The sequence below is a fragment of the Patella vulgata genome, chromosome 2 (assembly GCF_932274485.2).
Source record: "Patella vulgata chromosome 2, xgPatVulg1.2, whole genome shotgun sequence".
In the NCBI taxonomy this organism is placed as follows: domain Eukaryota; kingdom Metazoa; phylum Mollusca; class Gastropoda; family Patellidae; genus Patella; species Patella vulgata.
The window spans coordinates 24858069-24919016 of NC_065880.2; the positions used below are offsets into that span (position 1 = coordinate 24858069).

At 34.9% G+C, this 60948-nt stretch overlaps 1 protein-coding gene across 2 annotated transcripts; it reads left to right on the top strand.

The window, feature by feature from the left end:
- Nucleotides 1–29105: 29105 nt before the first annotated feature.
- LOC126811826 (zinc phosphodiesterase ELAC protein 2) lies at nucleotides 29106–54210 on the top strand. Of its 2 annotated transcripts, none has more exons than XM_050537754.2 (21): nucleotides 29106–29543; nucleotides 33876–33926; nucleotides 34518–34588; nucleotides 34982–35046; nucleotides 36565–36619; nucleotides 37087–37197; nucleotides 37359–37414; nucleotides 37900–37958; nucleotides 40710–40770; nucleotides 41668–41719; nucleotides 43507–43675; nucleotides 44408–44635; nucleotides 45533–45657; nucleotides 46308–46398; nucleotides 46867–47005; nucleotides 47533–47681; nucleotides 47985–48069; nucleotides 50474–50591; nucleotides 51567–51645; nucleotides 52883–53027; nucleotides 53286–54210. In XM_050537754.2, exons 1-21 carry the CDS (start codon nucleotides 29197–29199, stop codon nucleotides 53484–53486), a joined length of 2457 nt encoding a protein of 818 aa, XP_050393711.1. In that variant the 5' UTR covers nucleotides 29106–29196; the 3' UTR covers nucleotides 53487–54210. The 2 variants fall into 2 exon arrangements, with proteins under 2 accessions (XP_050393711.1, XP_050393712.1); XM_050537755.2 differs by having other exon boundaries at nucleotides 34982–35043.
- The last annotated feature ends 6738 nt before the right edge of the window (nucleotides 54211–60948 follow it).

Below are 60948 nucleotides of genomic sequence, written 5' to 3' on the forward strand. Positions count from 1 at the left end.
ATATTTAAACCTCCTGTTATAATGTAATTGGCATGCGATATGTCACATAAGTCTCTTAAAATAATAATAATGAGAGGGAGAGAGGGGGGAACGGTTGCTCAATGAGTGAACCTAATGGTCTAAGTCTTTAGTTATGCCCCACAAAGTTAGTGTATTCTGATAGAGATAAGAGATAAGATTTTATTGCATCGAAATATCCATTTAGGACAGCATACAATATAAACATGTACATAAAATTATAACAATATGACAATTATAACACAAGACACACAGTATTGCATCGGAACCTCCCTTGAGGACAACTGCATACAATATACGAAATATTAAGTACAGGTGTTTCGGAAACTCCCTTGAGGACAACATACAATATACAAAATATGAAATATAGGTGAAAAAAATTGGACGGATACAAAAATATGGACGGACATAAATTCAGAGCACTCATTATAAATAAACAGTATGAAAACTGCATTAAGTATTAAATCACATAACTCGACAGTATAAGACCCACATACAGGGTACATAATATATCAAAATACAAAACAAAGCGTGCGCACATAAAAGAAAATAAAATATCATGCATATTTAACAGTTCAGATGTCTCTCCTAAGAAAAGAGAAGTAGACAAAGGCTGCGACACTTGTGGCTATAATACTCGGTGGGTAGAATAGATTTGCAAATGAAAAGGTTAGACCAGTATTGTCAAGAGTTTGATATATATATTGTTTTCTTAAATCTTCATATTTTTGGCATTCCATAAGTAAATGTTGTTCAGATTCAATTTTGCTTGCATTGCATTTTTTACAGAAGCGATCCTGGAGTGGTATCTTAAGATATCTACCCCTTTCAATGGCAAGCTGGTGAGTACTTAATCGTAGGGTAGACATCGCAATTTTGAACTTCTTATTATTAACAACCTCCAGATATTTTGGAGTGTTATTGAATTTCTTTTTGAATAATCCGAAGGTTCTGAGTTTATGGTTCGGCCCGCAAGATTCAGCAAGGAGATTGTTAAACTTACTTTCTATTGAACTTTTAATATTCTGTCTCGAAATTGTTGTTGGAGAAATGTCATATTTTTTGAAGATATTTTGGATAGCCGCATACCAGGAGAGTTTTGGGTTTGATTGCGAAATTTTTATGTCTTCCTGGTATGCAGAATTCAGTAATGAGTTACTTAAGTTATTGCTATTTTCGTTTAGTCTTTTATAGTACATAGCCATTCTTTGGAATATATCGATATTAACAGGAAAAATTCCTAATTCGGCCAAGCAGCCTATATTTGATGCTTTTAATGGCTGTGTAAGGATAGATTTACATATTTTAATGGTCATTTTATTCGTATTTATTTTATCCCAATTTTCTATCTCAAAGTTCTTACTGAACACTAAATTATCCCCGAAAACCTCTGAACCATATAAAGCTATTTGTTTCACGACTGATTCATAAAGTTTTATCAGAACATGTGTTGGAAGGCGATTAGATGTACAGACTTTATGTCTTAAGCTAAACCAGGCTCTACTAGCCTTCTTTTCCAAATTCACAACAGCTGATTTAAAAGATCCGTTATCATTTATGAAAATGCTTAGGTAAAGAAAAGATTTTACAATATCTAAATTGACGTGGCCAAAGTCAAATTTTTTTGTTGTTTTTTTCTTATTGTTTTTAAAGATCATAACTTTGCTTTTATCTTTATTGAGGTCAAGTTTCCAGTCATCACAGAAACGTTTTAAATTATCAAGGTTGTTCTGTAATCCTATTTCGGTAGCTAATATCAGCACAAGATCGTCAGCAAAGAGCAGATGGGATAGACCAGTAGTATTTAATATAGGATAATTATCACTGTCTGTAGAATTGTCTAAGTATTGGTTTAAATCATTGATATAAATATTAAAAAATGTAGGACTTAAAACACATCCTTGCTTAACTCCCATGGTAGAATCAATATTATTTGAAATGGAGTTGTTGTGTTTCACCACATAGGATGTATTTTTATACATAGATTTAATCAATTCAATTATTTTCCCATTAATGTCATGTTTCAGTAATTTAAGAAGGAGACCTTTGCACCAAACTGAATCAAATGCTTTTGAGAAATCGACAAAGCATAAATATAGAGGTTTCTTGAGTTTCTTGTAATTGTTGATTAAAGTCTTCAGAATGAAAACATTATCCACCGTCCTACGACCCGCTCGGAATCCGCTTTGTGCTTGGTCAAAAAGGTTATTATATTCAATATATTTAGATATACGGTTATTTATAATAGATAAAAAGCATTTGCTCAAGCAGCTTGCTAGCACAATTCCGCGATAGTTACAAGCGTCCTCTATGCTCCACTTCTTATGTATTGGGACTATGAACGATTCGCGTCACTGTTCGGGAAAGCTCCCAGATTCAAGAATTAGATTGAAGAATTTTATATACACATCAATCATGTACTCACATGATGCAAGAAGCATCTCATTTAGTATTAAATCAGGCCCACTAGACTTATTCCTCTTTAGTCCCGTAAAAGCTTTTCGAACTTCAATTGCAGTTATCTTTGAGTTTATTTCCTTATTAGTTTTGTTTGATTCTAGAAGTAAATTGATAGCATCATCTGTTTCTTCACATTGTTTGTTTGACATGGTTTTATCTTCGAATAGAGTTTTAAAGTGTCTTTCCCAACTATCAATGGATATGCCCTCATTCTTATCATCCCCGGGGTTTTCTTTAATTAACGAGTTTATTAGTTTCCAGTATTCTTTCGGGTTTTGACTCTGAATTTCATTAAGTATGTCCATTCGACGTTAATGACACGAAAATAGAATTTAATGGTCCATTTTCATCAATATTTTATCTTAACGTGAAAATGTGGGCTCCTGATTTCCAACGTTTAAGACAAAATGAACATTTAAAATCAGTTCCTGGCGATTTGGGTTCTCTATAGTTTCGAACGCCATTTGTTACGAGAAGAAAACAGTTTAAAGTTCCAAAGGATGGAGCTATAAACCAACGAACAACAATTTTAAACAAAGAAAATTAACATCAGTAATGGATAAAAAAAGACAAAAAAAGATTGTATATACATATTAAAGTATATGGAAATGTGTGAATTTTAAAAATAAAACCAACCGTTTTCAAGCCCTACAGCTATTTTCTCTTCCTCTCCTTTTAGGTACTGAATTCTTCAGTGGAGTGAACTCCCAAACCAACAGACAAACGACTACGAGACCTGACGAATGGAAGAGAAAACGGACCAGGCCTCTATGAAAAATTGCACGTCCCCGCCATTAGACCGGACCCTTTAATCGACTATTATTTTGTTTAAACCTTTGGTTATTTATATCCCTGGCTATTTTTAACACATGATTTATACCATTTTAATCGCAAAGTATTAATTTACAACCATCAACGAGTCATGAACTTATTCTAAGGAAATAGCATCAAGTTATGTGATAATTAATTATTTCGTTTTAGGTTTGTCTTTTTTGTCTTCGAAATAGGTACTAGTGAAAATTGTCTGATAATTGTGTTTGTATAAGTTGATTATATATCACATATCTGGAAATTAATGGAGTATTCCGTTGGCATATGTTGCTCTGTTACTCATTTTATAAGTGTGCAGAGACCGTGAAGGAATTCTTTGGGGCTGTAAGCTTTCCTCATAAATAATTCATTTCGCTATTCTGATTAATAAACGCGATGGTTTTCGCTAATTAATGATTGTACGTTGGTGACTGTTGAAAAAAAAACCTAGTCATTAGGGTTAGCGCCAACTGAATATGATCTGATCCTTGTGATCCAAGCAGCGTTTTATGTACAATATTCATCAAAAGGGGTGCATTGTTTCAGTGGGTATACATTATTCACTCTATACGTATCACACGAGAATAAATCTTAACAATATAAAAAAATATATATACTCTTCAAAAAAAGTAGGGGATATTGAAATGCAAATACCTATGCAGGTTGTGATATGATAAATAGTTATGGACATTTGATATGCTTTGAGAGTATGTTCACAGATGAAGAACTTATCGCCCCAACATACACGTGGGAGGGGTTCATTGTTAAATTTGACACTTCAAGTAAGAGTTGATGAAAACTATCGCGTGCTGATTTATCTATCCATGTTTACTTTCCTATCGGTTCATGCATAAGATTTTCTGTTTAGCGGATCTTTGCTTTAGTATTTTACGTTTAATTTGACCGAGAGACGTGTTTGTCGACGTCAACGTCAACCAACAACACTGCAAGAATTGGCCGTGACACTGCAAGAGGAGTGGGTCAGATTGCCCCAAATCGTGATTGGACGGTTGATTAGGAGCATGCCACGATTGGTGGAGCAATTACTCATTATTAGGACAAAAATCAAAAACGTCCATTTTCACTTTTGACGGTGTATCTCTTTGCGAGTGAAATGGGGCCGTCAGATAAGCCGCCCATCTGAACTGTTTATGTTCATGTGTAGGCAATTGGCCTGTTATTAACTGGGTACCTCTAATAAAAACAGCAATGCATTTCCGCAGTTTTGTATTGTTTCTGAATATCCCCTACTTTTTTTTTGAAGAGTATATAGAGGGGAATGGGATGACTCGATAAAACTAGGCCATTCTGTTTCAATAATTCGATTGTGCGTAGGAGTCTTTAGCAGTGGGAGGAAACCCATGAGCATGAGGGAAATCGAAACCATGCCAACTGACTCAATGACAGATCTTAATCTAAAGAGCACTCGTAAAACCATTCGCCCCCTCCCCTCTCTTATAACAATATAGAAATCAAACAGGGGTATAATCTTATTCACAAAATTAACTTGGGGTCATGTTTCATAGAATACTTTATCTGTAATTTGACAAATCGTTAAAATATCTGGCCTGGGTAACTGATTCTCCGTGAGCTATTTAAAATAATCTGTCTATCATATAAGATTTACAGACTAACACTCAGAATAGTTTACGGAAAGTTCAAGATTTTTGTTTACTTACGAGGTCGCTACTAAAGATTATTTCCATAGTTTTATATCAGTTATTTTCTTTTTTTTGTTTTTATCCATTACTGAAACACGAAATGGGCATATAAAATCGAAGAGAAATGCTATTTCTTTAGTGGATTCTTCCTTTAATTACCGCCCTGTACTGTCTGTATCAGGGGCAAAAGTTGAACATTTTATATATTCACTTAGATAAGTGAATTATAAGTATGATAAATATAGTCCTATATTAAACATGATAAATGCCTCATTGATCAATATAGACATTTCTCTATATTAATTATATCAATTTTCATAAACAGATATTTATTACAATCAACACCATTCATTAAAGTTACTGACATGTTCTTCCTTATGGCTTATCACTACGAACCGTACTACCCAACGCTGATTAATTGTTTAGAAAGAAATCGTAGTCAACCATTGATGACATAATCAGTATTGTGCGAGGTTTAATGATAATAATCTTTATTCACAAAAAACACCAGGTTACAAGAATTCATTAAATTTCATTTTACAATGGCTATACAATTACCTGTATTTCATTTAACATTTATTGGTCCAAATATTATTGTATTCGATCAATGCTGGGTGGCCTCAAAAGTTCCCTTTACTTTCTCTAAATTCTTATCGGTAATTTATTTTCTCTGAATGATGGCTCATTTCTTTCAATGAAGTTAGAGGCCAAAATGGCAGCCAATTCACTTTTTCTCTTTTAATCTTGTAAACCACTTTTTCAGCCAATTATCTTATAAAAAGATGCATATTAAGATATTGCATTACAGCTAGATTTGATAATCCGATTAAGCTCTCTCTTATGTCTGGGGTAAACATTGTTAGAACTCAGAGAGGCTTCAGCATATACACATTAATTGAAACAGTAATTTAATAACTAATTAAAAGAAGTGAGCGCCTAGGAATATCTATTGAAACAATCATAATTCAACAAACATGTTACTCTTTTCGGAACAGATAAAACCATTGTATTCACCAAGGGCACAGATAACATTATCATCAATATTAAATTCTCATCTCAACGGGGAGCCACGGCGGCTCAGCGAGTAAGACGTTGGCTCGATAATCTGGAGGTCCCGTGTTCGATCCCTGCGTTGGCTGAGAAAGTTCATCGGGATTCCGGTGTGGTTCTCTCTTGTCAATGGTGCAGGACAGAGTGCCTGGCAAGGGACAACGTACAGTCATTCGGATGGGACGAAAACCCGAGGTTCCGTGTACACATTGGTGTGCACGTAAAAGATCCCATGGAAGTCTGAATCTGATATATGAGTAAGCCGTAGTGCCGCTGTCCGGGCAAAATGTCCCTCATAGCACACTGTATCGCTAGTATTTGGGACCTAGAAATTGACACAAATGGTTCGCAACGCATATAATAATGTAATATGAATGTATATAAACTGATTAACATTCAATCCTTTCTGTTTTTACTATAATTCTTAATCTTAATCAGTTATGTTCGGCGAAATACGCCAGAAGTCTCAATCGAATGGCAATCTCTAGCGCCGGGTTATTCCAGTCTACACCGATTGTATTTATTTCGCATGCTATCTAGATAAGAATATGACGTCACCGTTTGACATAACTTGTGGAATATGTCTAGCCTCATTCTTCGAGTCCCGTGTTACAAATGAGGCTTAAACGCATTATGGTACACGATTTGTGTACCAATGGTAAAATGTTTTATTTTGTCTTAAATATTGGATATCAGAAGTGCCCCTTTTCCAGGTAAGATCACAACATCAATGTTGATTTAAATTGACAAATAATTCCTGTTTTCAATGTGGAAGACTGCGAATGATATTGTGTTTAAACTTTGTACGTCTTACCAAATACTCTAATAATCTCAAGTATATTTGATTTCATTGGCGAAACCTGGCATCTCATCCTACGTATGACTCATGCATCTTTTCTTACTAGATATCTTGGTAGCCTCGTCACTTGTGATCGTCTAGAATTTGTCTCTAGCTGTCTTTACTTCTGCTTCACGTTGTGTATTTACTTCTTACTGTTTTCTTAAGACGTTTGTCTTCTCAGTAGTTATAACAATGCAACTGTTCGTTTTTACATTTTATATATCAAGCTGGATACATATCAGCATAGTATAGATTACAATACTAAAGTCAATCTGAAACCCTAGCCAGCCAGACTCGATATGGGCGAGTCTGCTGATAGAAATGGTTACATCTTTTCCCTTCCAGAATCTGTCTTTTGTCTAACGAATTCTCACAAGTATGGTAGTTTTGTAGCTGTGGGTTTTGGCCGTTCAATTATCTAATTGGTCAAATATCATGTAAATAAGTATAGAGATTGGTCAAACAAGCCAAATGATGCAATCGTAATTTTCCGTCACATGTTTTTCGACACAATCTATCCTTGAACTCAGACCCTCTTTCCTATTATTTTCACACAATTACATAAACAATTAATTTGCGTTTTAAATAAGCTCATACCATAGCTAATATACTGACAATAGAGAATAATTTGTAAAGATAAAAATGTTGTTTAAACCATCTTATTCCTCTATTCCTTGTCTATAAATTTAAAACAACAATGTAGCAACGACGATATTGCTACAAGCATGTGCTCTCCCAAAATCTAAAGGATTAGTTAATTTCCGGGCCGGTTGAGGGGTTCGAAATTTCTTTACGCCTAGTTAGGTACCACAAAGGTAAGGGTTATGGCCCCGCTCAGCCAACCCTCCACCACCACACTTTCTCCTGAATACTAACCTAGAATTCCCTTTAAAAAAAAACAATTGGATGGAAATGGCCCCCAAAACGGCCCAACTCGACTGAAAACTGACAATATCAAGTCTAAAACATAAAAATGCTTCCACGCCTTTCCACAGCCTCTTTGTCGAGTAATACAAAATAATAATGAATAAGCAATGAAAATGATAAACGCAACACCCTTAACTCGTGCCAAATATTATCCTTACGACTCCAGGTGTGCCATATAATTTCAAAAGATTAAATTAAGAAAAATGTTAACAGGGTCAGAAACATTATGATAGCCCTTTTCAGTATAAAATTTTACCGACAATTAAAGACATCCACATTGGTCTTTTTAAAAAAATATTAGCCCAATAGTATCATGATGTACAATGTGTCACTTGGAATGATCCAATGTGCCATGCATTGGCGGCACTTGTACCACCCTGATTCTAGATGGTTATTATATTCTGTCAAGTATCAATTCAAATAGGGTTGGAAGTATTACCCGGTTGTGTTTTGGACAAACTTATGATTATTTGTATTTGCTTTGATAACGTGTCAAGTAACGGGGGAGCCCTTCTTCCCATCGCTTAAACTAGAAGCACTTGATAAGTGCTGAAACCTGAACTGGTTTTTGTCCTTGTCAAATGAGGTATTCTTCCTTAACCTTCTAGTGGCAATGATTACCCAGATGTCTAGTATTACCCACACATATTTGAATTTTTTACTTCAGTTGTTATGGTTATGAGTTAATAAGCCAATGATTTTAAACACGTCCATCAGCCTTATACCGACAAACTGTGTGTTCCCTTGCATTGATAATACTTTATATATCGACACGTCCTGTCTGCTTACAGCTAATTGAATTTTTACCGGCTGGAGCCAGATGTGTTTTTAAAGGAGCATGCAATTGGATCCAGACCACAGCACAATAATCGATCACTGACCGTTCGATCTTTCGTTCTAAGCACAGCCACGACCCCCCCCCCCGCTCTTTAACCCGACTTTTTTACCTATGTTTTACGCTATGCGGACAAAAATAACTTTGTAAGGGTTTTTTTTGTAAACAATATTTTATTTCATTTGAAAATGGATTGAAATACATTTAATGAAATTACTAATTAGGTACAAAGCTAATCAAAACAACATTTAAAGCTTTTGAGTATATTTTAGAATACAAATCTATAGGTGGGTGAAAGATGAGTCCTTGAAGATTCATAAAATTAATGTTTATTAATACTGGTCTTTGAAGTCGTTTAATCTGTATTAATTAGTATTCCCATATTACCACTGGTTTATAACCACATTAAGCAGCTGTATTTTGTAATAAAGGCACGAATAAATATTACTGTTCTGGACATTACTACTGATTATATTAACATGTAATACCAGACCACGATACATTCTTAATCTATATTGTATATATTACCACATAATACTCGACCATTTCTACTCTAAAATGATCATTATCTGCATTAAGGTCACTTCACGTCAGCCAGGAATCATGCTGTACTGTAGCCGACTTATTATCATTAATAATTGATGTTCCCGGAGGTGCAAGAGAGATAGTAGGAGATATATAACAATGATTATATCCGTACAATAGAATGTGTAAGTTAATATGTCTCCACCCTTCTGAGTGAACAATGAGACTGTCGGTTTTAATAAATTTTATGTTAAGATTGGTTTAGAGATATGGGTTTTAGTCTACAAATCAAATAGAGCCAATGTGGATTTTGTATCCAGCTGTCGCGGTTTAAGTAAACAAACAAAACTGAACAATTACAAAGACCAATTCCCGTTTTATCTTGTAAATTTCAAATTGAATCGAACCATTATATTCATCAGATCAACCAAATTCAACACTTTTACTCATTTAAAGGCACCCTTAGCATGAGTGTTCACATATACTTCAAAAGCCACAAATATACTATATTAATATGGACTAGCTTAATATTTTTGTCTAAGACGCATAAAGATGGCAGTATGAAATCAACAGAAACAAATGTAATCTTTAAAGAGACATAACAATAATTCTAACTAGTCGATATGAAAAATTTGGGGGACCAGAATTTGTGGAAATAAAAGTACCTTGGATTGTGTATGGTCTTAAACTCAATATTTAACATTTCATTCTGTCCTAATAATTTTGTAATAATTGTAAAATACCTTTGTGGTACACGTATATAATATTTTAAAACTAAAATGTTGTATATCTCAATCGGTGCTCCTCTGACACCGTATTGTAATTCCAGTTAATGTATTGTGGTTTCCATGATAAAACAGTTGAAATTTAATCAATGACAGGAATCAAATTAACATTCACTTTGGTAATCTTGACCGGTTGGTCAGAAAGAATTTTTAAATTTGATGTATTTGTTTGACTCGACGGTTTACATTGTGCTTTGTATGCAAACGTTAAAACAAATATAGGCAGCCGGCACGGAGATTATGAAAGTAGTAACTGGAAATTTACGAGGCGTACCAATGTTTTAATGGTTTTCAAAGAGTTTAACGAGCACTCTCGTAAATACTTTACACTAAGTATCTTTGGTGCTTGGAATTTTCGTACTTAGCTCAGTTGAGGTTATTTTGAATACGATATTATTCAATTGTAATTACTGTTATTCTTTTAGTGGGAGAGTGATAATGCCTCTTTAAAAGAACTGTTTTTCAGAGGCAATAAATGCCTGGAAACATTATGGGCGGATGAATATCATGATGTGTATTATGGGTTTAATAAAGATCCATGAAATGCGAATGGTGCACTATCATAATCCGACATTTCATGAAACCAAAAATGGCATATTTTTCCCCACAGTAGTTTACAAACCAATATTAAACATGGAACCCATAATTCAACTGCTTGTCATACTTTTTAACATTGCAGTTTATAAACTATAATTTTGCAAATATCCATTAGGCTATAATACTCGGCATACGGTGTCGATGACAACGCTAGACCTTATGGATCTTGATTGGCAACCGACTTAAGCCGAACCATTATTTATAAAATTCCAGCAAATATTTCTGATAATGGAGACTTTTAAGGGGATTCCTAATAATTTTAGGCAGCCGTCTGTATACTCCTATAAATTCAGCTGGAGGCCAGTTTTGTCCCGCTATATAAGGAAATAAAGGCATAAGTTTAATGACCCGTCAACACAATACTTCGGTCATTTTTTAACTGATGTATTCTATATGAGAGAATAATATAGCCCCAACAACAGCATTTTGTCCTACTCTCTCTGCATGCCAACAGATTCATTGTAAGCCAGTTGGACTACCGCTAGAAAGGTCGGGATGTCCTGTTTCCGAATTCTTGCCGAAAGTCCATCTGCCTTAGGCCTCGGCTACCGCGGTCTCGCATAATCGAATTCGAAAATATAACTAATACCAAACTCTATCAATTAACTTGAATAACTCACAAAAGCTACTGTTACAAAGCTTGATCACAAGTGGTCGGATATTAGAAACACCTCCGCCCTTTATAATAATTGATGATTTTCTAACAAAATAAATAAACTACAAAAAATCACAAACATAAATAGAAACCCCAAATAAAAAACAATATTTCGCCCAACAATTACTGTAGTTCAGTGGATAATGTAATCACAAAAGGTAGGCAACTTACTTGAATTAGTAGCATTATAGAGGAAACACTTATCAACCGTATGTGTATACAAGTAATTCAAATTAAATCTATGAAGACATTTCCGGTATACCTATCTCATATATTCTTCATAATTATCTTTTACACACCCATTGTGACTATAATAGCGTCGATCAATTAGTCCCATAGAGAAAACGATTATCAACCGTGTCTGTAGTTATATTTATAGCATGGCTTTCATGAGTTAACAGGGTTAACCACAGAGACCGTAGGCCGAGGTGTTAAATCTGTTAAAGGACAATATTGGTGTCAGTCATTATAAAATACGTGATAGAACTGTTTAAATACATCCCAAATATAATTTTAACACTGAGATCATTGCTACGGGAGATGTGTAACAAGCACGTGAAGAAACGGGAAGTGACGACAAACATGACAAACACGAGTTATCCTTCTATATAACTGACTGAAGTAACGAGCGATAACAGACACGCGATCGAATTTCATTTGACTGATAATTCAGTTGAAGATGAAAAGTTATTATATGAGACGGTGAGAGGATATCTGACAATTCAAAAAAAAGAATTGGTTGTCAGTAGATAAAAGATAACGAGCAAATTGGAAAAGGTCCGTGCATTACCATGTTTTTATTAAGAACAGAATGAATAAAAACAGGGGAATGCATGGGATTTTTCTATTTTTCTCGTTATCTTTTATCTACTGACAGCCAGTACTTGTACAAAGTACAATTGTGTGCCCAAATTTTCCCAGCATTTGGTGCCCAAAATGGGGGGGGGGGGCGCCCTCCCAGCTCGTACGCCTATGCCAATAATAGTAATAAATTCACTGTTAACTTGGAAACATTCAAGAACACAATATTTTTTTTTATACAAATTTTACAAAGTACAATTGTGTGCCCAAATTTTCCCAGCATTTGGTGCCCAAAATGGGGGGGGGGCGCCCTCCAAGCCCTCCCAGCTCGTACGCCTATGCCAACCGGGCACTATAGTGTGCTTCATGTAAATGAGGGAAATTTCGCCCAGGCAGCAACCGAATTCCAACACTGTCAGTGGTTCCTTTACTTGCACACCAACGGGTACACGAGACCGCGGCTGCTCGTCGCATTTGAACAACAACCCTCCGCAGTGCACCACTCACAAGGGGAAATCACACTGGAAAGTCCCTAGAAGCTTTCTCGGTCGACACCTTCATTGAACACCGGACCTCCTTGTTAATGAACCAGCGCCTTACTCGCGAAGGCTCCCTTCAATCCAAGAAAATTCTAAGATTGAAAATTACCATTTACTTATTAAAGACTATATTTGTCTACATGTATGGCGTTCAGCCAAAATAAATTCCAGTTTTATATGTAGGTAATTCGGTCAAACCTGGAAACAATAATGAAAATGAGAATAAAGTCTTATCTCAACAGTAAATCAAAATATTTGGAGTAGATGTGAAGAATTTGATTAGCATCTCATCCCAACAGAGACAATCATGTTAGCTGATCGTTACACGATCTACATGATAGAAATCTATAAAAATTACTTGTGGTTTGTCTATAATAAAAAAAAACTGTTACTTAGCGTCAATTAATTAAGGGTGGTTCACACTATGTCGAACTTATATCAAGGTATGTATGTACAGGGTGAAAGATAAAGGCCAGTTCACCATGTTACCTTCATACGAGTGAGTGAAAATTCACTATAATTCACATTCTTTAAGAATTCCGTATTAGCTTATTAGCATTGTTATATTTACGATGGTTAAAGTAGCTAAGTCTCTAACTCAGTATCATCAAAAATCTTCGACATTGAAAACACGAATTATTTGTCAATTCAAATCAGCCTTGTCTTGTCATCTTACAGGTAAAAGATAAGCTTCTGATATCCAATTTTCAAGATAAAATAAACATTTTAGCATTGGTAAACGAATCGTGTACCATAATGCGTTTCAGCGCCATTTGGGACAAGGGACTCAAAGAACGAGGCTAGACATATTCCACAAGTCATGTCAAATGGTGACGCTATATTCTTATCTGGAGAGCATGCGCAATAAATACCACCGGTTTAGACCGGAATAACCAGACGCTAGAGATTGCCATTCGATTGAGACTTCTGGCGTATTTCGCCGAACATAACTGATTTGAAATTTGGGTAAAACCGGAAACGATTGAATGTAAATCAGTTTATATACATTCAGATTACATTATTATATGCGTTGCAACCCATTTGTGTCAATTTCTAGATCTAAAATATTAGCGACTTAGCTCCTTTAAGTATTGTTTCTGATTTATAGTTATCTTCTCGGCCCTGTTACCACTTTGACTTAAAGGTAAGTTAAACACGAGTTTCTATGGGGACCAGCCCATGTTCCATGTGTAGGTGGTTCCACTCATACAGTTATTCGAGATTTCAACTTATGTTTCTAACAGGCGGGTGTGGCATCAGGCAGGGTAAGCTCACTCTTCCGGACACCTATTACCACGGTTTGTCGTGTATTTTGTACACGGTGAACAGTCCATTTGCTGATTACACCGGTATTTTTTAGGTTTGGATAGTTCGTACTTGGTTTTATTTAATTTATATTGCGTCTCTATTAATAATATTAGGGTTGAAATTAGTTCAGCTCTGAACGTAGGTCTCATTACACTCGGCCTCATAAAACCAATATGAGCGACACAACACGCTGTTAAAAAACATGTCTCCGTCTTCTAGCCGACTAGGCGGACTTCATTGAAAGGGTAATGCACAAATTTACGAACTCGGCCATATAAGATGAAACGGAGGCGAGGCGAAAAGTCGAAAAATCGCTAATAGCGTGGTGTGTTAATTTCCTAATATCTACTTTTCGAGTTGCATTTTGGCTTGGTATGAGTGTTGGCGCCTTCTTACTGACATCAATAAATACAAAAATGTGACTAAGTCGAAAGTCGACAAGACGATATACAAGCCAAAATGCAAGTCGAAAATAAGAAATTAGGAAAAAACGAGGGGCGCTATTATCGCTGTGTGTTATTTCTGCCATATTAGATAACGATATTGTCTGGGCATGTTGTAATAAATATACTGTCCTGCCAATATCAGACATCTGACGCGTATCTGGCGGAATAGGGCGAATGGTATTCCGGTGATCAGGACGTATACTATACTGCCTACGGGCGCAAGAAGGGGCCTCGAGTGTCTACAGATCCTTCGCCTCGATTATGCTGAACTAGTCGATTTCGAATATTTATAGTATGGCCTACATACGAACGCTGTGGCTGACGTGTACTCACAATTAGATAGACGAATCAAGTTTCTGTAGGTTGGGTAACTTTTCGAGGTTTTGTTTACCTTCAAAGATCACAGCAAATTGCAGCGATTTCACTGGTTGATAAGTTGGTCAGCAGTTATTTGCCAGTTTTCATAGCCGAATCCGCGACAAAATAAAATCCTAAATTAATAATTTGGATATCTGTTTTGCACGTTTTTCGCGCGTGTGAGCTCGTTTCGGCAACTTGCATACTTTAATGAATTTTTAAAAATAGTTTTAGCCACAAGACTGATGAGTGGAACAAAAAGCAATAAAATTCTGACCAAGCTTTTGACCTAAAGATAACTAGAACAAACTTGGATGCTCACTTCAACAAATACAATCAAATTTTAATGTATAACGCTTAGCATCGGTCGTATAAAACACCGTATGACGTCATCAGTGCGCAACGGATTAACTCGAATTCTATTACGAAAATCGTAGACAGAAATATGCATCCCATACCCGATTGATCCGCGTAATTGTATTTATCGAGTCAAAGGTTGGACTCTTCTTTCATAATCAGTAACTTACTGTCCTCAATACACAGCCGTTTTGAAGGGGTGAAAAATATCGTCATTCCCTACCCTATGTATCCTATGGACTGTCGCTGAAAAGCAGTGCCCAGAATGGGTCGTTGTTACTGAAATGAAATGAAATGAAATGGGGTTTAACGTCCTACTGTTCTGCTCCTAACCTGGGCTAATGAAGACGGGCATACGCCATACAGTGTGCTATGAGGGAAATTTTGCCTCTTATATCGAATTCCAACCGCCAAGGAATCTTTTACGTGCATTCCAATGTATACACGGGACCTCGGTTTTTCGTCTCATCCGAAGGACTAGACAGCTGTCCTTGTCAGGCCCTCAGTTCTGCACCACTGACAAGGGGAAACCACGTCGGAAAATCCAGATGAACTTTCTCGGCCAATGCAGGGATCGAACATCCGACCTCCAGGCTAGCGAGCCAGCGTCTTAACCACCTAGCCACCGTGGCTCCCTCGACCATTATATAACTAATTTGAAGATACATTTTTACTCCCACCAAGAAAATTTATGAATTTAAATATCAAATAACATCCTATTATTTTAACTACAGTTAGGCCCGCCTACCTATTACACACCTATCGTCCAAACACCCAGCAGGCGCGGATTTAAGGTGAGGGTGGAGCCTCCACCCCCCATGAGATCAAGCAAGACCGCCCCTATGACACCCCCCATGCGACCAAGCAAGCGCCCCTATGACACCAAGTAAGCGCCGCTAAACAGTGGCGTAGCGAGTGTGCGTGTGTGTGTGTGTGTGTGGGGGGGGGGGGGGCACGGCGACAACCCCCGCCTCCTTTCAGGGCCAGCCAAAAATAAAAAAATAAAAAAAAAAAAGCTCAGTATATTTTACATATCATGCGTCCGTGACCATATACTTACTATCTCATCACTATGATATTCACGGTTATAGTCAACCGCCCCCAGTTAGTAGTACCACTAGTGCGTGGGTCGTCATGGGTGGATCCAGGATTTTTTTTAGAAATAAATGGTCTCTATCGTCATTTTGGCGTATATACTCACAGAGCTACTTGAAGAGAGATATCCAACACCCCATTTGACGTCAAATTTTATTATGAATTAATACGATGACATTGTGATTTAATTTCATTGATGCCTACGTCATTTTCTCGCGCTTTGAATGCCGATCTCATCCCACCATCTGACGATAAAGGATAAAGCAAACGTCCGTTACACTTTTCTGGATCCGCCCCTGGTTGTGGTATTGTGGATGGCACCCTAGATGTGGAACCGCCCCCCCCCCCCCCCACCGCGCTACTGTCTAAAGGTGTTTCTATACTGAGGTTTTTAGAGATTAGTTTGATTAGTACCACTAGATACATTAACTTGACGGTTATAGGGTTAATAAAATACACTGAAACCAGCTCCATCAGCATCAAAAACAAACATTCTTCAACCACCTCTTTCCATAGCTACGTGGCAGGAAACCAATTGATTTCTTAAGTGATGTTGTCGAGAATCACTGAATATCGTCCACGAACTAACAGATAAAACAGTATCTATGGTTGAAATGTCATCTCCGAGCAATGTGATTATTCTACTGACATGATAGGAACACCCTTATGTTATTAGTTAATTTATTTATTGGATAGATTCATTTCAGTTGATGGTATTATAGTAGTCTAACAAATGGTAAATCTTTGATTCACTCACATTTGAGAGGGTAAATCAATCATAATGTAATAGACGTGGACTAGTGGGTTCAATCAGTATTGTTTCTAGTAGAATATAAAATATTATCCTTTTATGTTGCTGCCAATTTCGTAATAATCTTAAAAGCTTAGCTAACATTGACCGCACAAATGCAAATGTTAAAAGAGACTACCCAGTGTTTTTTTCTAATGTGCTATGGTATACGTGTGGGGAGATTTAGTACTGTTTTGCGAATTTGAACTGTCAGGTATATTTTTTATTTGAATTACAAATTTCGTACACGGAAACGCCATTTTTTGGCTCACACGAATGGTGGGCACAAGTTACAATAACCAATGGAACAGATTTACAAAATGGCAAATGTTCTAATCGGTCTTGGCAGGGATTTGTAACCCGTAACATTCTAATCCAGACCTAACTCCACAAAATGGTTTCTGTAAATCGAAATATACGTAAATATGTCACAATAATCAACATATTCATATAAAAAAGAATATGCCAATAGTAACTACGCTATTTGCGAACTTCAAATTAAATTACTTAATCTGCTAATCAACGCCACCTGGACCATGTTACCTCCCGGTTCGAGCTACCCCTGTACACCAAATTTCAGCCTCGGGACAGCTCTAGTGTAGCCGCCAAACTTTAACAGACAGACAAACGACAGTAACAAATGTTAGTATAAATACACACGTTCCTCTCACGCAAACAACATTATTAGTATAGCTGCTCCGTAAGTTTAGCAATCTCATTCCATTTCATCAACATACGGTGCCAATCTACTTCTGAATTATATTGAGAAATAAAATAGGCACAGTTTTCGCAGCAATGTTAATCTCAAACTGACATTTAGTAACTGAACCGGAAATACTCAGGTCACAATTCTATGGTATAAGAAAGCTTCGGTGGCTCAGTGAGTAAGGCTCTTGCTCGCTAGCCAGGGGGTCTTGGGATTTACCCGTGTGGTTTTCTCTGGCAACGAACAAGGTCTATTCGTTGGGATGGGGCGAAAAACCGAGATCCCTAGTACACATTGATTTGCCCATAAAGATTCATTGACAGCTGGAATTCGCAATAAGAATAGGCCGTAGTGCATGACGTGTGTCGGGCAGGGCAGGGGTAATGGATACTGGTAATGGGTAATGGTAATAATGGAATGTAATCATTACATTTTTAAAGTAATGGCCATGTAATGAGTAATGGAAGACTTAAACAATAATGGATAATGGTGATGTAATGAATTAAATTCCAAAAATCATTTAATGGTCAATTACAATTCAATTACTTTTCAATCACATTCTATGGCACATTTCAGTGTTTCCAACTTAGCATCAAATATTAGCATCAAATAAGTAAATATATATATTTGTAGTATATCTGACAAAAATGCACTTCTGTCGTCATTAGCCCAGTTGCTTCATGAAGAGTGGGCGGAAACACCACAAAATTCATACCCATAGCACCCCCCCCCCCCTACAGAAACACATATACACATTCGACCCCCACCCCACCCCCTCGAAAAACCACTACAAAAACCCAAAGAGAGCACATATATGAACACGGAACTACAAATTTAGATAAATGGGAACTGTCAATATTGATCGCGTGACTCCTACACCGAAGTCAGCTTTAATCTAAAATCATTGACACCATTTCATTTCAGTTCCTCACGTGAGAATATTTGAATCGAGGTAACAAAAAAATCAATTCTATTTCTTTAAATAATGAAATGAACATTATTTACAGATAACGAAAACATCTTAAAAAGTTTATAAATCGATTGAACATAATAAAGGCGGGTAAACATGATATAATAAAATGAAATATTATTTTGTGTATTAGTCCCCTGTTTCACTCGCCAAATAAATCTCAGTTGAACAATTTAAAGGCAGGCTTGTTCTAAAGAGATTGACATTGTCAGTTGGTGAACAGAGAGTGAAAATAATAATTTTTATTGCTCACCATATTGCGCCGATTTGGTTACAGTTATGTTGTTGATTGATTTTTTATGAATGACAGAAGCAACTTATCGGTTGCTAATTTCGCCAGTTTGAAATGGTAGGTCGCGTGATCAATTTAATGACGCGGGCGGTTTGCCAATCATTAAATCAGTATGAAAATGTCCTCCACTTCAGTCATTGGAAGAACAAAACCGACAAATTAAGTACATGATCGCGAGATGACTAGAATTATCCTGGCCTCGTATTCGAGACACATGTATGTTCAAAGTACAGTGTTGACTTGGGCTGATGTGGTACGCAACTTAGAATAGTGACGAGAAGGAATTTGTACGATTATGTTTTCATTTTTACACATTAAGTGGAAGTCAGGTTTAATTCACTAATATTAACTTCGTTATTGGCTTAAACTGGCGGCTGATAATCACAAAACCAACTAGAACTGACACCATGAAAATTATAAATGGCGACAGGTGCCTAAGACGAGAGTACTATCGTCGAAAAGTTGCATGGTCCTGAACTAGTATTTGTTATTCCATCTATAAGAGAGAAAGAGAGAAATGAAGTTTAAAGTCCACTCGACACAAACTAGGTCATTTCGGGATTAACATATGGTTTAATTTTATTTCAATAATTCGCTTGCGCGTAGGGGCCTTTAGCAGTGGGAGGAAACCGGAGGACCCGGGGAAAACCCACGAGATTGGACAGGCGACCCTACTCCTTGTCATGTACAACCGAGGATTCGAAACCACGCCAGTTGACTCAATGCCAGGCCTTATGATACAGTACGCACGTGCTAACCATTCGGCCATTCACCCCCCCCCCCCTCCATCTATAAGGTTTAGTGTGAGGTGATTACTCATCACAACAAATTTATTTAAAGACGCATACTTGTGTAAGATTTTGAAAACGAAGAGTATATCTTGGGTTGAAAATTTAAATCAAATTATTTATTCTGAGCGAAGTTATAAATGTTTTATTATGAATGTTTGAACTCTTAACAAGATTTAGCCCAAATATATTTTTTGTGACATTTTATCACACTTTGGTATGTGCATGTTAATTAGAATAATGTTTGTGAATCTGTTATATTCTGTTCATCTTGTCGACCATCTACTCATGGCATATAGCCTACCTTTACTTCCAAAATAATAAAAAGAAATAATAATTTCCATGGAGAAATATTTTTTCAAGACCACATAAAATTACACCCATAGTAAGGAAATAAACTTCATATGAATCAAGATTATTGGTTCGTCTTATTGAAGATTTTTATTATCATTTTAAAGGTCCACGTGGTTATTTTTTGTTGGTTTGTTTTTTGTTGGTACTGTTTATTCGTTTTTTGAGATTGCGGTAAAAACTGATTTAGAACAGGGGCCTCAACGTTTTATTTTGACTATATAGACATCGTCGCCATGTCAAAGAATTGTGGCATTATGATATCTTGACTGCTTTAGATGACCTTCGTGTATCAAGCACGATACTAAGCCCAAAGCAGTAACTTGAAATCAGCGACCAAAGCTATTTCTAGAAACTTACCGACAGGCGTCACTCTATCAATTTACAGAAAATTTCGCCAACCATGACATGTGGACAATAAAAACATTAACATCCAGATTTAATACTTAATGTTGCTAAGTTACGTCGGTAGTTAATGTTGGGTGAACACACAAATAAATTAAGCCTGCAGACCGTCAGTATAAATAAATGTATAGGTAATCCAGACACTTCAAAAGGAAACTTGTGTGTTTCAATATATTTTTATTTATAAGCCTCGAAAGTATCTGCTTAAAGAGCGTATGGCTCTATTCTTCGAAACCCTGATGGGTCTTAAAGCACATATTAATGTGAAATGAAATGAATGGGGTTTAACGTCCTACTGTTCTGCTCCTATACTGGGCTAATGAAGACGGGCATACGCCATACAGTGTGCTATGAGGGAAATTTTGCCCGGGCAGTGGCACTATCGCCTACTCTTATATCGAATTCCAACTGCCAGGGGATCTTTTACGTGACAAGGGGAAACCACGTCGGAAAATCTTGATGAAATTTCTCGGCACATATTAATGTAATACGAATGTAGTAAAGTGATTTATTTTCAATTTTTAAAGATTTATTGTAATTTCTAATCAATTAGGTTCGGTGAAATACATGAACAGTCCAATTTGAACGAAAATCGTTTACATCTCATGCTTAGTCCATTTTACACGTTTTTTTTTAAAATATTATTTTGTTGTTTGTGAATCAACCATTACTAATTACTTCCGCATTGTGTTATAAGATATGTTTTTTTTGTTGATTACAAATGGCACCCTAAACCACAAACTCGTGTACTAATTTTAAAATGTTCATTGTATCTTGAATATTGGATATTAGGATCCCATATTTACACGGCAAGATAACAACATCAATATTTATTGAAATGGACCAATAGTAAATTCTAATTCGTATTTTTAATTTCTAGTGTTATGGAAAATATTGAGTTAGAGATTTAGCTCCTTTAAAGTAAGCACGTATCCAGTAATATTGTGGGCTGGTGGTAGGTGTAACTCAACAAAACACGATATAGAAAGCAGAGAAAAAGCATCCCGTGGGCTTTGCAATACCTCAATGAAATTTAGAATATAACAAAAAGTGACAGTCGTGTCTAAAAAAAGTACGTACTTACCAAGATAACTTATTCCTAAAGTACACTGTCAGTTCACTTCAGCAAATATCTTCATTTCAATTTAATAAAATTCACTGATAATTAGATATATGAAACGAGAGACTAACCACATTAACTAGTTTTAAAATGGCAGTAGGGGGTTTGAAACTACAATTTATAAACTCGTAATGATGAAAACAGGGACCCGTGTGAATTGATTACATACATCCTGTACCACACAACCAGCTCTAAGATTATCGATTCGTGGTTCGTACCGTTATTCAGATATTATTAGAATAAAACAGGACAAACTTTTCTCCCTGGTCCAATACGTTATTTCTCTTTGTATGGGAGTCAATTGATGTAATACATGTGCGATATTCAATACCCGTATGTGATCTTGATTAGCATACCGTAATTTTTGGATTTTGTTAAGGAAACCAATGGAAGAAGTGGACAGCATTTTATGAAATGACAGGTCCATGATTTTACAGAAATAACAGGTCCATGATTTTACAGAAATAACAGGTCCATGATTTTACAGAAATAACAGGTCCATGATTTTACAGAAATAACGTAATTTAATATGATATGACATGGAAAAGCCTACTTATCGAAAATAAATATTATTTGGGATTCTTATTCTGTGTTTAATTTGTGTTTAATTTTCCATCTGCCAATGTCATTGGCTAGCTATTATCGTGTATAGTGTATCCACAATTTCAATTTGAAAACAACTTACGAGGTTTTCTATGATCAAAATATTCACTTATTTACATTATTTGGTGTTAACTTTTTAAATATCTTACAAATAACACATCAAAACTATATTTGATTAACTTTATCTGTAAAATATAATCCCAGCCTTGAATGCAATTAAACGAAAATGTTTTTAGTAATTTTCTAAAAAATCATGAAAAATGACTTTGCAACGTTTTTCCACGTCACCAATACAATACAATACTATACAATTCAAGGCAGGGTAAAGCAAGACTAGACAAGACAAGATAAGACAAAATACACATTACAACACATACGCACTTACAACACAACACACTAAATATACCAAACAATAATAAAATACAATACAATACAACACAAAAAAAAATGTCAAAGCTACTTCCCAAACTGAACTATCTACACTATGTGACAATACAATTCTCCTCAATAAGTAGTATCAGGTATTCAGTAAAGAATAACATTACTTCATCTCGTGCACGACATCCGTTAGTACCTTCTTGGGTACTTGAAACATAACATATGCCATTAGTTTGATGAAAAAAAATCTAATCAAGTTCCAAAAAGGCGGAAAATACTTAACATAGAACATTGTTCCAATTACGGATTGCAATGTGTTAAAAGGTTAAAATCTTTACGATGTGCTATCAATTGTGAAATTATATAAAATTTTAAAATGTAGTCTATCAGTTTGTGGAGATCTATAATAAAACAATGTCTAGCTTTTATCCCATGAGATAGATTTACTCATCGATTTCTCAAATAAATCAAATCAAAATTTTATTTCAATCAAAACTGTATGTGTAGGTGTCGTGACAAACAATTATTTACAGTAAATGGAATCATACTCAGCTGTCTGGGCTTTATATAAAGACTCTTAATTATTCGGAATAGTCCGGGTTCGAGTGGTGGACGTTCTGGACCGAGAACGATCTGTGGGTTTTTTCCCCCAATCTGACTAAAATGTTTACGGATATTTAAAAGCATGAGGCGTGTTTTATACTGTTATTTAGGCAGGGTTTAATTACAGGTTCAAGTAACACAGTAGCGTTGCATAAATCTTCAAAATGTTTAGTTAATTATGAAAACTCTAAAACATGGCCAATCTCCAATGGTATTCGATATGTTATTGTTCACAAAATAAAATCACTGTATAAAACATGTTAAATCGGATTGAAAGACCAGATATGACAAAATAATGCGATTCGACACAAACTATTCACCAAAATGTATTTGTGTGAATAGGCAATTAAAGCTTAGACTGTCTATGCATATTGAAGCAAAGTACGTTATAATATTGTGGTCTATAGTTTAGCGTTACAGGAGTCGTACGTTTTTAGTTTTTAAATTGTTGGGCTCAGGGGAATCGAAATTATCCATCATATGTATTAAATTTTTTACTACTCAAAGTCAAACATGTGGATACTATAGTTCGAGAAGTTCTTCGGATTTTCAGCCCGACATCCTCTTGTCAATGGTTCACCGTGGAGAGTATGAAACGGAATAAGGTCCAGTCCTTTGGATGGGAAAAAGAACGCACTGATAGCACGTTAAAGATCCTCTGACAGTTGGAGATCGAAATAAGAGCAATCTATATGGAGTACCCCTGTCTTTATTACTTGGTGCAGAAAATGGAACCCTATTTCATTTACATGTACATGCTATCAAAGCTGCTAACTGAGTTCTAAATATATTACACTTTCTTAAAAGGCCTGTGGGAACGAATTATAAGGTTGTTAATTAGGTACGATCGAATCTGTACTATTTACATTTAGTTTCATACCAATATTGAACAATTGTATTCATTAGCCAATTTCTTTTGACTGCTTATTGGCTTGCAAGTATATATATTGGCCAATGAAAGCTTGTTAATAATACAACAAACCCAGGATGCGAAACACATTGGCAATTTAGTTTCTTGCATTCATGCATGGGTGTATTAGAGTAGACCTTTTAGAAAGCAATTTCTCGATATCAGAATTAAAATTACCGTATTAACCGGTTAAAAAAAAATGACCACAAGGGGTTAGTCTGGCAGTTTTAACCCTCGCCTCTAGAACTTATGCTAGGCTCCCACTATTGCGATTCGGGCAGGTTTTAATCGTGGAGTAATCGTGGTGATCCTATTAGGTCTTATCATATTGTGGTCAGTCGTAGCGATGTGTTGATCGTACTAAACGTATCTACAAGTACTATAGCTCGTGGATTCAATGGGGACAATGTTATTGTAATGCATAGCACGACAATGTGAACTTAGAAAAAATGACAATAATACTCTTGGATATAATATATATAATAAGGATATATATTGAGTATACTAGTGACAACGGAAAATGAACAATGGTCGGTGATATCCTCTAAGCCATCGCCCTGTGATGATCCAGAAACAACAATGAATTATAGATACCGACCACCTGAATATTATATAGATAGAATAATTTGTTTTTGGTTCAGAATATCAACGTGGTAGAGACATCAATAAATGAAAGAGCTTAGCGCATAAGGCTACCGCAGTCTTGTTACCAGGGGATTCGTCGGACGACATTTTGGGTGACCACTAACCAATCGAAGGCCATTATTCCTTATTGGTGGGCCCTTCATCCCCAAAAATAACAAAAACACGACATAAAACAAAACAACTTTCACAACATTAATACAAATAACTACATGAAATTAGTTATCAAAAATGAATAGGATTCTTTATCTTGCTAATATAAACATTGTTGCCGAGTGACAGCAATCTAGAGCCAAACTACACTGCAGACTCCAGAAAGTCGTTTATTGTTTTAAGGGGATATAGGCGATGCCATGATGTCCCTGTAAAAATAAAATGATCTTATTGATTTTGGGTGAAAGTGACATAGAATTATATATTTTGTCATATGACAAGTATATTATGAAAATACAAGGCGCCAGACTGGCGTTTATATTTCTATACATTATTATAACAAAACAACTTTATTAGATTGTCCATCATATTGATAAGTATTCTGGTAGAGATGAAAACTATACACGGCCTCGACATATATGTGTCCATGATAATATACTATACGTTTTATAGAGTCATTATTAGTCGGGTAAATTGACCAAACATTATCAAGAAAAGGTGTCTAGTCTGTGATTAAATAGTAAATGTCAAAAGATGCAATTTTCAGGGAAATTAGTCTGTAGCGAACGACTCACTATGTGATGCCTTGTAGCAAAATTCAGAAAATTGATACCAGACACTTTTCTTGCATGGACATACAATGTTGGAGTAGTATAAATAAAATGCTAAATATATTTTTCTTCTACATTCGATGAAATAACGTCGAACAAATAACGCTGTTTTGGCCCCACTCAACACTAATTCTATCTATACATGTATATATATCTAAGTGAGCAGAAATATTATTTCAGTGCTTCAGAATTTATAAAATTCTAGGGTAATCCCCAGACCTCGCGCCAAACTTGACTTGGCCTCCACTAACACCCCACCAACTACCCCCGCTCAATTTCCTGAACCCTGGAAGGGTACTTTATATGGAGGTGCCAATTAGTACATGTTTTATCCCTTATTCAAAACTGCCACCTTTAGATAAAGGAAGTGTTCCACTGCCTACACAGCATGCTAAACCAAATCCGAAATTGAAATTAAATTTAATAAACCAGTCCGATTTCCGCTTTATATAAAATATAATCGTATGTGCCATCAATAATCTAAATAACACATAAGAGCAACCCAATTCAATATTTCATTCTAACCTAAATAAGACAGAATTAAGTACTGCATTACTGCAAATCTTAAAGTTACAATTTCATATTTTTAAGTTATATTTTTAAAATGTATTAAAATAAAGCCCTTAAATAGATGATATCTATAAACAGTCCTAAGATTAATTCTATAATTCACTATTGCCAGTTGAGGAATTGGCAAAATTATCATTTTCAACTTCAAATTCAAACGTTTGAAGATAGCTATTCCATGGTGGGGAATAGGAAAACAAGGGAGGTAATAGGGAGGTAATTGTGTTATTATTTCCAGTGTGAAGATTTTTAAGTGTGAGAAAGATAACCTATGATCGTATAATAGTGAGTTGACAACCTATTGAGCAAAATATATAGAAATAGTTATGTTTTGACTTTCTTAGAAAATATGAAATTGTAACTTTAAAGGTACATTATGGGAGATTCGATAACGAGTTGGCAGTTCTCACTATAATAATTAAAAAAAAAAATAACGTAAAGGCAATTTGCTGAATATTTCATTCTAATTGTTCCACTATGAACCGAGAACTAAGCGAATGCAATTTCTGCCTAGCCTCGGTCATCGTTACTAAAGTCAGTACGACAAACAGCATAGTCTCGATTATCCATTAAATCGTTTCATCGAGAAGGAGAGTTATGCAGTAAATCGGCTCACAATCCACTTAAGATCGCAGGCTAACGATGCCATCTAGAGTTGATTACGGTCTTGATAAGTTAATTAATGTCTAATTAATAATATAGATAACATTTCAGGCCTAAAGAAAGACCTGCAATAGACAGATTTAGCTCTTGCATAATGTATGTTTAGTTAATTAAGTCATTTTGAACGGGTTTGATCCAACAGAGGGATGACTGACCGCATGCGAACACCACCGCACCCACTCCAATACCAATTGAATAAATAAAAATGACATTGCCTATGTAATGCCGTGAATAATTGTGTAATACTAAATACCTGAAAACCATAAAAAAAAAAAAAAATAATATATATGTACGTACGTACGCGAACCCTACAATCTGAACTTGCTTGTGATTTTTCATAGAAGATTCACTAAAAATCTACACAAGAAACGAATCGATATCTGTGCAGTATTTGAACCTCAAAAGAATTTAAAACGTCGACAACTATAGATTAACTATTACTACAAGAGTGAATCTATATACGGTCAATTTATCTTGTCGTAAACACAGAATGAAAATCAATCGCTCCTCATTATCTCGAGCCAATTTAATTCTGTGAAAGGCCTTAGTGTGTAATATGATTTAATGCGAGAATGGTAGTTATCTTCAAACCAATTAACGAAACCATCGACCCTTCTTTTATCGGACAGTTGGTCTGTATAGAAACAATAAGAAAGGGGAGAATGGATATGAATGTACACCAAGACACTAACTATATTTTGGTACTTTAAAACTATCAATTTTGCGAATTTATTTTTTTCTCATAAAAATGCAATAATGGTTACAAATATTTTGACCCCTTATTTTCAATGTGGCCGGAAGTCATTCATTGAGCATTAAATGCAGCAAACTATTGTTCGTGCTACATCTTAAAACTTGGAAACGTTCCCACAGGTCTGACTAATACTAATACTAATACAAAATTATAAAGTAGTCAGTACTGTATATGGCCAGACGGGTTATTTCACATTTTCTTATTCATATATCAGAAAATAACAATAAAAAAAGACCTTCACGAAGAACAGCTAGACTGGCGTGTATGAAACAATTATTCTTACTAAAAAGACACATAAGATGGCAGTTGAGATCAATAAGAACCTTTCTACATTTTAGATAGCCCTACTTTGCGTTAGATGTGTGCGTTGTGAATATTTTTTATACCAGATCTATTATAAAAATAAAGTCGGCCTACGTTGATTGTGTAACTTTTAAACTGGTATTTCCCCCATTTACCTTAATGTTGACCCTGCAAAATGTATATTGACACTTTCTGTCAGGTTATTAGCTCATAATCCTGATTTTAATGCAGAATGTAAATATTCTTTGTGGTGGAAACTTCTAAGTAGAACACTGAATTTCTTTCATCAAAAAATATGGTCGGTATGTGTGAAATAGTTGGCCATCTGTGAGAAAAAAAGTGCTTAAAAAGGATTACATGTATAATAAATATATGAACGCTGGTCGTTAAATTGGTATTTTGGTTTCTTTCTTGAATATATATATTCTTCAAAAAAAAAAGTAGGGAATGACAGAAACAATTTCAAACAATACAAAACTGCGGAAATGCACTGCTGTTTTTATTAGAGGTAACCAGTGTATGTTAATAACAGGCCAATTGCCTACACATGGACATAAACAGTTCATATGGGCGGCTTATCTGGCGGACCCATTTCACTCGCAAAGAGATACACTGTCAAAAGTGAAAATGGACGTTTTTGATTTTTGTCTTAATTATGAGTAATTGCTCCACCAATCCTCAGACATTCAGCAATTCGTCGTGGCATGATCCTAATTAACCGTCCAATCACGATTTGGTGCAATCTGACCCACTCCTCTTGCAGTGCCACGGCCAATTCTTGCAGTGCTGTCGGTTGACGTTGACGTCGACGAACACGTCTCTCGATCAAATTAAACGTAACACATTAAAGCCAAACGGTAAATCTTATGCAAGAACCGATAGGAAAGTAAGCATGGATAGATAAATCAGCACGCGGCAGTTTTCATCAACTCTTACGGTTGACGTTGACGTCGAGGAACACGTCTCCCGATCAAATTAAACGTAACACACTATAGCAAAGATACGCTAAACAGTAAATCTTATGCAAGAACCGATAGGAAAGCAAACATGGATAGGATAAACCAGCAAACGGTAGTTTTCATCAAACCCTTCCTTGATGTCAAATTTGACGATGAACATCTCCCACGTGTATGGCGATATTGCGTGTCGCATGTGCAGCTCAGTGTTTCTGTTGGGGCGATAATTTCTTCATCTGTGAACATACTCTCAAAGCATGTCAAGTGTCCATGACTATTTATCATATCACAACCTGCATAGGTATTTGCATTTCAATATCCCCTACTTTTTTTGAAGAGTATATATAGGCCATTAGTAAAATCTATGATATAGGCCAAGACTAAAAAATTGTGGTCTGACCCTCAATGTTTGGTTTGAAGACTTACTTCCCTTCGTTAATTCTTTTCACTAATAAAATTACGAATCACCTACACTTCCGTTTCAACAAAAGTGCTCAATTTTCGTCATGCAAACAAAATATTTAATAAAACATTTCATTATTATTTGTAACATTTGCATTGTAGATGTATAAAAAGTTTATTTCCTCACCAGTTTGTAGATTTAATACACTATTTTCTTTATCAAATTCGGTGACAACACGAAATCTATTGCGTTCTTCGACCGATGCCTTCTATAATACGCGTGTTGATTATCCAACGATTTACACAGTCACGGGCTTATTTCAACTGTGCAGAAGATATACATGTGAAACAAACATGCCGAAGCTTCCACATAAAAAGGAAAAGCTAAGGCATATCAAAATTAAAGAGAAGACGGGTGGTCAAGTGGCTAAAACAATTGATATTCATGTTATTGGCAGTGGTGGTGATGGTAACCCACAATCTGTAATGATATCAACATGCCAGTCAAGGTAGGCCATCACAGTACACACATAGTTATACTGTTTGTTACTTTTATCTTTCGAAACTTTTCTTTTTTGCAGCACAGAGCCTACTTTGATAAGGTTATTGATATTCATGACATTAGTCATGATATAAAATAGGAGCTTTTACGAAATGGTGCGGGAGCTATAAAAAACTCTTGCCAATTAAAAAATGGAGAAAAAAGCTCCCGTAAAAAAAAAAAAATCTTCTTAATTATATTGCAAGAGTAATTCTACATTGTATTTATATACTTTAGTTTTGTCTCATATTCTCTTTATTATGCCATTCAATGTAATGTATGTTTCACGTATTTTCGTCAGTTTGATCTATTTTTCAGCGTGCTTCTTAGTGCAGAATTTGCACTATTAAGTCTAAAGACCAAACCAATTTTACAAACCCATTTTTGCCCTCCAGTAATTCCAATTTTAAAATGTTGCATATTCGGCTGTTTTGACCATCTCCAGACATATTGATAGCGATAATCAATGCATTGCCAATGAGACAAGCCGTACATGAAAAAATTTGAAACAACGTAATGTTATTATATTAGATGTACGTCATTCTGTCATTCCCACGGATATTCTCCATCAACATCTGGCAATATATTAGGCTGTCAAGTAACATCATATTCTATTGGCTGGTTTTAGACTGCTATCCAATTAAAACGAGCCTTACATTAGCATTCAATATGTTTGATGAATAATTATGGCAGCCCTAGTTTTACCATGAAAATGCTCATCACTCGAGGAGGAGGTCATTATACTCGAATATATGTAGTTTTAAAAATAAACAAAAACCGAAATATGAATCTCAATATTTAGGAGAGCGATTTAGCTAATCAGCGGGCATATTTAATGACTCCCCCGAAGATAAGTCGAGGCGCGTCGGGAGGCGCAAGAGCGAAAGCGCGCCTTAAACGTGAAGGACTGCAAATGTAGGCCTACATCATCACATGTGTTTAGGCTTACATGGATTTACATGTCATTTCTGTCTCGCGTCATTTTGGACTTGGGAATAAGTTAAAAGGAAAGGATGAACACAACTGTCAAATCAATTTATAATAATTTAAAGCTAAAAAAGATTTTATAAAAATAACATGTAGGTAAGTACATACAGCACATGGAGTCGTGGATCATGCACCGTATAGACCTCTTAAGGAACGGCAAAATTTCCAAATAATAGAATGTTTTATTTCTTTATAAATCTTTAATACTGTATGTATGTAAAAATGTAGCCAATGAATTAATTAGAAATAGGCCAAAGGCTAATTAACAACACGAAAGAAAATATTAACATGAAACACGTTATTAAAAGGCTCCACCAAACGATAAAACATTAGCTGCACTAATGGTTTTTTGATAATCATTGTTTCCCGTAAAAGTAATACAATGTAATTATTTTTTTTAAAAACAATAATATGAAGTAAATACTGTATTTACATGACATGCATGGTTTTTAAAAGTCCCTAGAAATTTTTAATGATAATCTGTAAGCTGCACATTGACATGCATTCCTCGACAAGCTTGCCATAGATGGCAGTACCAGTCGATAAATTAGTGCGTACAAAGAAAAGTCTTTCAGGAAAATATAAGAAATGGCAACTATCAAAGTGTGATAATTAAAGCTGATTAACCAATAATCTTGATGTTATTGTAGTATGTGCAAAGAAACCTTAGCAGCGATCGGTCAGTCAAGCTTGTTTACTGTTTGATAAAAGAAAAACGAAACAAACTAGAACAAACATTGTTAATATTTTATTAGCGGTCTCAACAAATGCAGATCAATTAAATAAAACAAAAGACAACTATCGGCCTCACATAAAACAAAAAACCCCAACAAAAACAGCTATTATATGGAAAGATCCACACAAACATTTTTATTTGTAAATATTCCACGGATCTAGCTATGTGGTTTTTACTGCGAGAACTTCGCTTTTCCACATTAAACAGTGGATTCTTTTTCCCACAGGTTTTTTTCAATCCGCTGTGATGGCATCAAACAGCTGGACCTTCTGTTTTAACTTGTTTTCATTATGACAAAGTGAGAAGATGACTCGCCCTCCCTTCCCACGACAACGATTTTAAAACTGTGTTTTAAAGTGACTTTTAGATATACAAGAACTTTTTATTTTTTAGTGTTTTTACCTTCTCACGACAGCTATTTTAAAACTGTGTTTTAACGTGACTTTTAGATATACAAGAACTTTTTTTTTTAGTGTTTTTACCTATCTTCTATATATTACTCATTCATATGTAAATAGTTTAATTAAATCAACCGGTCTATAATATCATACCTTATGTATTGGATGTTAAATTTGTAATAAACAACAACAACAAAACAGCTATTAGTATTACTAATATAGCACACATATTTTCAACAGTCTTTTAATTATCAATCCGAAACCGAGTCTGAACTGTCGCCAAACCGAGTCCGAAAAGTCGTCAAGTAAGTCAGAAGTGTCATCAAACCGAGTCCAAAAGGTCATCTGTGTCAAGTCCGAAATGTCGTGCTACCCATACATGACATGTACATGTACCTTTGCAAAGGCAATTTACACTGTACCTTATGTCTTCACAGCCCAGCTTGTCCAGAACTGGAGGTTGTTGAACCTCATTTCATTTCAATACTTTGAATCTCACTTTCATATGTTAGTCGAGCAGACAATGATATAAGGATTGGAATTGTTTGTTATATAGCAGTTATAGGTACAGTAGAATCTGTATGAGCAGCCACTCCTATTCAGCGACATCTCCTTGTAAGCGGTCACGATAAATTCCCCCCGTAGAAATTCTGTTGTTTCATTTCTTTATTCAACGGTCACTCCTCTAACGCGGCCAGCGGTCACTATTTTACTAATAAATTCAACAAAACATCGCCCATTCAACGGCCATTGTTGAATGATACCATCTTGTCGTTCTTTGTAACACCCCCGCTAATCCCGTGAGTAGTAGTTAATTAACTGGACCCCCACTGATCAGGTAAAAAGAAATGTAAAAATAACAATCAACCCGGGATTATCTGTTAATTAATCTTTTGTTTTATTAAACGACTACCTGATCATTGTTTTCACGCGTAACGACACATTATTTGATACTGATTGAATAAAATAAAAGTACCGAGTTTTGTCACGATCATCTAGTATCTCTCTTAGCGCCTCTTATAACATTACATACAGAGTTACACCCCCTGTAAATAGGTGATAAAATTAGCGATGTTTTTTGTTCATGTGCTTTTTTGATAAAATAAAATGAATTCATCGATTTTCTTCACAAAAATGGATAAATATTATCGAATGCATCACAATGGTAGACAGTAGTATCAAAGGTTGGTACAAAATGACAAGTTTACAGAAGTTATGTCCGAGATTTGAGTAAAGAATTTTCGTTCGGCGCAAGATTCAGCGACGGCCAAATTTACCGCTTCCAATGCATCCAAGCGTAATATTTAATTTATGTCAGCACAAAAAGCAACGAGATTTTATTAAGAGGCCACTCCCGTTAAGTTATGTCTGAGATTTGAGTAAAGAATTTTCGTTCGGCGCAAGATTCAGCGACGGCCAAATTTACCGCTTCCAATGCATCCAAGCGTAATATTTAATTTATGTCGGCACAAAAAGCAACGAGATTTTATTAAGAGGCCACTCCCGTTAAGCGGTCAGTTGTGAAAATTCACTTGGGTGGCTGCTTAATGCAGATTCTACTGTATATGTAGTAATAATCTAACAAGTTAGATATTGCTCTTTGATATTCTGATGATGTAACATCTGACATCCAAACGCAAAAGTTGATAACTAGTTTACTTCTTTCAGCTGAAGCCAAAATTCTAAATTTTCCATTACCGATATCTACATGGCTCACACATTAAACTTATATATCCAGTTCATTTATTTCACACAAAATCTTTTTTAACTGTTCATTTTACAAGATTTCCAAAAATTCATCGCCAACAAGCAACTGTTAACCATTAATTTATTAAACAGGAAATTCCAAATAGGATTCCACACGAAATGAAATTTATCTATTTTACATTTATTTTGAATATAAATTGATTTACTTTTTTATTGTAGTGATCTAAGTGGTTCTAAAACATTAATATTTGGTTCTATGTCCCAACAGACATAGTGACCAAAACACTGCAACATTATATACATGTAAAATATTTTGTTTCAAGTAAAATTTTTGAGACGTCACATATAGGTCAACCTATCCCTACAATAATGGTTGTCAAGTATAAATCTATTGATGTTTAGGATGTAAATGTGATATTGGAGGTCAATTGCTGATACTATTGTGAGTAAAATCATGCAATTTTTTTTATAGGTACATGTTTAATTGTGGTGAAGGAACTCAACGTATTGCTAATGAATTTAGGTAAGAAGATTGATCTTTTGTGCTTTAGTAAATTAGTATATCCTGTGGTACGGGAACTCTGACAACTTCTGATCGAATGTTCAGCTTGTCTAACTAGGAAGTTAAGTGGGTCTTGCATGGGACTGTCTCCTAGTTCAGAAGTAAAATAAAAAGCAAGGTTTTGTGTATGTATATATATTGGTTGTTCACTTATAAGTAAATCATCCCTTTGGCATTTGGAATTCAAGGCCAAAATTATCCTCCCACATATTCCATCTTATAACCAACCTCTCATTCGTAGAACAAACTTTGTACCTCTTTGAGTGGCATTTAGTAATTGTTCAGTAACACACTAATTTACTGCTTGATAAAGGCGAGATTATCATTGTCGAAACGTTGCTTGTTATTAAACCAGTAATTGTTATTCAATGAATACTTTTTTTTAGTGTGACAAACTATGTACTCTTAATTTGTCAAGTGCCACTACAAGAAGAATGGTTTTCATATTTAAAACCTGGGGTTTAAGGCTAATGTTTTTAAATTGACCTATGTTGATAAATTCATAGTACGTTAGGTGTAAATTATTTATTTTTCTGGGCTGATCTATTGTAGAATGAAGACTTCAAAACTGGAAAACATTTTCATTACCCACAAGAGTTGGAATAATATTGGAGGTCTACTGGGTAAGTTGGTGAAGAACATCCATGTGAAAAAAAAAGAGATTTCATTTGGTAAAATGATTGTTGTGCATGAAGTATCGCTTCCTACTAACATTACATTAGGAGCGGGGAAGTACATGAACTCATTTTAGTAATAATTTCCATCACAGCTGAACTTCTGACAATAAGTTATGTGTATCCATTGATAATAAGGTGTTTAAGTATTCAAATCAAATTCCAGTTAAGAAATAGCCTGATTACCCTGTCTGAATGGTTTCAAAATATGGAACCATTCAATAATGAAAGCTAGATTTTGCTTAATGGGTTACTTGGATAAATGAATACCTGGGACTGCACCATTACATATGCATGCAGTGCACTAATTTTAAATGCAGTACAATGGTTTGTCTTTTTTAGGAATGTGTTTAACATTAGAAGGTCAAGCTCTAACTAAAACTACCATACACGGACCTCCAAATGTTGTAAGTTACTCCCTGCTTCTCATGATACTCTCATCTTTATCAAATTGAATATGTTGTATGTTTTCATGTAGACTTTATGTTGGGAGTCAATTTTACATACCTGCTTACTGACAGTGGTTTTTATATGCCCACATTTTCATGTAGACATATATTGTCGTCACCCCTGTCTGGACGTTCATCCATCCACAATTTGTTTGTGGACAGTCTACAGGTAATAATTTTTATCCAATTTTGACGAAACTTGAAATATTGGTTTATCACACAAAATTCTTGGTTCCTTTTGACATTAGCATGTACCTGAACATAACTTCATGGATTATGGCCCCTGATTGTACGAAAAATCACATTTTATGCTTGCAGACACTCTACAGGTTACAATGTTTATCCGATTTTGATGAAACTAGAAATGTATGTTTATAACCCAAAATAGTGTAAAAGTATGGTATGACAAAGTTGTGGACCCACTAGAGGTCACAATTTTGCTGAAACTTTAAATTTTTGTTTATAATACAAAGATCTTCGTTCCTGTCGATATTCGTGCATATCAGTCCGTAACTTCCTGGATTATGGTCCCTGATTGTACAAAAAATTGCATTTTTTAAAAACTTGTCCTCTGTCTATCTCTTGCGTATGTTTATAACTAGTAGTCTTCTAAACTATATACCACAAATGAATTACAGTATGTTTTATTTCCAAAGAAATGGCCACCTCTTTTTAAAGGGTGTGTGGCTCTATTTTTTTTAACCTTGAATTAGAAAAAAAAAATGGTTCTAAAAGCCCATTAATGTAATATAAATGTATATAAAGTGATTTATATTCAATTTTTGAAAAAAATATTATAATTTTTAATCAATTATGTTTGGTGAAATATGTGAACAGTTCAAATTGAACGGCAGTCATTTACGCCTGCTTAGTGCATTCTACAGGTTTTTTAAATTATTATTTTGTCGTTTGTGAATCAGCCTTTACTAATTACTTCCACATTGTGTTGCTGTCTTGATTAGCCCAGTCGGAGCAGAACAGGAGGACGTTAAACCCCATTTCATTTTATTTCATTCCACATTGTGTTGTAGGATATGTTTTTATTTGTTCATTACAAAATGTCACCTAAAACCATAGGGTACACGACTCGTGTACTGATTATAAAATTTTATTTGTGTCTTAATTATTGGATTTTAGGATGCTATAGTTTCACAACAAGGTAACAATGTCAATATTGATTAAAATTGATCAATATTGAATTCTAATTCGTGTTTTTAATTTTGAATATTATGGAAAATATTAAGTTAGAGACTTGTCTCCTTTAAAAGCTGGAAGCCAAAAACTGTTACGAGAAATTGATGTGAACACTTTTTGCCCTAAGGTAGTACTATTTCTTTTTTTTTTTTTTTTTTTTTAGATATAATTCTTTTTGTAATTTGGGTTTTTTTAAACTCAATATTTACTGTTTATTTTGGTATGTTTCCCTTATTCATATCGATACATTTCAATTTGTTTTCTTGATCTATATAATTTTAGGAAAAGATAACCAGTATGAATAAAGGATTAGGTGTACAGCAAGATTTTATTCTAAGTATGTTAATATTTTCATCCATGTTTACTGTTGTAACTGTCACTTTACAGAAAAAGAGAGAATGTTGGTTTGTGGACATATATATTTTCAACTAAACAAACTTAAACTCCCTTTGAATATTTGTCTTTAGGCCCCCGGGTCCATTCACTTGATTTGATATTTGTTGTTTATTGTTTGCATTGTCTATGTAGTTTGTGTCTTGTCTGCAGGTTTGTCTTATCGGTTTTGTTTGTGTGTAGTGTGGTCATCCTGTACTGACTATTAAAGGCGTTTATAAATAGATCTTTAAAAGTGATGCAGTTCTGTCTTGGACACAGTCTTCGTCACAAAAACAATATCACAACTCCTTTAACACAATTCGGACAAACAGTATTTGAGAATTATAACATAAAGAAATACAGTCCTGTTATTTTCCATGTATGTATGTCAAATGTATTTTGATTTTATATATTTCATCTGCATTTCAGTGAAGAAAGAAATTGAAGAAGGATATTTTGACGATGAATCGTTTACAATTGAATATGTTCCATTTTATAGTGGAAACAAGAGTCCAAATTCAGCAGATGAATCAGAACCAGGTTCTGTATGTTTTTTAATACACTCATATTTAATTTGGATGTATACATGGTATTGAATGCAGTTGAAAATTTACAAGCCAAAAATTGTTTGTTGGCTGCTGTTGTAAGGTGGACATTATAAATATTTTATGATAATAATTAGGGTGTTTCTTCTGTTACAGCTAATAAAAAACGTAAAATGGATAATGTTGATGTATCTGTTGGTTATATCCTTACTGTAAGTATGATATTATTAAAAGTACATAGATGGCCTATATAGTCATTTTCCTTATTTCAATTTAATAAAATATATGGACTATATCTTGGGCTCAATATTCATGATAGAAATGCAATACAGTACAGTTATCTACTTTTCAATATGTTATCTCTTGATCAGAAATTTTAACATGTTTAAGTGTGTTTCTTAGTATAATCTAAATATTTGTCAGCTTATAAGATCACTGCTAGAGACTGGCTTCAGTTCTCTGAAGATACAAAATAAAAGCTTTTGAAAGTAACCTACTTGTAGATATTCCAAATTTCAATAGCAGGAAACCAGTATACTGTAGTGCAGATCTTAAAAATGTACTTATTAAACGTTACATATATATTGACAATGAAATATAATAATAAAACAGAGGTTATGCTGTAGTCATATGATTTGCAATATATTTTATGTTCATACACCACTTTAGCTAGTCAAATTTATTATATTCATTCTAGCCTAAAGCATGTAAAAGATCTTTATTACTAGATAAATGTGTAGAAGCTGGAGTTACACCGTAAGTTTACTTTTTTCTCTAAAATAAAGCAGTAATAATTATGTTTAAATAGTGCAATCATTGAGTATTATATGCATTATTACAATATAAAGTAAGTATGTACAAGTAAAGTCAATTATACTTGAGGAAAAATATTGATAACCTCTTTGGCAGAATTTTATTTGCTTGTCATGTTAGCCAATTCTTTGGTATTAATGGGGAGGTTGGGTGGGTGAATGGTTGAATACATGCGCTGTAGATCATGATGTTTGTCATTGAGTGTCCTCCCACTGCTAAAAGATAAACCTAAAGTTGGGCACCCCAACCCTTTTTTGCTTTGTTATATAAGTCCCTACCTCTGGGTTTTCCAACTTTATATTTAGCCTTATAACCCTCTCAAGGCTGTTACCTCGACACCCTTGTCTAACAATGTCACAATCCAATACCAGGCATCCTAGTTAGCACAAATATGGACACTAGCACTTCAATCGAAACAATCAGTTGTCAAATCTTTGCACAACCCCGGTAAGCGAGCTACCGATCCCGGTAATAAGTTTGCAAACTCTGCCAAGAGGCCAACCCCTGTAACCCTGCCAATATAACACCTTGGAAACCCCCTCCAGGGTTTTCGAATAGTATAAATAAAAAAGCCTGCCACATAAGTCCATTCAGTCTGAAGAGTTTAAGAGCGTGTCCGCGAGAACACCATGCAGAAGGTGATAAGGCTTCAATCACAGATTTTGACCAAATTTGGTTTATAAGTTGGGATAGTCCCAAAACACATAAATGTGCAATATCAGATATATCTTTCAATTCCTGACTGAGAAAACTGAAAAAACATTTTTCATATGGTGAAATTGCCAAAATCTGTCTTTTCTCAAGTACCAACTTTAACAAGTCCTCACATCCTTACTATACGTAGGAAAAAGACCAAACTCACACAGTTTGTAGATGACCTAGTGCTGTTACCACAAAATTAATTTCAGACGATTCTGATCTGTACACAGAATGGATATCAAAACCTATCTAAATTCCCTATTTTTCATCACCCAAAGTTTGACGCCCTATAGCTACTTCTTTCATCGGGTGGGTTCAAAAAATTTATGCACACGTGAACAAGCAACCTCCTAACATTTGATACAAAAAATAAAAATGACCGGAATCGACTTGACATAAACTAGGTAATGGTAACAATAACCCATGAAATTAACCTGTAATTTCCCTATTTTGGAGATAATTAACCGTAGTAGATAAAAAAAAAAAACTAACAATTTTGTTTCCTTTTCATTCATAGGGTGTTTACTACCAGCCCTAAAACACATTAGTATCTGTTTTATAAAAATGTCATGAAAAAATACTTTAAAAGGCCTGTAATCAATCATTCATGGTTCATCTGGCGTCGACGGGAATTGGCTTCCGTAGTTGTCCACGAGCTTCCATTGGAGTTTCGACGTGCTCAATGAAATGATCTTAGCAAAACATATCCATTACTCTCAAATAGACATTATTTTAAATAAAATAATCCAAACAAAAATGAAAAATTCACCTAAAAGTGAGATCCGAACCACCAACCGCATGATTGCCCTCGACCCACCCCCTCACCGAGTTGCTTGTCCCAAGGTCCATGTCGCGGGCCCTGTTCAGGGGGATGCCTAGGGCCTCTCTTATTTCTAAATCCGGCCCTGAAGGTGTAGCTGATGGCGCCCGAGAGCCGTAGCTACCATGCAACACTGTTTGTCACACACTTCGACGCAAGGCTGCGTTGCCATTAAAATTTAAGCTTCCACATTTCTGTATTGTAGAAATGAGTGGAGGTGTCCCAAAATGAATATTGGAAACATGCTCTGAAATTGAACATTTTGTAGCCATTTTCGGTGACCGGTTGGAAAATGAAACTTTAAAGAGACAATACAACAAATATGTTAAAGGGACAATACGACAATACCAAATATACAATAAATACAAATATACACACATATACAGTACCACATGGTACAAATGGTGGATATGGATTTGATGAAAATGTATAAAAGTAAAAAAAAAAATTTCTCTAATTAAATTTGCAAAAAAATGTATCACAAAAGCTTATTTTTAGAACTTTTCAATAAGCTCTATATTGTAAGAATGTTGCATTCCGGTCATTTTTTTTTACACCTATTGATACTATGTGCTTAGCACTTCAAAACCAACCCACGAAATTCTACTTGCAACCATGAAAGAAAAAGTTACAGTGTATCTTATTCTGTACTATAGGGACAATGTGAATATGGTACCCTAAAACAAGTCCACAAATAATTAGTATGGACTGATTTTTCTTATTCAAATTAGTGCTGGGCTGGAAGTTGACCACCCGCTTTATCAGACAGGGTCCAAATTAGAAGGTTGCTATTGCACAATAGAATGCAATCTGTGCTCAAAAATGGTGATAAATACACATGTGAAAACCAAAATTTTACCCATAAAATGACTATTTCCAGTACAGTCCTTTATAGCGACATCATGTTGTAACCACTTCAGCATGTCACTTCTTGCCCCTAGGGGGTGTCATACCATAAGTTTGATCAAAAACTTCCGCCCCCCCATCTTAGCACTTTTTGCGATTTTTGCCTGGTCTTCTCGCAAATACACTCTTAATACAAATGAAACTAGTCACTAACATGCGGGATAACCAGCTCTTCATAGTCACTCTTATCTCTCATATTATTATATGCTGACATTTTTAAAGTTCTATAACCTTGCTCAAAGTATCTTTGTTTTTTTTTGTAATGACAGGGGTCCTCTTTTTTCGCGATTACAGAAAGGAGAATCAATAACATTAGAGAATGGAAATGTTGTAAGTACTATATACTGATACTGATAGACATAATGTTTTAAAAACTGAGATGGATATAACAATCTAAAAACTGAGATAACAAATGTTTTAAAAACTGGGATAGACATTATGTTTTAAAAATTGAGATAGCATAATGTTTTAAAAGTTGAGATAACATAATGTTTGAAGAATTGAGATAGACATTATGTTTTATATGCAAGCTTAAAAAAATTAAACATACATAATGCAAGAGCTAAATCTGCCTATTGCAGGTCTTTCTTTAGGCCTGAAATGTTTTCTAAATTATTAATTAGACATTAATTAACTTATCCAGGCCATAATCAACTCTCGATGGCAATGGATTTCTCCGATATTAAATAGATTAGAACAGTTCAGCCATCTTTTGATTCAAGCTAAAAATGGAGGAGCGAGATTTAGCTTCGAACAACTAGTACGGTGGCTGAAATTTTCAAATTATTCATTTTACATTATCTATTTTCGAACTATTATAGCAAGAATGGCTAGCTCTTTATCTAAATCTTACATAATGTATCTTTAATGTTTTACAAAACTAAATATTTATGGTAAATAGATTGGAATGAATACGTATACCACAAACATAGTTTTTTTTATAAAATTTAATGTGAATGAAATAAAATAGGTTTAACATCGCCTGTCCAACCTCATAGGTTTCTCCGGGTCCTCTGGTTTCCTCCCACTGCTTTATAAAGACCCCTATGCGCAAGCAAATTATTGAAATAAAATTGAACCATATGTTAGTCCCAAAATGACCTAGTTTATGTTGAGTGAATGTTAAACCCCTTGTAGTTTATTATTAGGGAAATTGTGTTTAGACATTGGTGTTGTCTACTTTTTTTGTGAACAAACTCAAATATTATTTATTTACATTACTGACAGGTTCATCCTGATGATGTTTTAAAACCACATGAAGCTCAGAAAGCAATTATAAGTAAGTACCCATTTTGATTAGACCTATTATTTTTATACGCCCACATTGAAATGAGGACGTATATTGCCGTCGCCCCCGTCCGTCCGTCTGTCTGTCGTTCCGTCCGTCCATCGTCCACAATTTCTTGTGAACGCTCTAACACCAAAAGTTATCATCCAATTGTTTTAAAATTGATATATGTTTTTTACATTTGTAAGATGAAGAAGCCTATTTAATTTCAATAATTTCCGTTTATTACGTCTAGATTTATGGCCCTTGTTTCACTTTGTTGAACCTTGTGAACGCTCTAATGCCAAAAGTTAACATACAATCTTTGTGAAATTTATATGCAATATTTAAGTTAGTGAAACGAAGAAGCCTATTGAATTTCAACAATTTCTGGTTATTACGTCTAGAGTTATGGCCCTTGTTTTACTTTGTTGAACCTTGTGAACGCTCTAATGCCAAAAGTTAACATACAATCTTTGTGAAATTTATATGCAATATTTAAGTTAGTGAAACGAAGAAGCCTATTGAATTTCAACAATTTCTGGTTATTACGTCTAGAGTTATGGCCCTTGTTTTACTTTATTGAACCTTGTGAACGCTCTAACTCCAAAAGTTATCATCCGATCTTTCTGAAATTTACGTGCATGGCTTAAATTAGTGAAACGAAGAAGCCTATTGAATTTCAGCAATTTCCGTTTATTACGTCTAGAGTTATGGCCCTTGTTTCACTTTATTGAACCTTGTGAACGCTCTAACGCCAAAAGTTATCATCTGATCTTTCTGAAATTTATATGCATTATTAAGATTACTGCAACGAAGAAGCCTATTGAATTTCAGCAATTTCTGTTTATTACGTCTAGAGTTATGGCCCTTGTTTCACGTTATTAAACCTTGTGAACGCTCCAACGCCAAAAGTTATCATTCGTTCTTTGTGAAATTTATATGCATTATTTAGATTAGTGAAACAGAGAAGCCTATTGAATTTCAGCAATTTCCGTTTATTACGTCTAGAGTTATGGTCCTTGTTTCACTTTATTGAACCTTTTGAACGCTCTAACGCAAAAAGTTATCACCCGATCTTTGTGAAATTTATATGCATGATTTAAATTAGTGAAATGAAAAAGCAAATTGAATTTCAGCAATTTACAATAATTACTTCTATAGTTATTGCCCTTGTTTCACTTTGTTAAACGACAAAATTTATAATCTGATCTGTATGGAACTGTCTTGTAAAGGCCCCCAATTACCTACAAAGGAATAAATATGCGACAACCCTTGATGACCGCTCGGACGATTTAGCTGCTGTGGGTGTATGTTTTGTTGCCTGGCAACCTATCTTTAATACATGTACACCATTTCCAGGTGCAACTGATCCATATTTTATCATAAGACAATGAATCAAGTTTTTTATGTGCTGTTGTATTTTCACCTCATCGAAAGTTTAGATTAAAGTTTGTCTATAACCCTTTTAAACAAGCGATCACCCTCTTTAAGTTTTTTGATGAGTTTTTTTTTTTAATCCAATTGAAGCCAGGATATTATATACCGTTGATATTTTGATTTTTTTTTCTCTTAGTTATCAAAATGATTTCATTTATCGAGGATTATGCTGTGGAAAATATGATTTCTTGCATGAAAAAAACAAATGACAGTCAACTGCTTTAAAGTTCTGTCTATGTTGTCTTAATGTTGGCTGATATTTCATATCTTAACACATACTTGATTTTGAATGGCGATTACGGTTTACTATGTGAATCTAATTAATCCAGCATTTAGAATAAATTTATTTCTATATACAGTTGTAGAATGTGTTAGTAGTGAGTTTTTACCATCATTGATGTCGAGGAAGGAATTTGGACGGTATACAGATGACAAAGATAGAACAGATGATGATACAGCTGAATTAGTTATACATCTGACACCTGTTGAAGTTTTACAGTCATCACAATATCAACAATGGATAAAAAGGTAAACTATAATTACTATGAAAAATATATCAAACACTTAAAATTTAATAAAAATGACTACCGTAGATGTCTTTTGTTTGGGTACAAACAAAAAATTGTTGATTCATGTCTATAGATAAAGTCAATGTTGAGGTATAATCAATTTTGTGTTTCACCATCTACACAGTGGACAATTAAGCTGACCAATGCTTTAACTTTTGAAACAAAAAAAGTTATTGTATATATCTTAACCCATCATATATAACATTTTATGTTATTATGTATTGGCATTTGCTTTGTTTTTCTTTGTCAGAAGTTTCATATTACTCCTTTAAAGCATTGGGTCGGTTATAATTTAATATATTCTTTAAAAACTGATTAGATATATAACAAATCTGCTTTAAAGGGACATTTTTTTAAATGTAATAAATTTTGATATCAAATTTAATATACCATAAGACTGATTATCAGATATCTGAATGTTTTTTCTAATAATAATAATTAATTGTCTTCTTTAGTGCTACATCATGTCCAAGACACTGATTTATGTAACAAGCGTTTGTAACAAATGGTCAACTATCTCTGCAATGGATTAATTAATTTAATTTGAACATCAATGAAGTGAATCTATGTCAAATTGAAAAATATATTTTTTACCCATTCTTGTAAAAATCCAAAAGTGTACATACCTCCTTATAATTGTTAAAAGTTTCTCCAATCACTATCATAAGATCTAATATGGTTTGTTTTGCAGTTTTGGAGAGAGCACACAACATATTATATTAAATAGGTCAGCATCTGATGTTTGTCATACTGCTGTGTATAGACTACAAACTGTATTAAATTTGTTACATCCACAAGTTTTCCCTTTATTGCCCAGTCAAACTTCACCTAGACCTATTATATCTCCAGATAGTAATAACATTCATCTAGCACATACAAACCTCATCTATAGATATAGACCGTCTACAGGATTTATCACGTAAGTAAAATTTCAGTATTTCACAGAATCTGTTGGTTTTTGAATTAATTCATTTCAATTGTGTCTTTCTTGTATCCATTGCTAAGGTTTTTGAATGCACCCACATTTTCATGTGGACGTGTATTGTCGTCGCCCCTGTCCGTTCAAAATTTGTTTGTGGACACTCTACAGGTCACAATTCTTATCTTATTTTGATGAAACTTGAAATATTGGTTTATCTCGATATTGGCATATATTGGATCAAAACTTTGTAGATTATGGCCCCTGATTGTATGAAAAATCACATTTTTAGCTTGTGGACACTCAATGGTCACAATTTTCATCTGATTTTGATGAAACTTGAAATACATGTTTATAACCCAAAGATCTTGGTTCCTTTCGATATTTGCGCATATCGGATAGTAACTTCCTGGATTATGGCCACTGATTGTACAAAAAAATCGCTTCTTTTTTTGAGCTTGTTCTCTGTCCATCTGTTGCCAGATGTTAGCATATCTTGCATGCCAGCCACTTGTTTTGTTTTACTGTGTCAATGTGTTTGTTTTCATTTTGAGTGAAATATAATTGAATCATATGTTAGTCCCAAAATGCTTATGCCAATGCTGCATGGTTTTGATCCCAAGCTTGTAGTTGACAAGGAGTAAGGTTGCCTGCTCAACCTCATGGGTTTTCTCTGGGTATTCCAGTTTCCCCGACTGCTAAGGACACCTAAGCGCAAGTGAATTATTGAAATAAAACTGAATTAGTACCAAAATGACCTAGTTTGAGTTGAGTGGTCGATAATTTTAAAATGAACATCTAGGTTGAATGAAAGTAAAACCTATTTCTATATACTTTTAAAAGTGAATTCCAACACATGTTTTTAATTTGACCTTTTTTTTAAACACATTATTAAAGTGACCAAGGCCCAAATTTAAACACATCAATATTTGAGAAAGAGGCAAAAACAAAAGAGGATGTTATACCATTATTAAAAGAACTGAAAAGGAAAATGAAAGAAGTAGATACTACTAAATATAGTGGTAAGTGAAATGGCATTAATCAGTTTCTTATGTAGTCTAGAAATATTTGTCACTGTTCCTGATGTAGACTTTTAAAACTTGTTTACATTGTTCATTATGTTAATACGAAAAGCCTCTTGAATTTGCAAAGCATTTGTAAATTTTTAACGTTTTTGAAGCTTCATCTTTGTAGTCATAAAGTTTGTGACTACATTTCAGGGCAAATTTATCTTTAAAAAAATGAATAGTGGCATGCATCTTCATTGTAAATGTTTAGTTTATAGAATCATAATAAAAATTCTCTGGCGCGGTCTCCCCTTGTCAATGGTGCAGAACGGGGGCCTGATAAGGACAGCTGTCTAGTCATTTGGATGGGACAAAAAACCAAGGTCCCGTTTAAACATTGGCGCACACATACAAAATCCCTTGGCAGTTGGAATTCGATATAAGGGAAGACTGTAGTGCCACTGTCCGGGCAAATTTTCCCTCATCATAGCACAGTGCATGGTGTATGGAGCTGAACAGTAGGATGTTAAACTCCATTTCATTTCATTTCATAATGAAAATTCAATACTTTTTAACACATGATAATTTATGTCCATTCTCTTGACTTTCTTCTGTCTTCATTTGTCTAATTATATGGTTAAGGATTATGTTTGTATCATTTACAGATAAACCGTATCCAGAAGTTGTGTTTTTAGGAACTGGAGCATCTATGCCTTGTAAAGATAGAAATGTTAGCTGTATATTAGTTAGATTAAAGTAAGTTACAATTAATATTGTAAATACATCAATTATATTAAAAGTTAGATGAGATGAATCATTTGTACTTAGAAAGGTAAAAAGAGATCACTACCAAAAAAATGTTGCAGAACTAATCTGTGGCATGAGTATTAAAGTTAACCCTTTGGCACTTAGATCAGCCAAAACTACTGCTCAGTTAGTGTCTCTAACCGATTGAGCCACTGGATAACTGTAAACTATATATATATAAGGATTATATACTAGTTCTTTTTCAGGGAACAGGGTAGTCAATATTTACATGTACCAAGTGCTAAAGGATTCATAGAACAGTAATCTAAAGTGTCTCAGGGTGCATGTAAAAGAACCCTGTAGGCCGTAGATCTGCTGTCTGGGCAAAGTTTTCCTCATATCACACCACATGGATTATATCCATCTTCATTATCCCGCTTGCTTCAAAAGATAAATTTTTGGTTTTTTTTGTTTCAGTAAAGAAAGTAATGTTTTATTAGATTGTGGAGAGGGTTCAGCAGATCAAATCTATAGACATTATGGTAGTGAAACTGATAATATATTGTGTAATTTAAAAGGTGTTTTTATTTCACATATGCATTTGGATCATCATCTAGTAAGTAATATGGGACTTAGGTTTATCTTAGTGTGCTGTTTATATATATCCAAAGGACACTGTAAAGATAATCAGTTGTTTATCATAAATAATTTAAACTCCTGAATATTGAATATACTGGTACTGCGACTGGGAACTTAGAGGTCATTATTAATTAGCAAACAAGTTTCACTTTCCATGCATAGATCAAACTTCTTTCTGGAATGACCACTGATAGGATGTGTTCAGATTCTATTTGAGACCACCATAAGACTGACTGGTCCCTGTCACCTTTCCTATTGCCATCAAACTATCAAACTACCGAGAAGCCGCAACTAAATTCAAGCCCATACCTTGTCCGGATTTCCACAGATTTAGGTAGAGCATAGAAATGACTAGGACTAATTATGTTTATACATTCATGATCTGTGGATTGTCAATTAATCATAGATGACATGTACGATGTGAAGAATGTGTATGTGATACTGTCATTACATAGTCAATCAAAATAGTCAGTTCACCTAAGTCCTAAATTCATTATGTTGCAGGGTGTTTTTAATGTTGTTCAAAAACGTAATAAAGCATTTGAAAGAAATGGATTGCCTAAGACTCCTGTTTTAGTTATAGCACCAGGATTTATGCAGAAATGGATTGAATTTGTTGATGAAAACCTAACACCTGTCTTGAAAGATATCAGGTAATGATAATTTATTTCTAAATATTGGGATTGACACTTTTTTTTGGAATCAAATACCTATACTTTCTGAATTTGATAATAAAATGTTTCATATAAAACAAGCTTTATTTTTAGAAAGAATTTAACATAGTTTATTAAAATTTCAAATTAAAGTATTTTACTCGTCTGTATTCATGAAATTGTTATCATTATTGCTAAAAAATTATATAATTAAATTTCAATGATTTATATATCAAGATATTCTGTAGTAATTATCTTATTCATATTTTGTGATCTCATTGTTTGAAATGCATATTATTTTAGATTTATACCAACCCATAAGCTAACCTCAGCTGAACTATGTAATGACAGTATGAAATTAGTTCTATCAATGCTACAATTACAAAAGGTTAGTACATGAATAATGCAACATTACAGGGTTTTCAAAGGTATTGTAGTTAAACAGAATTTGGCTCAAAGCTGACTGCATGGTCATTCCATGTCAACTCAAGCGGACCAAAGTCTAAGAAATATTATGAAAAAAATATATGTTATTGTACATACAAACTTATATAAAACGGCAAAGTTATAGGACCCTAGCAATAATATTGACTGAAATATGGCCTTTTGAATAAGAGGTATCTCCCTTGAATGAATGTGGTGGGGGAGTATACATAATTAGGGGAATAAAGAGAACTATCAAAATACAGGTTATAGAAGTGATGTGAAGTCATGAGATTGCTCTCACAGGGTGTGATTTGATGATAATCAGAGCATTGGAAGTGAGTTCCTTTTAAATGGGCAAAAAGTGTAAATATTTTAACATGTTCCAAATCTTTCATTTTCCATGTTTTTGATGGTGAATTATAAATTTATGGTACCCCACCTGTCCAATATTGATGCATAATTTTTAAGTAAACAAAAATGTTCTTAGAAGGTCTTGTTTCATGATGATCAGGCATTAGTCATTGATTATCTTACCAAGACCATAATCAACACTGGATGCCTCCGATATTAAGTAGATTTGAATATGTTTTGCGGTTGATGTGGTTACCGTAAAAATGGATAATAGAGAATTTGTTTATTATCATACCAACGGTAGCAATGACAATCAAGGCTTGACTATAATTGTATTGCCGATGGCTAGGCTCAGAGTGGAGTAATTTGAATGAAATATATTCCCTTTTCACTATCTATTTGTTACCTATTACAGCGATGACAGTCAGGGGCCTGTTTCACCAAATTTTAATTAAGATAAAATCCAAATTTTAGTTATTTTATTGGATAATATTAGATTGATTTTAGTGCTCAGCCAATCAAAATTGAAGTATCTACTAAAATTTGGATTTTATCTTTAGTTAAAATTTCGTGAAACAGGCCCCAGCTCTTTATATCTAATCTTACCTAATGCCACTTTAAGTGGTAAAATATCAAAGATGGGCCTTTCACCATTAATAGACATTACCCCAAATTTCGAATTTTTCATGGAAGGCTCCAGTGAATGGTTACCATTTGAAATACAGAGATTTTAGCAATTTTGCGATATGGGCTGATTTTCAAATGATATGGCTTCCAATATGTCTGTTCTAAAAATACATATTGATGCACTATACATGTGACAAATAATAACCTCTAATATACTGTAGCAAAATTCCTACATTGTTTAGAAATATTGATATTTTTTTCTCACAAGTAATGATTTTTGGCACTTAATGCATGCCATAAATAGTCGACAGTACTTGTTCGGAAAATCTGATGGAGGATTATTAATCTACATAAAAATTTCTTCCAAATCCCCAAATTTGATCAATATTATCCAACTAGAAGATATAAAACTAGTACACCAAAACCAAGTCAAAGAATAGTAGTTTCAATACTTGCAAATGGGTACCTAGATTCAAAAGGCCATATGTCAGTCAATTTTAAGGCTAGTGTCCTATAACTTTGCTGTATTACATGTATTTAGTATGTACTACTACTATAACATATATTTTTTTCATAATATTCTGAGGGAGGTCATACGACAAGTACTGGTTCACTTGACATGGAAAGCCCAACAGTTTTGACGGAATGGCAAGCACAAGTTTCTAGCTCTGGATGGACATGAACCTTGTTACATATTTAATCCGTAAAAAAAATATTCTGGTTCTCTGATAATCCTTCCCAATAGTCTGATGTGAGATGAATGTTTTTATTATCCGTCTGGATTTCGTTTCATGAGCATATCTCATAAACCACTCGAGATACCTTTATGAATTTTGTACACACTTCAACCTACTATAGTAGTTGTGCCTTTTGCTAATTTGAAATTTCTTGGTTAATCATGTTTGTGTTTCAGTGGAAACAAATTTGACTTAGTTTTTGGTATACAATTTAATTCAAGAGCATATCTCATAAACCGTTCAAGACATCTTTATAAAACTGTATATAAGCATCTAACTACAGTAGTTGTGGCTTTTGGTAATTAGAAATTTCTCGGATTTAATATTTTTTTTGTTTCCATAGAACATATCTTGCCATCCACTCAAGATATCTTTATGAAACTTTGTACAAACAGTAACCTATCATTTTTGTGTTTCCATGGAAGCAAATTTCGTCCCAATTTCGTTTCCGAAGTATATCTCATAATCTTCAAATATCTTTATGAAATTTGGTACACACTTCAACCTTGATTGGGCTTATTTGCGGTCTGACAATTGCCAATCCAAAGTGCCATTGTCCAGCATATATGGATGAAACCGAATCAGTATTCAATATTAGTTCATGTATGTGTTTAAGAGTTGGTAACTATAGCATGAAATCGTGTTTTTCAGTTCTTACCTGTAGAAGTTAAGCATTGTAGACATGCTTATGGTGTATGTATAGAATCAGATGAAGTAAAATTAGTTTATTCTGGAGACACAATGCCATGTGATAGGCTTGTTACAGCAGGTATGTGCATTTTGCCTGCATATTTCTTCGGGAGTTGGGTGGGGGGGGGGGCAAATGATCTAATGCACGTGCCTTAGATTGTAAGGTCTGTTATTGAGTCAAGTGGCCTGGTTTTGATCACACACTTGTATGTCACAAGATATGGGGTCACCTGCCTAACCTCGTGGTATAACGTGTGCATATGAAATCACAAGGTCTGTCATTGAGTCAAGTGGTGTGGATTCGATTCCCCCCTTTTAAGTGACAAGGTGTAGGTTGCCTGTCCAACCTTGTGGGTTTTCTCTGGGTCCTCTGGTTTATTGATATAAAATTGAACCATAAATTAGTCCCAAAATGACCTGGGTTGTGTCGAGTGGACGTTAAACCCCTTTCTGGTTTATTGATATAAAATTGAACCATATATTAGTCCCAAAATGACCTGGGTTGTGTCGAGTGGACGTTAAACCCCTTTCTCTCTCTCTCCACATGTTGGACTCTAATTTCTCAGTTAGTTTCAAGTTTTTTGTTGGTTATCAGGTTTATGTAGGATTTACAGAATTGATATTGACTAGAAACAATGAAAAGGAAATTAGTCAAGACATCAATATAATGTTATTTTTGTTCTTTTTACTAGTTTAGTAAAGAATTCTATTATTAAAACCTACACTGTTGTCAATACTATGAAGACAAATGTTGCAAAGCAAACATGGGGTATGGGACAGCTGTGTAAAGGTGCTTTACTGTGATAGGCTGGTCATGTTCATACAAAAGTAAACTCTCAGAAGTGTATTGTCATAATACGTGTGATGCAAACAGTTGGGTCCAACATATATTTGAAAATGTTCTACAGCTGCACAAACTTTCTGGATTACATTGATATAAATGGACATATAGTGGTCTGTCCCTTTGGTGATACATGTAGTTGTCTCCCTTGGCACATTTCAAGTAATATTTTTCTTTGTGTTTAAATATACAAATAATATGATACACATACAGGTGCTGATTGTGATCTGTTAATACATGAAGCTACTATGGAAGATGATTTGATAGACGATGCTAAATTTAAAACTCACAGGTCAGTAAGTAATTAGTGAAATAAATATTGCATAAATATTTTGTAATTTTCTTATTATATGTGGTCTATATTTTAAAGAAAAGTATAATTTTAATATACAGAGCTGAATATAGGCATAAGCTAAACAACTGACTAGGGCCTCCTAGTCTGATTTGGATGTTTGGAAAATTAATACAAAACTATTCAAATTCTCGAATGATTTTGGCTCGCATTTTCGTTAAAAAGCATACTTGTAAAGAGACTTTATAATGACTTTGTTCTAATTTAATGCATGTCAAATAGACCTCTCTCTCTAGGTTAGGGTCATGTCTAAATCTGTGCTGTGGGCGTATGTTAGGGTATCTTTTAGAGAAGTGATAATGGGTAGTAAGGCATAAAATAACTATATTTTAACAACTGAACAAATCTGTATTAGTCTAAATGTTTGCACAATTTATTACTTTTTATACGCCCACATGGAAATGTGGTGGTATATTGCCGTCATCCCTGTCTGTCCGTCAACACAATTTCTTGTGGACACTTTACAGACTACATTTATCATCTGATTGTTTTAAAATTGATATAATGTTGTTTATTTAAGTGAGATGAAGAAGCCTATTTAATTTCAATAGTTATCATCTGATCTGTATGAAATTTATATGCATCACTTACATTAGTGAAAAGAAGAAGCCTGTTGAATTTCTGTCAATTATGCCTAGAGCTATGGCCCATGTTTCACTTTGTGAATGCTTGACTGCCAAAAGTTATCATCCGATCTGTATGAAATTTATATGCATCATTTAAATTAGAATTATGGCCCTTGTTTCACTTTGTTGAACCTTGGGAACGCTCTAACGATATATATTACCATCCGATCTGTATGAAATTTATATGCATCATTTAAATTAGTGAAACGAAGAGACTTGTTGAATTTCAGCAATTTTTGTTTATTACTTCTAGAATTAAGGCCCTTGTTTCAGTTTGTAGACCCTTTTATTCTGAACCCTCAAACAACAGAAATTAAAATCAGATCTGTATGAAATTGTCTTGAAGATGCCCCCATTACCCACAAAAGAATAAATATGCAACAACCCTTGTCGACCGCTGAAATGATTTAGCTGTGCTGTGGGCGTATGTTAGGGTATCTTTTAGAGAAGTGATAATGGGTAGTAAGGCATAAAATAACTATATTCAAGAACTATGAATTACAATATTGCATATTTAAAATATTTGTATTTAATTTTTACTTGGTTTTCAGTACAACATCACAGGCAATTGATGTGGGTGTAAGAATGAATGCCAAATTTATTCTCCTTAATCATTTTAGTCAGAGGTACTCAAAGGTACCTAACTTTAATGAAAACTTTACTGATCGAGTTGGCATATCTTTCGATAATATGAGAGTAAGTAAACCAATTTCTAATTTTTAGTAATACATAATTTACTTACATACTCACTTAACCTTCCTGTATTAATAAAAAATAGTTCAGTTATAGTAAAGGTTGCAATATTATACCTATGTTTTTGCATATTGGTCGTACATGTTATTACCAAGGAATTGCCAAGTTTTCTTGCAATATATATTTGTATTAACTTTGTAATAAAGACCCCAAATCATTTAAAAGATTAGATACATGTTTTAAATATTTGTTTTTTTGTAGGTGCGGTTGTGTGATTTGCCTTTACTACCCCACTTTCTGCCTGTTCTAAAAGCCATATTTGCTGATGATATTGCCGAATTAAAAATTAGAAGCTTCAGACGCAGTATGAAAAAACAGCGTTTAAAAGAGGAATTAAATTCAACAAAGAGTAATTCTAAAGTAAAGGGTGATGAACTTATTGAACAGAATGTGACTGTTTGACGTGAAAGTGCTAAATTGGACTAATGAATTGTGATAGATTGGTTATGTTATTTTTAAACCAGAAAGAAATGTGTGGCTGAGTGAATAAGAGAACTGTGCACTATAATAAACCCTGCTTTAAGAAATAGAACTCTTAGAAATCATTGTCCTTTTATTTGTTGATTATTTTTTTTACAAAGAATTGCAAACCTTTAGTTTTCATAAAGGGTTGGTAAGGATTCTATACATACACTAATAGTATTGTCTGGATAACCATGTCTACAAACAATAGGCTATCATATTAAGGAATTTCTGAATGGCTCCATAATTTAAATTGAAAACTTTATGTATTTGGTATTTGACTTGCATTCTTAAAACTCACTGTTATGATCAGATACCCTTGAAATCTGTGATTTCACCTTTAATAGCGAAAAACTGCAAAGTGACTGACTGATAGTTCAGTAGTAGATTTTAGAGCCACAGAGGAGGCAGACAGTAGCAATGGGTGTTAACAATCTTTCCTTCAATTTATGACACATGAGAACTCTAAACAAAAGCAGTATATAGCAGTGCTTCTCTATCTCGATGGGCCCAGAACTGCAGATCATGAGGTAGATTTGTCATCCAGGCATTGGCTGTCCATAACAAAAATGAAAACAAAAGGTTCTTGAAATTGTACCCTTTTTGCATAACTTATATAAATATATTTATAATGAAATGTAATTTGAATAAATGAACAGTCATCCAGGTTTTATGAATTATGTATGGATTTGAAAATTAGTGTCACACACTAACTATAGAGGGGGATCAGCTATAAAATAAAAACCATTACAGCCCCAAAATGCCAAAATCAAGGTTATAAAATTGAAATATTTTTAAGACCATACACAATAAAATTATCAAAAGTACTTTGGTGCAAATATTAATAAAGTCAATCAATGTTAACTGTCCGGTGAAGCCTTTGTTAACTTTATTTTTGTTAACATCTTTTTCAACCACAGTAATATTGTCACAGTTATTGTTTGCTTTGTAGGTAGAGGGAGGGGACGGGGACTTGACTGGAACGGCTAGACATAATGCAGCAAGATTGTAAACTGGATGTTTACCAACACAAGAAAATCAACAACATTTCATTTACATCTCAGTGACCTTGACGATAATTGATTTGGCCTTTATATAGATCAGGCATCAAATCAAGTAAATGGATCCGGCGGCCAGCCGTAAGCGTCCACAGCGCCGTACAGACCCGGGCTTGTAATGATACAGGCTTCACTCAAATGAAAAACCAACTCCCAAGAGAACAACCCAATGTGACAATGACGGCTATTATTTCCAATTCCGCAAATCTGACGAATGACGGTTACGTTTACAGTTGATAATGTAACTTCAGAGATGAATTTATATCGGGTCGGATTGAGTTTGCATAGGAATCTTGGCTGATAATGTCCCCCGAGCCATTGCGTCAATAGTGTAAATCGAGCATATTCTGGTGGTGGTCCGTGACACACACGAATGCACTTTGTATATCAGTATAGTTGATAGACTTATTTGGCACAACATATTTTTTAGAACTAATTTGGCGGCATGACATTGGGATCCCTGCTGGCTGCAGCCCGGTCAGCACCCCCTTAATTCAGGCCTGAATGTATAGATACAGCTATACTACATATTGTCGTGCATGTAAAAGATCCCTTGGCAGTTCGAATTCGATGTAGGCCGTAGTGCGCTGTCCGGACAAAATTTCCTTCATGGCACACTGTATGGCGTATGCCCGTCTTCATTAGCCTAGTCGGAGCAGAACAGTAGGACATTAAACCCCATTTAATTTCATTTACAGCAGTGTATGCTGTGTTTGCATGGAATCTGATCTCCCTTGTCAGGGCCCGACAAGGACAGCTGTCTTGTCGTTCGGATGGGACGAAAAACCGAGGTCCCGTGTACACATTGTCATGCACGTAAAAGATCCCTTGACAGTTGGAATTCAATATAAGAGGCAAAATTTCCCTCATAGCACACTGTATGGCGTATGCCCGTCTTCATTAGCCCAGTTCGGAGCAGGACAGTAGGACGTTAAACCCCATTTCATTTTGGAATCTGGTTGGTTGAAAATGAAGAGGTCATTTGTGTTAATACATAGACGATCTACTATTACACTACGCGCAGTTATTGTTTTGTTTATTTAAAAGAAAATCGGAACACGGTTGAAAAGTATTAAATTACTCTTTTGCACTGGGTCTAAAGTGGTTTGGTTTTTTGTGTAATTAACGTAATAACATATTATTTGTTAATTAAAACAGGAATAAAGTATGTTTTCCATTTTATTTTATACGTTTCATGTCAACTTGTCCCTCTTACTTTTTTGTGTCGAAAATATTATACAAAAATCTAACCCGAACCGTAGAATTAAATTGTCTGATGTGTTTGGTAACTGATACAATTGTACGTGCAAAATACACGTATTGTATATTTTATAGTCTATGTGGGTTAATCACTGGTAAAATAGCCGTAAGAAAATACATGTTGTACCAGTGATGATATTTACATGTTTCATTACAATATCACTTGGGGCTTTATATAAACCTACATTCAAATGTCAAAGTGTAAAATGACAAACAATTACAACAGCACCTTGTCATTACGACTTCTACCCAGGAACATCAGCGCCGTTGAATGCCAAATTTCTCATTAAAAAAAATGCTTAACGTGAAAACGGTGCATAGGGGGAACCCGAAGTGAAAATGGTGTATAATATCGTAGAAATGGGTTGCATTTCTGAAGAGACTAACATTTTCTAGAAGATGGCAACCATATGTAGAACATCTACTGTTTGTCAGCTATTATTCTAGTATTTATGTAATAAAAGAAGAAATAACAGACTTCGGACGTCTAGGCTCACCTTCGCCATATTTTCTGTATTTCCAAACATACCATGTATCTTAATGTCAAATCAAATACGCAGTTTTTCTTCACAGGCAAATTTGTTCCAGATTGAAATGGTATGTTTTAACACATGTATCCATTTCGGAGAGCAATTGGCTAAACCCTTACGAGACGGAAAAGTGAGTATTATTTTCAGTTTACCACTTGCCAAAGTTTGGCCAATATTGAATCGCTTGACCTGCCTATTAATAAAATAAACAAATTTTTGTGGCAGGACACGTGTTTTTTATGAAATTTAGATTGAACAGATATGTGCGTTATCTCAATATTCTAGAAATGAGCAAGTGTTTTTAAAAAGGGTATTGTAAAGAATGAAATACATGTTGTGACTATTTTAGTCGACACTATTTTAGCACGATTTGTGAAACCGTTATTTGTAACTTACATTGCAGTGGCGCCGCTAGAGGTGCAATTAAAATTTTCTAAAAAAATTATACATATATTCTTTTCGTTTAAAGGTAGACCCTGACTCCGTCTCTGCATTGGGCATAAGGGTTTTGTTGTGATCATGGGAGCTAAGCAAGTGTAGCGCTGGTTCGACCCTGTTCTTGACCGAGTAATTTCCACGGAATTTTCCAGCTGAAAATTCGACGATTAAAATTAGGCGGAAACAACGCTGTCCGGGTAGATTTTCCCTCGTAGAACAATGAATGGTATATATCCGTCTTTGGGTACTATTTCAGTAACGTACCTCTACCAGTTCCTGTGATCGTAGAGACGGGGACTAGCCATGACCTCACACCAAATTTCAGCCGAATCGGTCAATAACTTTTAATTTTACCATAGTACTTATCCCACTGCTCTCAAATGAATCATATATAACAATGCACTCTTGAATATTTCGACACTATAATTATTTTCGAAGAAACTATTTTATAGCTCTCAGATGTGGCTGAATATTAAAACCTGGGGCCTGTTTCATGAAATTTTAACTAAGATAAAATCCAAATTTTAGTAATTTGATTGGATAATATTAGATTGATTTTAGTGCTTAGCCAATCAAAATTGAAGTATCTACTAAAATTTGGATTTTATCTTTAGTTAAGATTTCGAGAAACATGGCCCAGATCCTTGGTCGTGCTGACGAGCTTTCTGAATCACGTCTAAAAATCGTGCGAATGTCATGCATATAAATAAAGCCATGGCAGTACATCAATATGGTGGGTTTTGGAAATTAACCTACTAAAAGCTTTAGGGTAATCTAAATATGCCTATATTGAAATCAGGACTATGTGTTAATTCACGTTATAGATCAGAAATTTTGAGAAGAAACTCAGTAGGACCAAACTGCTAATAGTGCCGTATGTCCTACCTGCCACCACACTTTAACCAGAAACACCCAATAGCTAGGTTAGCCAAAATAATACCGTTTGCGCTTATAACACCCCTCTAATTAAAGGCAGCTAGATTGAAAAGTTTATTCTGAAGTCGTTATTTGTGTTGCATTGCTTTTCTCTGCTAAATATTTCCTTCATTTTGAAGCTGGCTTCAGTAAAAGTTATTGCTATATGATATTTTGATAGTGTTTGGGAACTAACCTACTGAATCTGCGATGGTAATCTAAAATGCAACACATTGTCATAAAACTCTACTTAATGAAACTTTTAACATTTGGTTTATTTTGGCAAACGCTGGGATCGTGTTAAAATAGTACTTTAATTATGACGTTTATTTGTTAAGCTATATGTGAATAAAGTCTGTGCCAAATTGTTTCAAGGCTCATTGAAAGCCTACGAACTGCAGCCGACGTGTGACACAAATGGATCTCTGTTTAATTAACGAAGGAGAGCATATTTGACACCAAAAATGTTGTTAACCAACTTTCTGAAGCGTTATTATAAGTTTGAGGAATGTTAACAAGTTTTCACGGCCATGTGTATCATTAACGAATGATATATGACTTTAAAAGTGTATTTGCATAACCCCTGTGACGAAATACTGCGTTTGGTTACAGACGAATCGTTTAAAATGCATTGAACACGGTATTGGGGTACATGTTTTGGTTTTTTTTTTACGCCAGTGCGCGTTTGGTTGGACGTCATAGTACATGTATACTTAAAGGGACATTATCACATACGTTATTTTGTAATATAGAATATCCAAACAATGTATCTCAGCGATACATTGCAAATCTTTTTGAGGTTTACATACCATCTATTCTGTACATCCCTAATATAGATAAATAACCAAATCACGTGGAATTGGAACTTAATTTTACCAAACCAATGAATATCCCACCAATAGCTAATGTCCCTTTGTTTTTGAACAGGTTTAAAAAGTTCGATTACACACTTTTGTGTATGTTTGGTCTACAAGAAGGAAGAGGTCTGTCGAAATTTATTTCGATTACTTAGTTTGTGTCCACTTTGAGTAAAGGCCAGATCACGACAGGTCCGGGACTGTACAACGCAGAGGACGCTTATGACTGGCCCCCGGATCCATTCACTTGATTTGTTGTTTATTGCTTGAAATGTTTCTGCACATCATGTGTGTTGTCCGTGGGTTTGTCTTGTGAATATTGTTTATGTGTGGCGTTGTCCTCCTGCATTTACTATTAGATGATTAATCGAGAAGTTATTGATCTTCTTTCTAATTTCTTGTACACGTATTTAATCGAATTAGTTGGCTATAGTTCTAGAGTTTGGAACATTAAAGATACATTATGTAATATTTAGATAAAGAGCTAGTCATTCTTGCTATAATAGTTCGAAAAAAGATAATGTAAAATGAATAATTTGAAAATTTCATTCAAATTACCCTATTGCGAGCGAAGATATTAGCCTTTGAAGGTCTGACGAGACGTGTGCAATAATTTCAACCACCGCACTGGTTGTTCGAAGCTAAGTCTCGCTCCTCCATTTTTAGCTTAAATCAAAATATGGCTGAATTGTTCTAATCTATTTATTATCGGAGAAATCCGATGCCATCGATAGTTGATTATGGCCTCGATAAGTTAATTAATGTCTAATTAATAATTTAGAAAACATTTCAGGCCTTGCATAATGTATGTTTAAGTTTGGACACTATCCATACCCCCCCCCCCCATCCCCTCTCCTCCGACAGAAGCATCGGTCGTGGTCTGGTGAATGTGTACTGATGCTTCGGCTATGGTCACAAACTTCTGGGAATGCCCCCACCCCCACCCCCACGAGCAATTGTCGTGAATCATCGGGAATGGCTCCCAATAATCGGGAAATCTCCGGGGTACCTTTGCCGATAATCAACATCATCGGGTGAATATTCATGTCGGGAGATCTCGTTCGCTTGCATCGTGGCATATCGGCGGCATTTATGCCTAGGTCCTACTGGGCATTTTTTGCATCGCCGATATACTACCGATGGAAATTGATGATCCCCGTGAGGGGAAGCTTCGGGGTCATCGTGAGGCCTCAGGAGAACTGCGAAAAGTTTCAGAGCTGGCATTGAAATTTTTTCCAATGTGTTACCGACGTTTTGTCTGGAAAACTGCCCGGGGAGGCATGCCGGCAGCTTTCTAGATTCACGGGGAAGCTCCGGAGACGCTTCCCTGGCGCAATGAAGCTTCGGTGAAATATTTTGCTTCAAATATACTCAAAGGTCGCCGATGCTTACGCGATGCCGCGGGGAAGGTCCCCTGATGCTTCGGTCATGCCCCGGGGAAACAAATATTTCGCGGAAGCTCCAGGGAAGCATCCCCGGAGTTGCCTTGTGGGTCTGGAAAGCTCCTGTTTTCCTGACAATGCAAGCATTGAAACTTTTCGCAGTTCTGCCGTGACCTCCCGATGGGTCCATATGGCTCGCGATGCCCCAGGAGCACCCCTGGGACACCGGGATACCTGTTATCATTGCTATAATGATTTAAAAATAAATAATAAAAATAAGCAGATTGAATTTTTAAAGTTTTGACAAGAATTAGCCTAAATAGTCTCGATTGTCAAGTACCATTCTTACGATAATAAACAAGGTCTCGATTGTTCATTAACGTTAAATTATTAAATGAAGCACATGTGTTAATCCATTCAATATCTCAGCCACCCGTTGGCCCAGAAGTTGATTATGGACTTGTCATGTAAATAAATGTTTAAATAATAATTTATATAACATTTGAAGTCAGAAATGCATCTGTAATATATAGATAGAACTAAAATCGCAACGAGCAAGTAAGTCCAATTCATCTCTTGTTGGGGTTGGGTAGTCTAATGGTATAACGCGCGCGCTTCAGATCCTAAGGTCTGTCATTGAGTCAAATGGTGTGATTTCGAATCCACGGTTGTACGTGACAAGGGGTAGGGTCGCCTGTCCAACCTCGTGGGTTTTCTCAGGGAGCTCCGGTTGCCTCACACTGCTAAAGACCCTACGCGAAAGCCAATTATTGAAATAAAATTGAACCATGTGTTAGTCCCGAAATGACCTGGTTTGTGTCGAGTGGACGTTGAATACCCTCTCTCGTCGCAGGCAGGGATTCAGCTTTTGTATTAAATCCATTTTTACACCCCACCCCACCCCTAAACCACTTTATATCGTACATTAACACGCCATAATATATTACATATTTTGCTAGATA

Excerpts from the sequence above, each read along its gene's own strand:
- LOC126811826 (XM_050537754.2), top strand. The coding sequence starts at position 29,197 with ATGTATAAAAAGTTTATTTCCTCACCAGTTTGTAGATTTAATACACTA. Across the intron at positions 37,198-37,358 it reads AGCAGATGAATCAGAACCAG|CTAATAAAAAACGTAAAATG; the intron begins GTTCTGTATGTT and ends CTTCTGTTACAG. Across the intron at positions 47,682-47,984 it reads CCTGTCTTGAAAGATATCAG|ATTTATACCAACCCATAAGC; the intron begins GTAATGATAATT and ends ATATTATTTTAG.